The sequence below is a fragment of the Liolophura sinensis genome, chromosome 9 (genome assembly GCF_032854445.1).
Source record: "Liolophura sinensis isolate JHLJ2023 chromosome 9, CUHK_Ljap_v2, whole genome shotgun sequence".
NCBI lineage: Eukaryota > Metazoa > Mollusca > Polyplacophora > Chitonida > Chitonidae > Liolophura > Liolophura sinensis.
In genome coordinates this window covers 31,974,325-32,046,413 of record NC_088303.1, presented here as the reverse complement: position 1 = coordinate 32,046,413, position 72,089 = coordinate 31,974,325, and the positions used below count along the sequence as shown (strand labels likewise).

At 39.7% G+C, this 72,089-nt stretch overlaps 1 protein-coding gene across 1 annotated transcript; it reads right to left on the bottom strand.

The window, feature by feature from the left end:
• Nucleotides 1-13,803: 13,803 nt before the first annotated feature.
• On the bottom strand, nucleotides 13,804-71,533 carry LOC135474708 (uncharacterized). Its single transcript, XM_064754271.1, has 9 exons — nucleotides 71,318-71,533; nucleotides 60,194-60,286; nucleotides 49,630-50,221; nucleotides 39,640-39,712; nucleotides 38,444-38,524; nucleotides 26,682-26,726; nucleotides 20,750-20,946; nucleotides 17,557-17,651; nucleotides 13,804-14,899 (listed from the first exon to the last, which is right to left on the bottom strand). The coding sequence occupies exons 4-9, from the start codon at nucleotides 39,683-39,685 to the stop codon at nucleotides 14,827-14,829; spliced, it is 537 nt and encodes a 178-aa protein (XP_064610341.1). The 5' UTR covers nucleotides 39,686-39,712; nucleotides 49,630-50,221; nucleotides 60,194-60,286; nucleotides 71,318-71,533; the 3' UTR covers nucleotides 13,804-14,826.
• Nucleotides 71,534-72,089: the final 556 nt, after the last annotated feature.

Here is a 72,089-nt window from a genome sequence, read left to right as displayed (position 1 = left end):
AAGTTTGTATCATGTTTTTTTCAAACGTTCAAAAGCTCAGTTAAGGGTAAATAATTTCTAGTTAGAGGCAACTGTATAATTAATAGTTTTAGAATTAGTAATCATTAAAACGAACAATTTATTTATTTATTCATTTATTTTTGTATTTTAACAAGCTCAATAAAAAGTAAATTCATACGTAAAATTTTGAAATATCACTCACACACAAGATGTAATGTTGTTAGAAAAAGCACTTGAAATGAGGATTACTCTTATTAAACTTCCGGATTTATTGTTCATGCCTGCGAAGGATGACGTTTTGCAATCAGGGTCGTTAGGTATCACTCATGTATTGCCAGGATAACAATGGTCAATTCGACATGCGAAGGATGACGTTTTGTAATCAGACTGGTTAGGTATTACTCATGAATTGCCAGGTGAACAATGATGAATTCGACTTGCGAAGGATGACGTTTTGCAATCAGAATGGTTAGGTATCACTTACGCATTGCAACGAGAACAATGGTCAATTCGACTTGTGAAGGATGACGTTTTGCAATCAGACTGGTAAGGTGTTACTCACGCATTGCAAAGAGAACAATTGTCAATTCGACTTGTGAAGGATGACGTTTTGCAATCAGGCTGGTTAGGTATTACTCACGCATTGCTAGGAGAACAATGGTCATTTCAACTTGCGAAAGATGACGTTTTGCAATCGGACTGGTTAGGTATTACTCACGCATTGCTAGAAGAACAATGGTCAGTTCAACTTGCGAAATATGACGTTTTGCCATCAGACTGGCAAGGTGTTACTCACGCATTGCACAGAGAACAATGGTCAATTCGACTTGTGAAGGATGACGTTTTGCCAACAGACTGGTAAGGTATTACTCACGCATTGCAAAGAGAACAATGGTTAATTCGACTTGCAAAGGATGACGTTTTGGAATCAGGCTGGTTAGGTATTACTCACGCATTGCCATGAGAACAATGGTCAATGCAACTCGAACCAGAATGGCCATGACGGGGAAAAGGTGTCACTTTTGCTGTTTATGTCATTCCACAGCCAAAATTCTTCACGTGAGAATATAGATGCTACATTGTCCACAAAAATAAGCCACTCAGTTTTGGAGAGAAAAACTACGTAAATCAACCTTGAAATTCATTGTTCATCTCATGCCATTTTTTCTTAAATTTTATTTCATTTCTTCACCATGCACATAACTGCCATTTGCAATAATCTCCTTATTGGAAAAATGCTAGCAAATTCGAATTTCAAAAAATTAAATTGAATGATATTCTTTTTTGTTTCGTTTTTTCAGATACATCTTCACCTTTATCAGATATACAGCTGAGCGACACACACATATATATTTAAACGTATCGTTGGCAGAATTCCAGAAAACATTAATTTAAACGTAAACCTTTTCAAACTGTCAAGATATATTTACTGTTATGAACAGTTGTTCAGGCAAACGAAATCATACAGCTGTATTCCACCGATATATGCAATATACCTTAGACAACTCTATTCTGTTGCAATTATTTACTCAATTGCAAAGATATCTCCCCGGTAGGGAGGAATTGGGGGGGGGGGGAGTAAATACCGCGATATACTGATAATTTGAATTCTGCAGATGTGGCTATTGTTAGACAAATCCAACCGCTCTTCTATCTCCAGCTTGCATTTAAAGGCCGTTTCGTCAGAGTCATCGAAATAACCCGAGGAACAGCAACATTAACTGTATCCTCATCATCGACACATTGTCATTTTACGGTCACATTAACGTTTATCATACAGACCACATCGATGACTTTATAGCGATAGAAAATGGCGAAAATTGGTGGTTATGGTTTCGGAGAGCATCGAGACGTGATAGTTGTATTACGATCGGTTACAGGGCTGAGTGAGTACAAGCGAGAGGCAACCCCCGGAACTGACGGGGGAGAAAACTGGATTTATTCGGGTTGATAGTGTCGCGGAAAGACCTCTTAGCGTTTCGATGAGAGAAAAACTGAGTGGCAAATCGTTTTGTTAACAACCCGCTCCTGTGGATCAGCGAAGCGGACAGGGGCTGAGGTAATCGCATAGCAGCCCGGGTCTCAGGGTAGTGCGCCACCACCACGGGAAGTTCTGAGGACAGGCAGCGTCACAGAACGCATGCGCGGTGATCGCGATGATAACTTTGATTTCATGTCTGAGAACAACATAGCTTCCTTGTATTTCGGTCTGCTGGGTTTGGCGTTGGGGTCGGGAATTGACGGGTCGAATGGGTGGGACCAGGCGCCTTTCTCTGCTACACCAAGCTAGATTAGACGTTTTATTATGCAGGGTTTAACAGTATACAGTTGATCAAGTGGATAACAAAGTCATCTATACAATGTCCAGGCTGATGGGTGGAAATAATTCATGGTAGAAATTAAAGCTTCTTGCCGCAAAAACCAAACGAAAAGATAAGCAATTGACCAAGAACTGTATATCAAACGTATGCATTCCATTCGTACAGCCAATAACTACACGTATAAAGCTCAATTACCATAGTACATATATACTATCATATTTTACACTACACATTCGTTGCAATATTATCAACATTAAACTATCTATATACAGTATTGGATATATTTAAAAGCTGTGAATTGCATGCAAGGGAAAAAAAAACCAACCAAGCAGCAACAACAACCATATGAAGGCAGCTGAGCCATTTTGCCACTCCGGATGGTAAGAAGATCATATGAACAAATGCATGTAAGTTTGGGCACGTCGATTATCTCTCCCACTTTCAGTCTCTGTGGCGGATGGGGGGGGGGGGGGGCACGGTGACAATATTCGTTCGTTCGTTTATTACACTCATACCACTCAGGTTGGTACAAGAGGCACAGCATTTTACATATTTACACAATATATGGCGGCTATACTTACATTTGTAGCAGGCCTGAGGAATATCATTAAAACTTACACATAGTCACGCCTTTGTTTATGAAAAGGGATAGTCTTTTTCGACTGATCGCGTCTATAGATTGCAGAATAAATTTCAATTTAGTTTCCTGTGTACAGGCATGAGGGTTATCTATTTTGTACTTCACTCGCAAGTGCTTTAGTTTTGGACAGACGAACAAGAAGTGATATTCGTCACCAGTGCAACCTGTTTCACAGGCCGTACAGAGACGTTGAGATCTGTCAGTTTTAGACCATTTTCCTGTTTCGATTGGAAGTCTGTGGCTGGATGTCCGAAATTTACTTAGGGCTTTTCTGTCGTTTTCCTTTAGTGACAGAAGATATTTTTCTAGGTGGAAATCTGTTTTATACATCTCGTATATTCTTCCCTTGGGAGATGATTCAATATCACTGAACCATTTCTGGAGGAAATGATCTTTTTTTCCAGGACTTTTATGAGACAGGTAGCACTGTTTACAGCTTGTGTGTCCCATACAAAAGTTTAGACCTGTTGAATATAGAACTGTTTTAACATTGGTAAGCCACAGATTGTCATACATTTCTTGATGACTATGCCTGTACATAAGATTTCCCAACTTTGTCTCTTCACCCTGGATGATTTTAATCCAGTATGAGATAATTCTCAGATTCACCTTTATATACAGAGGGTAAATCCCGAGTTCCACATAGACCATAAAACTTGTAGTAGACCTCTTTATTCCTAATATACGATTACAAAATTGTAGGTAAAATGATTCTAATTTCATTTAATTTTTCACAACCCCATATTTCACAACAATACAAAATAATAGGTATAATGATGTCAAAAAGTCGCAACAGGTAGGTCAACAGGTAAATGTAGGCTTTTAATTTTTCGACGGAAAGAGGGCGACAATGATCGTGTGGCCGTTTGCCTGTCAGACCTTCTGTGAAGATCATGCACTTTTCTCCAACCAATAGGATGTGTATGTCTGAATGCCACATGTGGGAAAGTTCAGTGATTTGCCAAAGGTCTGTGGTTTACCCCGGGCATTCCGCGGTCTCCTCCAATCATAAAAGTGACCTGCATCGTAAAGGCCTATCTGAACAATTCTAAAGTATGGCGTTAATCAACAATCAAGTCAATTTTTTAAATATTCCACACGAGAAGTATATTAGGTTCATGCAATTCGTACACGAGATTGGAGATATTCAATCAAGAATCACCAGTTAGATCGTCGGTATATCATTATTATATAATGACATCCAGCAAGGATGGAAAGGACACCCATGTGGTATACAGTGCTTCAAAATCTACCTGGTCTAAACAGCGAAAGTTTGAACACAAGAAAGCAAGGTGTATATGCGACAATGTAGCGGGTTAGGAATCTAATGGCGTTCGGTCACCTTTGGGCTGTATAGAGCAAATGGCAAGCTGGTAACATATTTTAGAAATGCGATCGACGTTTAGTGGCTGACAGGTTTGCTCACGCTGAATGTGTCAAGAAAGCTTCCAGGCGACAGGTATCACTGGAATTTGGGGCTTGAACAATTCCGGGGAAGACATAATGCCGAGGTCTTAAAAATTAGGCAAAAGCCTGGAAGGGGTGCATTGCTGTCGATTGGGAGTGTGTGTTCATTACCGGGAATATGGCGGGGTAAACACAGCCCACCACCCACCCCACAGAGCCGGGGATTCCCTGGCCATGTAATTTAACTTATCGGACCAGCTGAAGACACAGTTTTTCGTTGACAGTGGCACGGTTTCATTTGTTTTAACATCTTTTAGCCTCCGTGCAATGTGGCCTCTTGTCTCGCCTAGGCGAGTCCGACTGTTTGCCGTCACAAGCCACGGTCTCGACGAACGCTCGTGGAACTATGCAGGCCTCGTCAGATTTGCTCAACTCACCAGCTCTCTAATGCTCATACCTGTCGACAGTCAGGAAAACAACATTTTACACCTGTCCAAGAAAACGGGACTCGCTGTAAGGGAGCCTGATGCAACGAAGAACACGTTGGGAGTATTTTAAGATTTGTAGCGCTAACAGTGGTTGTTGTTTGAGGAAGCAATCTTGAGGAACGCGACACGACATGGTTTAGGCACGCTCCTCAAGAAACGCGCACACGTTCTCGGCATAGCTTAAGATCGACAAACAAACAGTTGGGATGCGTTCGAAGTTTGGAGAGATTTACCTCTGTGCTAATATGCACAAGAACGTATCATTTTTGAGTTTGGTGTATATGAATATGCACTAACGCCTTTTGGTAAACATTTAGTATCAGTATAAACTAGTACCCTAATTCCTTAGCTTTTTCGCATCTGAAAGATCAACTTTCAGTGCAATTAATGAGCATTTTGAATTTCACTTTGGTCACAAATCTACATTGGTTGGATTGGCAAACGTCAGGGGCTTCGCAAAAATTAGAATTGTATCAGTCAACACAGAATAATGCCTTCAGAACATGCTTGAATGTAGCCTTGCAAACATCCAAAAATGCTGAAGAAGGTTACCGTACATACAGAATGGAGTGGTGTGGAAACTGGCTGTGTGTACACATGATACGAAATCACATTTCGCACTACATGCGTCTACATGCGGCTTCACGTTTTCTATGATGACACCAGATATCTGAAAAAGTATGAATATATATTAGACCAAGTCTATTTTTTGTCTATTTTGCCCCTAAAATTCCTATTTATAACGCATCTGTTTCAATCATATAGGTCGAGTATACCCAAGGTTAACTACTGTGCATGAGGTTATTGTCTCCTTTGTGAACGAACTTACCGCCACCATAATGCTAGCAGAAAAAAACATGGAAAGCTATATAGCGAAGTCTTTTTTTCAGGTGTGAAGATGGCGATATTAATTAAATACATTTCAAAATCAGCTGAATTAATTTACTTATCTGATTAGTGTATAGCGTGGCATTCGTTATTTTTTCGTTTATGCCACAGCACCATCCTTTGTCAGATGCCAGTCAAAAGCCTCTGACTTAGAGCCGCAGTCAACCAAAGGTGAATAACTTCAAACGCAAATATTTAATGATCCATCACTTTAAAAACACGACTTGAATGAAAAGTTGAATTTTTAAAAGGTTTTCGCAGGTTTCCGAAAATTACCTCACCCGTTACCTCACTATAGCATAACTGATTTGTATATATAATATAGTAAATTAATGGTATATAAGGTTTAGACTGTACATACCATCGCGTAATGTCCTAGTCAGTTAAGAAACAAACAATCACGGTTTCTTCAAGAAAAACTTATATACAACTGAGCCACATTATTTAGCATTGTCTTTAAATATTACACGACTGTAATTGGGGGAAGTAATTGGTGGAGGGGAACTATAGTGGCATCGTAAAGCACTGACGCACTTTCCCCTCATGTCACCTATATAAATGTGCACACCATATTGGTGGTAAACGAGTGATCTTTAAGCGCGGGCATACACGAAAGCTTAAAACTCTCCTCAACTCAACTCAGCTGGTCAATCGTAGTTGGTACCAGTCGCTGATGGCATTGGGACTTTGAACTGAATAGGCATTGCACGTAAAAATCGTTTTAAAAAAGGGGTCGTAACGTTACGCCGGTCGCAAATGCCAAGGCGGCATATGCCGTGAGTATGCGGCGTCATGGTGATTAAACCGACATAACGCTACGACCCTTTTGAGAAACAGCCTCCAGTTGAGTAGTTATTTACCATACATGAGCGTTTAGGACCCACGGCAACGTGGAGTTGAGTTGAGCTGAGTTGGGTGTTAAGGAGCCTTGTATGCCGAGCTTAAGACTCGGCCAACTGCCACACACCCGTCGTCCACCGATTATATATTATCAACACCGTAGGAAGAACTGTATAGGGTTTCTTCTAGTGTCGCTTGTTTGGGTAGATAACATATGAACATAGCACCTTTTAACTCAATTATCATGGTAACAAAACATAAATACGTCTTACATGCAACAGAATATACCAGAAATTGTAATTACTTGTTTATTTCATTGCTTAACATCACATTGAATACTTTTCCGCCTGCGTAAAAAGAGCAATCGCAAGTCCGCTAAAGTAAAAACAGAAGTTAAAACAGAAAAACATTAATATGAAACCACAATAAGTTATCCGGAGATGATTGCCCATGATAAACTAAGGTGTAACAACTGAAATTTAATGCTGCATGCTCTGTTACAACCTCAGTGTTCTTCATATATGCATAAATTTTGTATAGCTATACATAGCTCACAAACCTAACATACATGCACACTTAACCTTCAACTAAAATTAACTGAAATTATTCCAAAGAGCAATGTACTGTAAACTAGTCTCGATCCACCCATCCCCTTTATGACCCCCAAAACTTGAATATTATTTCATAAACGAATTCAGGCTATATCTCGGCTGGCGTGAAAACACTATGAAAAGTTCCTGGAAATATCAAAACCCATACTGAATAAAAGTTCATCAACGCTTTTAGCTGCGGTGTGCACCTTTGTGTCGGAGGACGGTGTCGTTGATGTTGAGGTGCATCTTAAATTTAACTGTTATTTAAGGAGGGGTGCAATTTTGAAATGCGCATGCATCGCAGTTTGTCACCGAGCAACAGATATCATCTCTTCTTGGAAAGTAGTTTACAACTGTACAAAACCTCATCTATAGATTACAAGCCTTTGTGGATAAAATCGTACTCAACAGAACCATTTATCAACTTGTAAATCCGTCTTTATGTGATGGAATTAAATTTCATGTGTATTATGGCAAATCCAATCAAAAAATTCAAACAGAAAAACTGCATGTTAAAAAATTAAAGACAAAGGTGAGGTATAATTAGAAAATCGAATAATTTATAGATAAACAGGCAGTAAAACCTGTGGCCATTAACTACTATATTCAAGATACTGTCTCCTTGAAAAGATGAAATTGTCTAGTATATGTATGTAAAATATTATTTTATGAATTAAACCAGGTGATCGGGTGGCTTTTCCTTCACCATGTTTTACTATGCTATAGGGCATCGCCGTCATGATATGCGCGTATCAGAGGTTATGGGCTACACGTGGTATACTGTCATCGATACCAGGTCAATGAGACATCGATTTATATATATACTTTATTTTCTCTTGTCAGATCTGGATGAAGAGGTAAATGAATGCTTGGGTGGGCTGGTCAGTGACCTGCATTGGGCCAGTGCAAACCGCTACAGGCCACGGAATTGATCGACATCACAGCCCGTAAGCTGTCAGCACAGGCGCCTTCGCCGTCTCAAGCCTCTGTCCCTCCTCACTTACATTATCGTATAGCTTACAAACCCACAGGTACACCCTGTACCGTTACACGTCATTACGACGGAGGCCTGTGCTACCTGCCCAGGGGTCAGCCGATTAAACATTGGTCAGCAGCTGATCGCGATCAGCGGCCCCACGGGCTAAGTGCGGGGCGGCGGGCGCCAGTGCCCGCCCTACCTTTAAATGTATATGATACACAGAGAGGGACAGTGTCCGAGCCCGCACTCCCCACCGGCAGGGCGGGCAACAGTTTACTGAACGGACAATTTGACAATAGGTGATATAGCAATGTCATAATGCCTCCTTCCGCTTATCGACTTGTTAAATCTTGAGCGAGAGAAAGAGAGAACGGGTACTGTAGCGCCACGGTGATGATATACCCCCACCCCCTGGTCCGTGTCGAGCAAAGCAACCATTTAACCGATGATACACCAAGACAAATATAACAGGACAGCGATCGGCAACAATGAAACTGACACGCCATGTCAGAGCTAACTGTAAGATTGATAGTGACTGCAAACCATTAGGGGGTAGACTTACAGGGGCTATAGACTTAGCGATCCGTCCCGCCCCTCCAGTATATCCAACAATAAAACCACAGCTCACGGGTAAACCACCGATCACAATATTGAACGAGCGGGGCGGGAGTTTACACTGTACCGAATTACATAGGTATAATTACACGATGTGAAAGGGAGTAAAAGAGGAACCCGCGTGGCATGCAGTTTTGGTGCAGTATACATATATGTTTTGACACAAGACATTTAAACAATCCGGAAGCAGCATAATTCACAGTTATAAGATCGGCGCCGGTCTCCGCCTCTATTATAAAGTCCAGGGTAATTAGCCAAATGATAAGGGTATTGCCACAACAGTTTAGCTGGCGCGTTGCTCGTCTTAAGACTATAACGGGATATCTTTAGCGAACATGCGTGTCTTATCTTTGTGCGGTAAGTCTCCTCCTCATCAGAGCCCGGTGTGGGGGGACAGAATTACCCCCGGATTAGTCTTGTCGTTCTTCATCCTCCATCCCCTTCCACCAAACTTTCGTCTTGTGTTGGAATCTTCATCTTCTCTGACGTTATCTAATAACATGAAATCAAAGACCATCTTCTCCCCCCCCCCCCCGCTCCCGCTTTCATTCTCTCTCAAAAGTTTCTGTCCTCTCACATGCGGTATACATGATTTACCTTTCACTTTTAATTTTTGTGAACTGAAAATGCATGCGTAAAATGAGAAAATATGCTCTCAAAAGCGACTATGTACAAACTTGCATATCCGCACTCTAATACACCTGCCATTGTGGTTGTGTTACCCAAATCACACAATTTGTGTGATTCTGTTACCAAAACATTACGTGGATTTGCATTTTTGCCACTATATTATAGGTACCACTTGCACAAAGCATAGTTTTTAGAGAGTGGTTGTATGGTGTGGAAGTTAGTATCTGAATGGTTAGTTTTCATCACAGCCCATTTAGTTAGTACCATTACCCCTAATGCAGTATATATCTTCCCAGTCTGTACTATAATTTTGATCACTGTTTATATGTATCATTTTATGCCTTCCAGACAAGAAGCTCTCTAACTACGGACTGCAACGCCATGGATTGAGACCGGTCCACATTGTTGTACACCGATAACTGCTTCTTTTGAATATGCGATCAAATTAACTTAATACGCATTTGTTTTCCGTGAGAATTCACTTCAAAGGTCGAGTTGGATATAAGCCTTGTTATTATCGATTGTAAACGTGGTGTACAGTAAAATACAAATGTCGGATCTTGGGGAATAGATCACCAAACCTTACCTCTAACAGAAATGTACAGGGAACACTGATCGAACCACCAATCCGGACTTGTTCCAGTTTTTGTCCACAATACCATTCTATATATCGTATATATATATATATATATATATATATATATATATATATATATATATATATATATATATATATATATATATATATGTATGTATATACATATACATTAGGTGCTCGATTCACTAAGAGAAAATTTCAGTGGGTTCATACACAAGGGGAAATGAGGAGTTGTATTTCATCAATATAAGATATTGAACTGCTCCCCTGCCTGTCGTATAAAGTCTATATATGTTTTACAACACAAATACACGTGTCATTTTTCCTACAGACAAGCTTATATATCGTATTTATGGCCAATGACGGTATCGTATCGGTAATTCTTTTTTTTTTTTAAATTCATGGTTCTAAGCAAAGAGAACCACCAATTTTGGTAATACATGTGTCTAAGCAAAGAGAACCACCAATTTTTGTAATACCTGGTTCTAAGCAAAGAGAACCACCAATTTTGGTAATACATGGATCTGAGTAACCAGAACCATCAATTTTGGTAACACCTATAGAAAATGTGAAAAACAAATTTTGGTGATATCTAAGTAATGTGAACCATGCACGAATTTTGGTGATATCTATAAAGAACCACGAATTGCTGTGACATCTAAGTAATATGAACTACAAAATGTGGTACAAGTAATATCCACGTAAAGTAACCACGGATTTTGAGTCTTGTCATCGACTTTGTTCCACAGAATCCACCAAAATGTCAAAAGAAGCGCATGACTGAGACCTATCGCTTGTTAAGACATCATCTGTGACAGATTCGTTCTCGGTTCTGATCGCCCACTATTCGGCTGACGGATTGGATTAGTTAAACGCAAGACTGATCACTGTCTCCCAGAAGACTCGGTGCAATTCGCTAAACAATGAACAGTGCAGTCGGAGAAATCTGCCAAATTGTTCCACGTGGTGTGAAAAAAGGGGATCCGATAACGTAGCAGAACTCACAGACGGCAAATGTAGAACAGATGTAGATTTCAGTATTGTGCTATTAAGCCAGTGTGTAAAAGGACACCCAACAGCGCACGCGCGGGACTGCACGCGCAGCGCGTGTTGTCAATTTGATAATTTATATATCATATCTGAGCTGAGAAGAAGTCAAAGTCTGCGGTGGGCAATGTCGGTCTATGTCATCACGCTGTCATCAGGCCGCTCTCTTGTGTATTACAATCTCTGCATGCCCCCCACAACTCCGATTACGTCTGTTTTCTCAAGAATCGGATCGCTTTAACAATGGTTGACAGCGCCTTACTCACATATCCCTGTTGATGCTTTAATTCGATAAGAGGCTGGTGGCCAAGTGGCTATTTACCCGCTGAGCGGCCGCCTCTTTGGCAACCGGTGATTATCTTCAGTCAGCTTGAACCTTGTTTAACCGGCGGTTTAACTCAATTTCGCCTCGGGCTGACTGGCATCGCGCTTCTCACCAGCCGTTCTGTCTTCTTCATCGTCTCGAAGCAAGAGAAAGATGTAACAACTGCGTGTAATGGTATAGAGAGAGAAGAATGGGAAGGAGAGGTGCAGTCCAGAAGCTGGGAGGGAGAGAGCGAAGATTTGGTCATACAGAGACGTGAAAGCAGCCCCCACCCAGCCCCCAAGATTGCACAACACTGATTTTGTTGCTTTAACAAGCAACATCAAACACGCTCAATGAGTTTTTCACCAAACTAACTGGGTATAAACTCCGCCACGATGTCTGGGTCCGCTTTAGAAAGAGCGCAGCTGTGAGACATGGCAGAAAGAAAGACATAAAGTAAAACAAGAAATATGTCGACTGGGAGAAGCATTCCATGTCATTATTGTTACTTATACAACTGGACCTTGATCGAAAATAAAACTCCAGCAATCAAATAACACCCAATTTTTTCCCGACCCGCCACATAATAAAGACGCCTTGTCCCAGCCACAATAAATCCTTCTCCCTTCAAGCTTTCTGGCCTTGTCATACATATTGGGTCCAAAGCTAAATGACCTGCAGACAAAAGGTGCGACGTTAACCAGGTTGAGATCACGCGCGCACGGGCTGAACTGAACTTCCGGCAATAGAAGTCAGTTGTAACAGACTGCTGTCAGAAAAATCTTTATTGTTTATGAAACTATACCTGCTCCAGGCAATAAAAAACATCTGATTGGGAATAATATTAACATCTCGTCCAACAATCTGAAATCCGATTTTATGAAGAAGTTGACGCCGTTCGCAGAAAATCGCCACAGATGTGGCCCTTGTTAACAGCTAAACCAAACTAAAAGAGATCCTGCTCATGCATATGTATATTTACCTTGAATACGAAGGTCAGAATACGACTCGCTAATTCAACAACATAAAGAAGACAACAGATTGTTGCTGCCCAAATTCGGTAAAGTTTTCTTCACTCAAAGAACTTTTCCACGAATACTGCGCAATATTTTCAATTTTTTTTTTTAACAAAAAAGGTGGTAATTTCAAACCAATATCTGGAAACTGGTCAATAAACCTCTACAAATACATGAATAAAAATTTCCTTGTACGGGTTTACATGCATTTATCTTCATCGCACTAATTTAAGAGCCTTGTCTACTAGTGATATCAGACAATTTCCTTTTAGTTTACACATAATAGGGACTTGCATGCACAAAACCCATTTCAAAATAAATTTTCATCACAGTTAAATCCCTAAAAGGCAGGGGAAATAGAATTTGAGGAAGTCGGGGATGATGCTTAACTTACGCCAAAAAATATAATATCATAAAAACAAGTTGAAGTATAACCTGATTACTATAAATTTTAAGATGCAACCAGAAATTTTTAAGGTAATTTTGAAACTTCTTTTACAGAACTTTAACAATGGAAAAACGTCCAAAGTATATATAAACCAAATACCAAAAAAGCCTGTATATGAGCGCCTTTCTTTGCAACATGCTCTGTGGTAAGAATCGTGTATTTTGACTGTACACAATTTTCCTATATCCGCTTCTCTGATGCCTTGTCAATCGCCCATCCGCCAGTATCCACATACATAGAAATATCCGAACTGTCCATACACATGGAAATATCCACCCAATAATCGAATCATATATACCTTTTGTCCCAGCAGTTCATGTGCCTTGTGCCTTCTTCGTGATCTGAACCAGTTTTTCGAACATTAAAAAAAAAAAAAAATACAGATGGAAATACATGACTGGTACAATGGGTTGCATTACCAGTAGAACTTCCTTTGTTTTCATTTTAAATACAAACCGAATAACTTTTGCTGCTATATTTATCGCGTGTTTATGCAGACCCAACAAAGTTATGCATGGAAGACGTAAAATTTTCTATTTATGCAGTGCCAGTTATGGTGTCAAATTATTGTCTGTGTGGAGCACAGCTGTGAATTACTACGTAACTGAAGACCCAGCATACAGTATGGGGTTTCAGACTACCCATTACGATCGGTCATTCAGCAAATTGGTGTTCTACAACAAAGAAAAAAGAAGAAAGAAAGAAAGTGACAGGACAAGAATTTGATTCCCCATTGTATATTTACCTGCGCGTGAAAATATAGATTAATGGAGATTGCAATATTGAGTATATCCGCCCCAAAATGCGGTGGATTACACCAGCCTGTGTTCAGTCTCATCAACCCTTGCAGTCGGAGTATCATCTAGCAGGAGATCAATTGAGTAAACGGCAAAGCACACCAATAATAAACTAAATTCAGAACAATGGATAATTCTTTCCATGTATATATGACCAATAAAGATCAAAACAACGCCATTTTAGTCCAAAATATATACTTTATTAGTTGTTTTGAACGTGCGTATTAGTTAACACATATTTAAATGTTACTCAGCTTAACAATTCAACATGAAATAGAGATATCCCAAAATAAATGTGCACATATATCCTGTGACTGGTTATCATATATCTCACAAGACCTCCTGTATAACTATAAATTTGCTGCATACAGTAATACTCCACAAAAATCATACCTTTAAAATTATTATATATATATATATATAAGCTGTGTTTTCCAAGTTAATCGCCTCACACAGAATGTATCTTCTTGACTTTTTAACGTCGAATTCGAGACATTAGATGAAGTTTTCATTGGATATATTTATAAAATAAACTTACCAAACATGTAGATAATGAACAAGAAAGAACAACTGGACAGGGTGCTTTGGTTAAACTGACAGAACCTATTGAGCAAAGTAAGTACCTTATATTGCCAATAAAGAGGTATGTACATTCACATGTGAAAGCCTTAAACAGATGACAGAACTGATACGGTTCACGATATACTGGTGTACGGTCAACGGCTAAGAATGTCCCTTGCGTGATTGCAACCACGGCGAAACATTCTGCAGAAATTGAATACAAAGACCGTTAATTAATGCTATTTACAATAGCATTAACAAATTACTTGTTTACTGTTAACTTTCCTGTAAACATTGATTTATACATGTACAGTACAACACTATATAGCACAGCGACAAAACTGGCAAAACTGATTGAATTAATAAGGAACTTATCCGGCTACATCCTACTGTTCGATCCTTTTCTTTGCGATGGCGTTTAATGAGTAATCATGGAAACGTAATACACATTCATTGCAACAGAATAATGGTTAATTCGGCTTGGACCCGAATCGCCATCGTGCGGGGAAATGTACCAAGCTGACCTTCTAGTGTCGATGATACAGTTATATTGCAGTATAGGTCGCTCTCCATCCAAGGCTATATCTTCTAGGCGACTAAAACACGACGTCCCCAGTAATCCCCATTACACCTACATGGCTACATGCTATCTCATAAAATGGCAGACTTCGCCGCTTGGGAGCGTAGATTTGGGTCAGAACCCGTTCTGGCAAATTGGCTGCCTCTGTAACAACAATCATAAAACATACAAACATAAAACTGTATTTACATTTATTTACTTCCATTTATTGCTGAATAAAAACTGGAAACACATTTTATCCTCAAACTTGGTCGCAATGCATTTTGTTCTACATATATAATTTGCTTTCTTTAATTCTATTTTTTTTTTTTGAGGAGAGGGAGCAAGAAAACCTTCCTTTATCGATTAAGTTTGCTTAATCACGTTTTACATCAACTTTTTTTCTCATTTATAATACTAATAAGTAATCTATTTTAAACGAGGAAACAGACAAATGGTTTATAATTTCTTATGTTATACTCGCAACGAAATGGCTTAAATACTGCCGAGGTGGTGTAAACCCCTATATTCATTCATTCATTATGCTTTGCGTAATTCTAAACCCATTCCTAAATGCACGTTTTCATATTTCCACCACGCTCATCGCGCTATTGATTCCGAATTTACCCGTATTAAATTGATGAATATGCACATGGTTTCCTCCTGACTGCGAGCATGACAGTAACCAGATGTTCACATCAAAGAGGGCTGATGGAAGCAGCCAATAAAGAGATGATTATTCAACAGTTGTCTAGAGAGTTTTGATGTCTGGTCACTGAATGAGTGACCAAAGAAGAGGAGGGGCTGTACCCTTATGACCACTGTGGACAGACCACTATGGACAGGTATATAGGGTACAGACAGACATCCGGGTGGTCGTCTTGACAATTGGATTAACCATGCTGATCCCGGGTATATAATATCAGGTCGTGATCTGAACGCTCCGATCTCATCAGCCCCTTGTCCAGAACAAGACAAGGGTGACGGCCAGACAAATGTCGCTAGTTGGCTCTTCTGTCTGACCAGTTTGCGGACACCGCTTGTCTGTCGCTCGGACCTCTTAGAGAACCAGGGCCTGGGGACAGTTGGGGACAGGTCCGTCGGCGGCCCTGTGGTGAAGCGGGATGAGCGGCGACAGTGGTCATTCAAGATAGCTATCTGAACAGTGATAACCACATGTAAGTTACACAGGCTCCGTTTGATGTAGGAGCTGCTGAGATAACAATCTCAACGAGGTGCCGATGGTATACAGTTCTCCAGGAGATGCCCCTATGTCCTGAAGGATCGCTGTTGACCAGTAATCAGTGTGATCTGAGAGCATTAACCAGTCTCTTCGGCGGATCGGAACAAAACAATCGGCGGGGAGAGTGATGGGTCTGCCGGCGGGGGCTTCTGTACAAGCCGGGCCGTGTCCCCTCTTGCCTGACAAGACATGCGAGCAGACAGACGATAGGCCACAGACACCGACTTAATGACACGACCTGAGGCCAAATTCCCGGTAACGCAACCACTCGCTTTGTCTTCCGACAGACGGTCCGCACAAAGTGGCCAGATCGGAATAATCAAAGGTATCTACACAGTTATTGTGCTTGCCTGTAATCCCATTATAGGGAGGAGCAGGTTCGCATCATGTGACTGGGATCGACCAATCCCAACCCACCAATCTACAGATTAGGAGCAAGTGTAAGCGGTATAATAAACCGGTGCCAGAAATGGTCAATACTGAACGAAATATAAACACAGTACTCATGGAGATTTAGAATGATCCAAATGTGCCACTAACGTAATCGTGATCCTCAATGACACTTAATTATTGTGCAAAAATACGATACTGATCAAATAATGCAAATTGTCCATTCATGGAGATCAATGTCACCTGATATACCCGATTCCGACACTAATCAAATTGAAAACAACAGAAAAAAAAAAGAAAAAAAAAACAAAACAAGCAAAGGTAAATTGCCAAAAGTATGTCAATGACAAAAAGTATGTAAATGACTGTATCTTGAGTGTCTCTTTTCCATAATTTGATTCCTATAGTCAAATAATAAAAATGTTGGTCATCAAAATTTTTCTCATTGTATGGTAGCATACTTTTGGATGTTCAGGTAAAACTCAGGTGTGACTTTGTCATAGCTGAATCTGATTCCCTTTAGTCCAGCCGTGTAAACATTCATTTTTATTACCTCAACATCATGCTTTGATGAAAAATTGCAATCAAAGCACAACTGCGTGAGATACCTATATTTGAACTCGACCTGAGAATTACTCTTGGAGTACGGGTTTGAAATTCAAACTGACGGCCATTCTTGGAAATCTGTTTACAACTTCTCATATTTCTTTACAAGTTAACGCCTCATTTATTATTCCTACATTATTTCTTACAAATTTCTTTGGGAACTGTGTTACATAAAGGTTGCTTTGGAAATGGATCTCCAGATAAACGACTTGGAACGCCCCTTTTGTAGTTTTACCAGGGATATACCAATGTTGGACTTCACGCATAGATGGCAAGATTCTGTTCCAAATCTAAACCACGCTGAATCTAAAGCTACTTTTAATTCACTTTCAGTTTCGCTTTTTTATGAGACACATTTTGTTTGATTCTGATTTATTCAGCCACTTAAGCGGACCAGTTAAAAGTTTTTCGTGAAAGTTGATTAATTTGTTGGAAGAAAACCTTCAGTGTTGACATGAAAAGTATCATTTCAAAGCTTATGTATGGGCGTTTGAAAGCGCGTTTAAACAAACCAAACTTTAAGTGAAATACGGTAAGTTTGTAATTTCAGACTTCATTACACGGATATGAGGCGTAGACTTACTCGGGATTTGACTCACGGCTTCGCGACCGTGACTTTTTCCTGCGTACCGGACCAGACGGTGGGGGCATCAAGCTGCGATCACCAGCAAGCTGTAACTAAAAAGACAAGAAATAATGATAAAACAATGACAAATATAAAATGGAGCATGGAGAACACAACCAGAGCATCGAAGACTGTGTGATGATTGGTAAATGGTTAAGTGTAACAGGTGATCACATGCAAATACAATATGAAACTCTCAATACCTCGCAAGTCATACACAGTAAACAAGAAAACTATATGCACACCCACCGGCATATAGTCATGAACCAATGTATGCTAAATGAGAAAATGTAACTTTATACGTTAAACATATGAACATGCTCAAGGCCAGGTATACAATGATCCTATGCAATCCCCACAATCAGGCAAACTCCCTCTAACATTCATTTATTTGATTGCTGTTTTACGCCGTATTCAAGAATATTTCACTGATACGACGGGGGCTCCCTTTAATAAACCGTCTATATGCAAGCTGTGTATAGAATCGGAAAGATTCCAACGCACGCATACTTTTTGATCTTCACCGTGATATTTTTGACTGTCGACAAAATAATGAACTATTTGCTTCTAATTCAGGAAAGAAGGAATTTGTAAAAATCAATGGAAACGCAAAAAGAAGGTTTCTCGATAAATTACAGCCCACTGACGAGTTTTGCATATAGCAAGGCCTTTAAAAAACCAAGAACATCACACTGCGAACCTGTTAGAACCATTTTAAAAAACACAAAGCAGAAAGCACACGGGAAAACCCGAAACGCGTGGAAGGGCCGATTCGGTTTCTCTTTTCCTGCACTTATCTATATTGGAAGATAACCCTCTTGAATGTGCAACTTATTAAAAATCTTTCAAATGTAAAATCAGACACCTTGAATTTCGGCACCAGAGGTCAATTAATATTAAAGCAGCAACACATACATGTATGCAGTAAAATTACATTCAAGATCAGAAACACACGCAATCCGATGACTTGATGCAACTCTGGGTAGTACCGTACATTAAATATTATTCAAAACCTTTCACTCATATTTAGTGTTTCAATATTCCACACACATTATTTAATAGAAATTAGACACCTCTGAGTATTATTGGTGAAGTATTAAAACAGAAACACATTGAATAGCTTGAAATGTACCGTATTCCAGACACTTATAATTGGTGCCACTCTATCTGACTTTGTACACGTGTTTTTAAATCCGTTCCTGTTTTAATACCATTTAATACGATGCGGAAATTATCATTTAGACATATTTTATGCCTTGGACTCTAAGCCATTACAACACAACGGGTAACTTCTTATTTCCCATCTTCGAAGAATCCTTAACAGGTTCTCACCAGCATAGCAGTTACTGGTTTGTTTTTTGGTTTTTTTTTTTTTGGTTTTTTTTTGTTGATCGATAATTGGCTCCAAACGCATTCGTCAATTACTGGACCAAACTGGTATGAGAGACATTCTGAGTGTTGAGTATATCTATAAGTCTGCATATCCAGCTACCAAGCACAATAAAGAGACGATGGATATGGATATCTTTGACTCCAAGGCATTAAAATATAACGATAAATTCATTACCACTCATGGCTGTACAACAATTAGGAACTTTCAGAGCTCTTAACTTAGCATCAGTATATAATTTGATATTCCTGTCTTAATTTCGTAAACTAATGACGTCCCAAAGGTAAAATTGGGAACGATTTTGTTTAAATATATGCATTAAATAATACACACCATGGCGATCATTTTTTTTAACCAATGGCTATAATTACAACCTATGAAAAAAAAGTTAACAAAATATATATCCATCTATAATTTGTAATGTATATGGCCATTTGCTGAGTGCGTCGCTGAATTACGTAAATATATACAAGATTGGTTATCATAGAATCTCAATACTTCACCTCGTTGAAGAAATGTAGGGTGAAGCATTATATACAACCGAGACAAAGCGTGTCAGTTTACTGTTTCTGGGGTGGGTGTGGGAGAAGGGACTGCTATAGCACCATCTACCCCCATCCCCCATTAAGACCACTATGTGAAAATAACTGATGTAAGCGTGTGGTTAAGCGTGTAGTTATCATGGATATTTTCTTGTGTAGGGGGTTGAACCGGGCATTCCGTCAGAGGGTTTAACGATCTGCTCTTCGCCGTCCACAACTGCGCGGTGGGCGGTGACACGGTGGCAGGCCGAGCCGATCTAACTGATATACACTGATCGCCCATAAACACTGTATACAAAACAACCAGCAATCACCACGGGTACTAAAACCCACAATATAACCAACAATAATGAGCAACGTCAAAACCCCACAATAACCAGTCAGGTTAAACCTCACAATACACTCAACAATGGCGAGTAAATACCGAAGCTTTGCAATAAGGTTAACAATAGCTGGCAAATCAAAACACACAAAACAACCCCTACAGTAAACTAGCAACACTTACACTTTGACCATATACGTGTAGACGGCAATCACCGGTGGTACTACTGTTAAGCAACTGACTCCGCAACTCGCTTTTATCGTGTCAAACTACATAATACGCTAGTAGATTTCCAGATACCATTCATATACAAAATAACGTGAAACATCTTGGCAAGTTTTACTATCTGCCAAGAGAACATTTTCTTTGTGCCCTGGAAGTGTCAGTGTTTTTGAGATGTGCAATAACATGATTTCACAAACAAACTACAGACGACAGTAATGTTTTGGCAAGATCCATGAGACATCTTCCCACTATGTACTTAACACAGCCACTTCAAAAAACTCTGTCACAATGGTACCATGCATTCGTGTAAAAAATTATACATGTTCTTAGAACGTCTCCATTGTAAAAATCGTATTTTCTGAGGGTACATTTAGAAAATAAACACTAGCTTTCCTACAAGGCAACTTGTTTTAGAAACCAATTCATGCAAGCACATTAAGACGATATTGGTCTTGACACTGGCAAAAGAAGCGATAACAACAGATAGGAAAACTATATACCGTAACTCAGGGGATATCAAAGCTAATTTTCGAATGTCCTTTTTTTTTTTTTTTTTTTTTTCTTTTCTTGTTCATAGGATTTACAGTTACAATCGGAATGTGTTCAAAGAAATGTATAATAAATTTATCCTCCTATAACGTTTTATGCACATGCATGCATGTATAAACTCACCGAACCCTTCCGGCGAACTTGCGGGGAGGTTTTGGAGCTGTTTGGTGGTGTGATACGCGAATCGAACACATCCCCATCTCCGTCTCCCTCCCAACTTTTCCTGATCATAGGGCCGAGCTGGGAGCCCATGAGAGAGGACAAAGCTTTGGAACGACTCTTACGGAATGATGCCGTCCGTAGGAAAGATTCGCTTATAGCTGAAGAAAAAAAAAAGAAAAAAACATGAAGACAAAACAGTGCGAGATAAATATAAAAAAAATATATAAGTATAGATCTGGTATAAGTTTAATTTTTGTAGTTTAGCACAAAAATATTGCGATTAATGTACATTATTAAAAGTACTAATATGATTATATAAAGTAGATAATTGCTAAGATTTTAGGTTAGGATAAGTGGAATGAGTTAAAAGTATACTAAAGGAAAACGCACTCGTAAGGAAGTGAACAATTAGGTTTTTGACAAACAGTGTATCACAGCTTTGGATATTTTTTTTTTTTACCGAATATTGGTTAACAAGATCTATACCTGGCCCGTTTACACTAGTCGATGCATGAAAAGATAGGCAAAAGATAAACATTCTTCCGATACGATCTGACAAAAGATACTGTAGGTGTCGTTTTTTTTGAAGCCGAAAGTATATATACTTATAGTAAAGATTATTAATCCGGTTTAAACACATCATTTACGCAGGTGAGGATTTTCAGTTTTCTTTCTTTCTGGAATGTGTAAGCAAAAGAAAAATTGAGCGAAAAAGGTAAAAAAAAAAAAATACAATGAATAAAAAACAAGAACAAAAAAAATCACGACAGATAAATTATGCTATTAACATTGTTCACGGGTCTAATTTGTCTTTCTGTCGAATGTCGGAGAAGAGTTGTGCTTTAATAAATAACTAATGATGTAATAATCTGCAATGCTATAACTTAGCTATAGCCGCAATAAACGGTAATTGTGGAGAGTCTGACAACATCATGCTAACGTATAGGTATATGTATGTGGCTGATGTTTATCAACTCTCGCGTTTTTCCGCCAGGTGCTTTTCGTATTACATACTGAGCATACAGCGGTTCGTTTGAACATCTAAAGGCAAATAACATTGGTGGACACATAAAGATGGCTTGTCGACCAAAGGTGCTTGTATGTACGACTCCGGAAAAAAGCCAGAAAAAAATCCCGATCTTTTTCCATGCATGACTTCAAGCCGTGTTTCGGGACTGGTTATGAAATTAAAATGTTTGTGGAGAGGAGTAAGAAGGCTACACCAAGGGATCGGAAGGGGAAGCCAGTTTTCTCATCGATACTGTGAGAAAACAGACAGACATTGCACAGTCGGAGCTATGGTGTTCTCCAAACTTCCCAGTCCCTCGGGCCAGGATGGGTAAAGCAGATGGTGAGGGGGAGAGAGTGAGAAGCCATGGCTTTCTGACGAGCTCTATGGCGTGAGGCGATAGATGACGGCCCACGACCAATGATGTGTTTTACGAGCCGAGTAAAATAGACCTCCATCATCACGGAGAAAGTGAAACTTTGGCAAATGTGTGCCGCTTAACACTGGTAGGCAGCCTATATTTCCGGCGTCAAAGGCCGGTATACAGATATCTTACATTTCACACATCACAAGAAAGTGTCAGAGAGCGAAAACTATCATCGCCTTCAATTTATAAACAAGCCACAAGACATATCTGTACAGGATACCCAGCCTGACTCAACGGACATACCGAGTCAAATAATACGCAAAGACCTGTGTGTTTTCATGTAGACGTCGATGGGTATAAAGACAAACAAGAATCAATTCGAAATGTAATTATGTTTCCATGTACATGCCTATATGTAAACCAAATACCAGTGAATTCGAAATGCATCTATGTTTCCATATATATGCCTATATGTAAACCAAATACCAGTAAATACAACACGCATCTACGTGAAAGCCAAATAAAAGTTAAATCGAAATGCATGCATGTTATGTCTACATGTAGATGTCCGCGTAAGACAAACCTAAATCAGACTTATGTTTCATTGCAGATGTCTACATAAACCAAAGACGAATCAATCTGAAATGCACTTGTTTCCATGATGATGTCTGCGAAAGCCAAACACGAGATAATTCGAAATACATCTGTGTTCCTGTTGATGTAAAATGAAGTCGAATCGATTCGAAATGCATTTATGTTTCCACGATGATTTTAAGCTAAACCAAACGCCATTCAGTTCGATGTTTCCATGCTGATGTCTGCAGAACAAACCCAAATCAATTCGAAATGCATCTATGTTCCATCCATGATGTTTGTTTAAGCCAATGACAATGTGAAATGCATCTATGTCTTCCTGTTGGTGTGAACTAAAGCCAACGTCGAATCAATTCGAAATGCATTTACGTTTCTACGTTGGTTTCTAACCGATACCTAAATGTTAGCAATTCCCAAATCCATTCGACACGCAACTATGTTTCCATGTTGGCGTCTAAGATTTCTACTGGCATGAAAGGGCATTCAAGCCATCGCTAGAGACCACCAACTGCTGTTAATTCACAAATAGGCTGATAGAAATGAGAACTGAGTATTACAGATAAGGGAATTCCACACTCTCTGGCATGAGTTATAGATATTGGGCAACTGAACGTCATTATACAGGGCTCTGGGTGCATGGTTTACCCAGCGCGGATCAGAGAAAGTAAAGTCCGCTTCGGGCGATACCTGGTCAACACAGGTGTGTTATCTTCTCCTGCCCACCTGTATGTGATTAGTGCCCCCTCTAGGTCTGCATATAATCCAGACTGAATATCGTTATAATGTTACAATCGGCCTCGTTAGAAAGTCATTTAAAGTCGAGGAGCAGGAACACGGCGCTGTACACGAGCCTCGTCATCATAACAAACTTCACACGCCACGGTTGTCTGGGAGCTGATTAAACGTCATTTTACAGACGAGATTCAGGGGCTATCGGAGTCGCTCACCCGAGAGATGTCTACCTGTGCAGGAGCAGATAACGGTGATTACCTGAGAAACCTTAATCAAGCTTTTGGTAGGTCTTCAGGTAAGGAACAAAGCTGCCCCAATCGGCGCCTGATCCCGCCGTCGGGAGCAAGACGATCAGCGCTCCCGAATCAGGGTCGATCTCCCAGTTTTGTAATTAGTTATGCAAATGAGTGTCTGAGCTGGGGATTGCTTTAACCAGTCATTGATCAGTTTATACACCTTGAGAGATTAACACAGAAATATCAGTATGATTCATCTCGTTGTTCAAATCAGTGTTATCATCAAAAGTTTTGGCCGCGTGCTGCTTGTCCGGATGCTGCCCCTCTCCCCCCCCCCCCCCCACTATATAGGGGTAAAGAGAACAGCTCACTGAAACATGCACCCTTAAGGGGCTTCTCCATCAATTTTCTTTTCCTTGAAAGTTATTCCAAACGAACCCTAGCCCCAGAATGGCCGTTAGTCAATTAGCCTGCTTAAATATAACAGCTTCTAATTATGGCGTCTTCAGAAAACGGTTTAATTTACCCAAGGTGTGAGAAAATTGATCTGGAGTGAATTGATGAACGACACCCCCGAGGGGGTAGCAAGAGTCCCCAGTTACACGGTGGTGTGAGGTGGCGAGGGTGGCGGACAGAGATACCCTCCCGGAGACTTGGAAAACCACGGCATGTAAGGTGGGGGTGATGATGGGGTTGGGGATGGTGATGAGGTTGGGGGTGGAGCCTGGGACGAAAGCAGACTATTAATAAAGACCACAGCATGGAGAGTAAAACCAGAGCAGCGACGACAGTGTGATAGTTGGAAAATTGTCACCAGTAACCGGTGAAATCCGACATTTGTCAGTTCACCTCAGTTGTGCATTTATTGTAACTGTTCAATGTAAATGTTTAGTAGATGTAAATAGTATTTGGTAGTACTTACAAGTTCCTCGTGGCTTAAGCATAATTATGTACAAAAAATATGCAGTGTTGTTAATGGTCTATAAAATTACTCAATATGCTGGGATGTCCTCACAACTAATAAACAATCACATAAAAACAATGCAAAGGCGCCAGGCCTCTGGGACATGTATCCTGGTTTATGCAAGAATACAATGTAAAAGACCAAAACATTTCTCAAACGGAACCTTGTATCTGTTACGTCTTGAGAAATGTGACCAAACCCTGTCCAGCTTCACTCCTTTCCCACAAGACCCACACACCCACATCCGATCCATGAATAATATCCCCGTATCGCATTATGCCATATTATCAGATAATACTCTGCTAGAACCAGTTATCCGCCTCCTGCGACAAGACAGAGGCATCTTGTGCACAATAAAGACGGATCAATTCCCAATGTTTATTCCGGCTGATTCCTGCCTATCAATTTTATACGCTATGAAATGGAATATCAGAGACGCATTTGGATAACATACCGGCATAAGGGCAAGACATCATATTTTCTTCGCACACATACACATCCCTCTATAAGCAATTTATTCATAAGGTTTTGGGGAACCAAACAACCATGACTCGGTTTTATTACAAATCCCACAAATTTATGTATATAGCCCGTTCAAATAAACATATAAAGATGTTCCATGCATTATATCTTTATTTGATAGTCGTTCAATGTTATATTCTAGAATTTTTTTCACTTATACATGATGTGATGGCTGTCAGCTTTCTGGGCGGTAGAAATCGTAATATCTGGGGTCAACCACCGTCCCTTGGCAAGTTGCTGACCAACTTGCGTGCTGTTTTGGTTGAAAAAAAAGTGATCTTCACGCATCTTCACATTCGCACATTCTATACAGTAAATATACACATGATTAACCTTCCGGTGCTGTGTATCAGTGCCCCAGATATAGGCTGTTGATGTTTGGTTGATTAGCTGTAAACTAGCTGTGACTGGATTCGAACTCATGACACAATGATCACAGAGTTTTCCCATAGCAAGAAAAATAATGACACGGTTAAGCAAGTAAGAGCATATTTCGACATACTTGCATGATGATGGTAAACAATGCCTCGATTTAGGAACTCACTGAGATAATGTTATTTTATTTATTTACTTTTAGCACCATATCTCTAGAAGTGATAATAGGTGAGGCGATAAAAACACGCACGGAAAACTTGCTTTCTTGACTTCTCTCTTCTCGAAAACGAAGGTTCATGCAAAGTAAAAGGAATATAGCCGACTACAACGGCTCATATCGATCAGCCAGGTAAAGCGTTGCTGTTGTACCAATCAGCCTTACTGACTCAGCCACACGGGAGTCCCTTGGTAATTCCGCGCGCTCTCTGATCAGTATTTCTAATTCAACAAAATCGCGCCTGCTTAATGCCTGCACCGTGTAATGACTGACAAATGAAAACACGAACAATACAGATGTTCGCACAGAGAGACCCGCTTGTTCGCCCGCCAGGCCGAGTTCAATGCTCGCGGAAAAAATGGAAAATTTACATGTTGATAACAATATCATATTAATCAAACACGCCGTGAAATGTTTGTTGTAGCCTGATTATTACAAAGTCATTATAAAGCTTTACTAAATTCACATTACATACACGTCAGCGAACCGGGGACGGGCTGGCAGAGTCATCAATTTCTACCCTCCAGCCATTGTTTCGCACTGCGGAGCTCGCGGAGAGAGAGTGAGCGTATAGGCGAAAATCTACATTCGTCGAACACGGCATCGGTGAATTAGGCATCAGGCATCGTATATAGCCCATTCCGCTTGGCTGATCTGTCAGTACCCACAGTGGCTTTCAACAGCCCATAATTGATGCAATACTCAACTAATATTCAATCCAACTGGAGTGGGTAAACGAAATCGCTTTTATTTGAAGCGGTCTGATCCTAACCAAAATCACACACGCCTCATTCAGCGAAAGGTGTTGATGCAGAGATAAAAGCGGCTAGGTGTGGACAGAGAGCTGGGGAGAACAAAGACAAAGGTATATACTCACACGTAGTGATCGGTGGCTGTGTTTGACGGCGGGACAATAACAGTTCTGTGGAGACAAACAAGGAATAAACAACATCAGATATCATGTCCTAACAAACGGTTCCCCAGGGGATCCCAATATTGTCAAGGTGGGTTAACCAACCTCGCCAGACCCCACCGTACCGGTATGCCGGTCAACGGCCGGGCTACACAGGCCCGGGGAAATCATAAAGCATGGAAATTACATTGGGCTGTGGGTCAAGAACTTTGATCCAGCTCGTCCTACAGGCCCGGGCTACAGGCATATTATAGGATCTAATGACTTCTTCCGACAAACTGTTATCAAGAGAGAGATAGAGGGAACGTATGAGTAATCAGTGCATAATATCAAAAGTAACAATTTAACGGTTAACAATACATAATAAATTACATTTACTGGAGTTAAACAATACACAATCCAAACTGTGACATAACCATGACGGACTGAATGATTAACGCCTCATCGACAATTTTTCAGCCATGTGATAAATATGAATAGTACTTATTTTAGTTTTGCGCGGCAATCAGAGAGAAATTGTGAATACAGAAAATCTCCTTGTACTGACAGAATAACTTCCTGTAACGATGAAACCTTCCCATACGAAGGGAAGAGGTGGTGCTTAGTACACAGTATAACGGTTACAGCCAAGGATGAACAAGACAAGGGGATTGGGGACGAAGTTGTGCAAGATATACAGTGTACTGTAATTTTACAGGGGTCGGGATTTTAACTTCATGCTATACCACGCGAGGGATCGATTCCACCAAGCCACTTTTGATAAGTCAGAATATGAATTGCAATTTCAGAGCTTTTTTTTATCTAAACTTAAAATTCTGACCACCTCATGGATGTTATCTTACGACAGATGCGTTAAAATTCAGGACAGAAAACTAAGCACTGTGAAGAGGTCTTAAATTTTAACGTAGGTCAGAAATGGCTTCGTGAAATCAGCCCGTGACTTCGAGACACCCACATGCCATGCAAGAACGATTCAGTGCACTTAGTTTATATATACCTGCAATCCAACGGTCGACCATGAGCGTAATTTGTACACATATATATGTATGACAGTTAATGCAGACAGTTAACCATATACGGTTTTAGATTCAAGTCCACTGAGATAACGTATAGAAAACACAAAACCTGATATTATAAGCAAAATCATGCGATTAAGGAAGGCACTACAAAACTTCTTATCACTTCAGGAATTTTGGACAAACTGACAAAGGAGGAATTCTACGAGAAGTTTACAATCGTCAAAGCTACTTATGTGTTCACACAATAATATACATCAAAAAACAACACATAAGAGCCATACAGATATGTGATATTCATCCAATTTTACAAGATCTGCACACAATGGAAATGTAAGGAGAATTCATATAAGCCACATTTACACGCAAAGGTAAACCAGGAGAACTCAAATGAACAACATCTACACACCACGGTATGTAAGGAGAATTCATATTTCAACAATGATTTTGTCAACAAAATAAAAACATTGCAAAAATTACTTACTGCACGTAAAAGAATAATAATAAAAAAAGATAAACAAACTTCTCATTTACGACTGTTGGTAATTTGTGATATACTGTCAAGAAAAAAGTAAACAATAATGCAAGGAGATAAAAAAAAAAAAAGGAAAATGACATGCTCACTCTGTAAAGCTGTTTTTAAAATAACTGAAAGTTATAACCTATAGTTTTAAGGTGAGAAAAGCCCATGAGTTCAAGTATAAGATGGTGACAATCCAAGTAATACAGCAATTCAGTTACAGGTTAAGGTAGAAAATGCATGCATCTTCTAAGTCTTATATATACCATACTCAGTATAGGACGCTTGGTAGGATGTTACTTGAAGTTTTTAAGTGCATTGCAAATGTCATTAACCAACTAAACACAATTTAGGCATGCTTGAGAATAAAAAAAGCTCCCATTTTCTTGTTAAGAGCCAATGTAAACTTCATTTTGGGATTATTTTTTTTTCGCTGTTGTAGGTGAAGAGCCTTATATATGAGATTGGAATAGTCCAGATACAGCAGCGGAATTTTGGAGAGGAAAACAAAATATTCCCATAAAAAGCATTCCGTGAATGTTTATACAATAACTTACCTGTGAAGTGATGATCGTCGTGTATAGTGCCACAGACAGACACAACGTCAGCCACACCTGAGGTCACCAGATAACAATGGTCGAGAGCTTGGTGCAACATGGGACACAAAACACCAACACAGGAAACATCACCATTCAGCCTTATTCCCATTCAAATACTACAACTAACCACATGATTTTATGTTCTGACCGTGATGGTTTATCTTTCTACGATTGTTTTTTGACAAAATACCGGCAATCATTTTCTAGCAGACAGGACAGTTTCTCGCCTTTCTTGGAGCAATTTTCGTTGTCATAAGATGTGTGTCACAGGATACGTGTGGAAGATACGGCGACTAAAGCCGTCAGATCACGGATAACCCAATTGCTTTACCAATAAACATGGTCAAGTATTGATGGAGCATGGGTAATCGCTCACGTGAACTCCCTAGAACAACAACAGCAACAACAAAAACAACAACCAAGAAGGTTCTTGATTAGGAGAAAGCCCATTTGCGTATGTGCAAGTGAGCAATGAGCTTTCACACGTGTTGGGTGAGAGTTCGGGCAGGTTTCGAACTCCTTCAAATTTTCCCCACATACAAGGGAATCTTCCCATGCAGATCTGTTAGGAATTATAAATCTGTTCTACATGAAGGATTTTTCTTCATGAAGGTCTTTTTGAACGTCTAGACCAGACGCTCTCGGGGGCACGGACAAAACCAGTTAAAAGGGTCACATTTTTATTGAGGCATGGAAAACCTTCAATGTGTGTGGAATGCCAAACTGAATGAAACTGGAATATACATTAGCCTGAGATTCATGTAAGGCGAAATCACGCTTCTATAGCAGAGAGATTTGCATGTTATCACATTATCTCGTGTTCACTATATCGTTTTGCAGTAAATTCACACCGAGAAGTGAGACTTTCCATAACACATAACAATAATTACTGTACAACAATATACCTGGATTTCTTCCCTTTCTTTGATCACTTTGTTAACGAATTTTCTTTCCTTTTTGTGTTTTAAATTTTACCGTGGAAAAAGCTCCCATAAAACTGTTAATTAATGAATTAAGTGACGTGTAATGACGAAAAAGGGCCCGAAAGCGTTTGATCTTAACATACATATAATAGAGTGCGAGCTCATTTCCCCCTATAACATTCGCCCCTTCTGCACAAAACATGGACATATAGAGAAGAGTATGTAAATTCTGTCTCCCTAAGGACTGCGCGATGTAAGGGGAAACAATCCAAACGGGCTGTTGCACTGCGTGCATTGTGCCTCCGATGTTACACAACAGAAAGATCAAAGTCGGCTACATGGAACCTCCCGTGAAAGCCGATAGGCACATTCAATACGTGAAGTCATTTTTGTGCACTCCTACAATAAATGAAGAAGACAATACGCTGCTCAGCTCAACAAGCCTTTTCTAATGTCCTTGTTCCGGTAATAAAATCAAGCTAATGTTTATAGAGCGTTCATTAAGCGGAAATGCCTCGCCAAACACCTGTGACAAGGCTGAAATGAAATACGCTGGTGAAGAGTCTTGTGATTAAAGCTTATAATACAACCGCGGCACTTGAGCACAGACGGTTGGAGAGAGAGAGAGAGAGGGAGAATAAAAAAAGAGCAACTGTAGGCCATGATACCCAATTAATTCTGCACCATGTTTTCCACGTAACCTCAAAATGCGAGCTATCTGTTCATACCGACGCTTTGACAAAGCTTTTCATCATTTCACGATATTCCGAGTCCGGTGAACAAGCGAATGCACGCAACACCAAACACTAACAAACGACGTCATCCATACGCTCAATGTTACGACTCAAAACGAACAGAAGCTTCTGGAAGAAGAACGCCGCGAAATCCTCTTAGTGGTCCGATAAGGGCGGATTACCACGTCTTTGTCTGGCAGGTGAGAGAAACAGCAGCCCTGTTAACTCTCCTCACACCCATTATGTAAGCGGTTTAATCGGACTACAGCCTATTTTCGTGTATTGATGAGCGGGACGAACCAATTGGCACCTGCTGCAATTGTCCGCCATTGTCCAGATCAGCCCATTAATTCTGGCCATGATCCCGCCACTTGACTTCAGTATCCTTAGTGATATGGATGGTGGAAGGCATGAGGGTGTATATCCACGCTCGACCAGTAACGCAAATAACAGCACGCCCTGCGGAGAAAGCTGGCCAGAAAACATGCAACGAAGTGCACGAGAATTTTTTTTCAAATGTGCACGCCAAAAATGCACGTTTTGAGAAGTTCTATAAGAAGGCATAAACAACATAAACTTGAATCTTCAAAAAGAATCTTTCGTATACACATTTGAGGTAGGCGACGTCGAGACTATTAGAAACAATGATTAGTGACTGCCAGTTTGATACAAGGAAAATTTCCTGATTTACATTTTTATCAAATTGTGGGTATAAACATCATACTGATCTTTCCCCAAGAAAAGAAAAAAAAAATCGCCAATAGAAAACATGCATGCAGCGAGTAAAAGGTCTTATGCTTCACAAGTGGCTTGACCGTGTTAAGTACAGGGCTTGACGTGTCCAAGAGGCTCGCGTGTTGGTGCAGACAGGTAGTCCGGGTGGCGCAAAGGTGCACGAGTACAGTTATACAGGCTGTAGTTCTTCAACACTCATTAATTTATACCCCTAACTCACGCCATTTCACCACACTCCACACATCAATAAAGAGACATCGAAATGAGATGCAAGGGGGAAACAAAAAAGTCCATGCACTAAATTACCAGAATGTTCCATGCAGCTACATAGCCGGCATACCGATGGATCCAGTGTAGGGTAAGATTTCGGGGAGCGATATGCAAATCCAAGTTAAGAAGAAAAGAAACAGTTATAAGCGGCGACAAAAACAAGAGATGCCTACGATAGGAGATTTTATCCGAGTTGGAATCTATGGAGATTAGAAGAATATAAGGGAAGAGTCAATCGTGGAGAGATCAGAAGGCTGTCAGATCAGAGAATGGGCCTTATCAGGACGACATCTGACAATGTAGGCCGCAGACTGGTCACAAAGTGAGCGATTGTCAAGGGTAATTAATAATCAATCAGTAAAAGATTACAAGACAAATTCTGTACGGGAAATCCAATCACATATTTTAGAATGATGCACAAAGCATGCATTCGCAATTTCAAAAAGACCATGCCTGCAGTGGACTGTAACGCAGCCCAGTGTGTAACATTATTTATACAGCTTCATTACAGCCTGATATCTCGTCTCAATTACCCACCAAATTGAGTAAATAGCTGTTTGACCAATAGGAGTTTGTCAACTCTTAAATTTAACACAAAGTTTTGAAGCAGATTGTTGTGCTAAAAGCTGTGAGGACTTCATAACTTGCTTTTGGTCCCACGTGAAACAATACTGACTAAAAGTCGGCAATGTCTGGAATCATAAATGCGAAAGGAAGTCGGCAGTGTTTTTCTGAATTTTTACACATACGGTATATACTTGAATTACAAGTCATCGGAAAATAGATATAAAAGAAAAGATAAATCATCAAAATAAAAGATTTATCAGGAACATGCACGCACGAGGCAAAAAAACAACAGCAATGATAACTAATCTACCTGGACATCTTAAAACGATATATACCGTACTAAAGATGACAATGAACATGGTGATGATGATAACGGCAAAGCAATATGTTGGCGACGTGTGCAAATAAATTTTACTGGGAGCCCTAATGTATGCATACAGTTCATTCACACATATATATACGTGACAGGAATACTAAACTCCTCATCACCAGCTGACACGTAGACGGCACAGAATGAATTCTAATGTGATGATGAAGATGATGGAACAGACAAATACAGACGGTATTACAAATGATCTTGAAGAGGACTGTCTGGTAGATCAATCATAACCTTGCATGATATAACTGTGTATATACACACCGATCATGACATATACACCCGGAGTATACAGAACCGTGGCATGTGGGTCAAAATGAAAGCGATGTGAGCGATGATAACGGAAAATGCTGAGCAGTAATGACTGCGATGAAAACAGCATAAAAGTAATACTATGAACAATAAATAGCGTGGTGATTGACAAGTGAAGATATAATCTAATGAGAACAAGACGAAAAAAACAAAGAGATGCGCTTATCACAACGATGTCAAAAACATAATACTGACAAGGTTAAATCTGCTTGAGAGGGGACTATAACATCATTAAAAGTAATTAGCAAAAGAATAAAAAGCGATGGTAAATGACAAGCCGGAATAAACTAATTATATGCATTAGGGCGATTCAGCAGTTCTAGGCATCTGCGAACCGCCTTCTGTATCACTAGTTGAGCAAATATACATATTTATATGAAAGAGTTTAGATATGTCATGAAAGAGTTTAGAGTTGAAAAACACGAGGAAGAGACTGGTTGCTGTTTTATGCCATATACACACGAATGTTTCACTTATATGACTGTTGGGGGAGAGGGCGGTTTTGTGGGTGGCGGTAACCCAAGTGGCCTATAGATAAACCACCAGATCTTTGGCAAGTTAGTGACGCACTTTCCCGAGAGTGGAGTAACAGACTTGCACGCCATATTGGTGGACGGCATATGGTTTTCAACATTGCAACGAGACAAACCATACCTCGGAGGGATATATATTGCCTTCTTTTTCAATTGTCTATTTTGGGTTGTACACTTTGAGCTGACTATAACCCTACTAAATACAAACAAAAGAAATCTTCTGGGTAAAGTATATGCTGATATACCCCAATCTCAGGAAAATAAGATGGTTACAACATGCGTAGTAATAAAATCAGGAAAGGGAAAAATCCATGCCGTTTTCTTATTAAAAAAAAAAGGAAGGCATGTTACTAAACAGGGAGGTTACATGCATGGGCATAACAAACTGAAAAAAAAAATTAATAAAGACTCGGTGCCAAAAATTCTTTTACTGTAGTCATGCATCAGTCGCCAAACAAAAGGTATAAACAATACACAGAGACAAGGGTATTAAGTACTTAAAAAGAGAAAAAGTATGCACGTACAAAAAAATCACAACAGCGTATTAAACATGCATATTGTACACAGAGAGACGAATACCATTAACAGCCAGGGGGAAAAATTCGATAAGAGAAAACTAACGAAACATGCCCATTCATAGCATTAAACTGCACAGCCTCTAAGCGTGGTACAGTTTTGTGCACACGATACATCGTTGACCACGCCATCTCATGACAATTCGCCAGCGAAAATTCCACCCCATTAACTGGATAGTAACGATCAGAATGTATTTTTTTTTTCTTTTGGCTGTCGTTGTAAATGTACGTGTGTTGAAACATGGAATTCCACTCGAGATTTCCCCTCTTTATTTTTTAATCTGAACGAACGAGTACATTTTGAGAGAACTGCTTTCTTTCTTGCTTTAAAACCATTCAATGTATCGAATACCTTTGGTTCCATAGTCGTCGAGACAGAATTCTTGGTTTGAGGACTAAATTCCGTAAGGTAAGCCAATGTCATATTTCACGACCCCATAGTCAGGAGTTCTTGTGGGTTGGAGGGGGGGGGAGTTTATTTTTTTATTTTTTTAGCTAAATACTACACGCTATACCACTTCACGTATCTCAGTTTCAGGAATGAAGAAACTTAAAGTTAAGTTTCTAGAACAGGAGCGTCCATCAGAGTACGGCAACCTGTTCCCGTCAGTCTGGACTGACTGAATGTCTGTCTGTTCGTCTAGACCAGCAGCGTGACGTGTGTCAGGCAGGCGTGCTGTGCGGGCTGTCAGGGAGGATGGCGGGTCGGGATTCAGAATCCCAGGGAGTATCAGGGCGGGGGGACCACTCTCTACCCCTCACGATACACCTGTCACCCCACGGACCCATGTTGTTGTTCTTGTAGAGTATTCCGACATTGTTTTTCTTCCATTCCTGACGAGCTTCTGACCGGCCTGTATTGATGCAGCTGTGGACGCTCTTTACGTGGAGAAGCCGTTAATTAATGGGAGCCGCTTTAAACAGGAGAACACTTGAGATTCAAGCCGCTTTATTTTAAGCTCATTTGGTGAACAAACAGGGGAGTTTCTAAGAACAGTTTCTACTCACCAACGTCAGGGGCATTCAATTGTCCTGCTGATATCGGACATGCCAAAGATACAATAACCTATTCTTCAGTGATATTTCCAAGAGCCTGTCACAAAAATGTGATTGTGTCAACTTTGTCAACAACTGGCCCTAAATACAGTTCTGCTATACATGTAGCATTGACCACCCAAATAAATCTCACTAAACACAAGAAGGGTAAAACATCACCAAAGATCTGGGCACACAAGAAAGGCAAAACATCACCATAATTTAGGCTTATCCTTTAAAAGGCTTCACACTCTTAACACAAAATGGGGGATGAAAGTCTTAACTGATCGAAAACTTCATCCCTTCCATCTGAGCACAAATGACCATATCTAGGCATAGTTTGCATTACATTCAACATCTCTCAATACAGCTTGATCAAAATAAAAAAGAGACTTTTTAACCAAAGTTAACTTTTCAATTTACCTCATTTCCAAAACTATAGTCTCTGTAATTATATCACATGATAATAGACTAGCATGTTATAGTATAATATAATAAATAAGCATATGTGTTAATCTCCATTCATACACACTGAAGACTAGAGACTATGTTTACTTATGAATAGTGAAGAAGATCTGTGCTTCCTGCAGAAATTCACGGTATGCATCCAATACATGATTCTTCATTAATAACAACAAATAGTAGGCTAACAGATAAAAAAAAACACAGATCTTTTTAAATAAAAATAGGTAAAAAACTAGTTTGAAAATTTCCTTGTACATGTAGCCCAAAAAAAAAAAAACAGACACTAAAGACAATAATTTGGCAGCACATAAACTGATACACTTTATATATTAACAGGTATACTGACTAGTGTACATTAAAAAGTTACTTCTGAGCTATAAAAAAAGTAAGAGTAAATAAAACATATGTTTGTTCTATATTTAAATGCAATGATTAATATACAATCAAGTACCACATCACGCTCCTAACGTGTTCCTTCACTCAATAAACACGCCCTCATATGTTAAAAAACGACACAGCAATTTGGTTGGTCCCATCTTCAAGGAAATCAATCAACGAAATTCTTCATGTCCACACAGGGAGGCTTGTACAAAAAGCTGACCCATTATCTCAAAACAAATCTTACCTACAGTGTTTTATGGGAACTTCACTTAGTATAGTCATGGGTAGATAAATATAGTATATCAGACAAAATAGATCCTTGTCATGGGGTTTCTTAGAGACAACAAAAAAGTTCAGTCAAATCAGATATACAATCTAGTATAGCAAAATATCAATAAGGAAGAAATCTTGTCTTAGCTTTCTCATTATTATGTATATTAATATGAAGTAAAAGAATCTGATAAAATCAAGCACATGTCAAGCACTCATTGTTTTGCAACCACGTCAACTTGTGTGTGCAGTGGACCAGATAAAATCTACATGCATGCGGTAAAAATGAAACAAAAAGTAACAGTTCTTAATTCCCCATGTTCATTTAAATATATTTAATATCAATGCACAATTAGGCCACTGTATCAGTCCTTTCCTTAAGAAGGACCCAGTCCTTGTAAGGTAATCTAGAGCTATTATTAAGAGGAAACACACATACAAAAGAACAATGTTAACAGAATTTGACTGATGTCAATGACAAGAGTTCAAATCTCAGTGTGGTCAATTTTTTAATTTTTGTGTCAGATTACCCAAAATGGTCAAGTCAAGTATACAGGTCTTATAACCTCTAGGTGTTTAATATATAACTAAGTACTCCAGGCACCAGAACAAGTGGGCAGACCCCCCCATGACACTGACACCCTGTGTATTAAAGAACATTTTATGGAACGGTTTATAAAAATGATACGTATATTAGTATAAAGCTCTATATAAAAAATTGTCTGACATTTGATCCAAATGGCATGGGAACAATTGCAAGCCTTGCTTTACACATATAGCTGTCCTAAACCAGACATCACCATTAAGCTTTGTATGCAAATGCTTTGCCACTTTTGGTGAACATACATGAACATGTATATTACACTGTATTTGTCGCAAAAAATCGCCCAAAACAAGAGCATATCTTAATAGGGGAAAATGAAGGTAATAAAACAGGGCTCTTAATTCTGAAACAAACATCTGTCCATAAGGATATCATTATACCGTGTAAGTAAACTTCAAAACATCTTTGTCAGATCAATAGAGCTCTCAAAATTTGGCAAATTTCATGGACGAAATTTTAGTTCAAATACAGTCATTTATTCACCAGTGACAGGACACTCATACAATCAGTCATCCACCCAATACCAGCACAAGGCCCTCAGGTATATTTGCCTGCTCCACTGTAAGTTGACTGCGCTACACACAGGTTAGTCTCATACCAATTTCACTAGTGGCTTGTTCCCTTCACCCAGATATGTGATCAGACTCTGTCAGTGTCAAGTTCTATCTACTAGTATGTATATGAAGGTTCAACTTATGTGTGGAATTAAACCAAAAACACTGATGTTTGTTGCTCAGATTTGCGAGAAGACTCTATACAAATGTGTAAATGTTTAAGTTTCTGCATGGGATTCAGCATATACATGTTGAGTTTTACCGTAATTTGACTTCTGTTTCACTGTGGATTTCATTTCAGGCATGGGCTTCAGTTCATGTCTAAATGATGGTCACATAAGTAAGTATGTAAGTATTAGCCTTAACCTCAGGAGTATGGATTTTAGACTGCGTGAACAACTGTATACGGATGGGCTTCAATTAGACTTGTGGACATCTGTGTGATTCATGGACTTCAGACTGACTTGTGGACATGTACACTATTCAATTTCTAGCCTCTTGTGTATCTATTAGACTTCTGTGTGAATTGTAAACCTAAAAAGTGAAGCATGTGGATTATGATGTAACCAGTCGATTGAGGTCATGACCAGTGTGGTTAATGTTGGCACAAGTCATACAAATGACAAGGGAATCGCCCAGGACTATCACTTATAACACAGACATAGGACATGTACATGTAACTGGTATTGGGCTCAGGAAATTAAGCAACTGGCCAACAACTGATTTTCAAAGTTCAAACATCACTCTCATATCAGATTGAATGTACAACATTTGCAATACCTTTTCATCTGCCAACACAGCAGTAGTGACATGGTTAGTTTGGGGGGAAAGTAATACAGGGGTGTGGAGAGAATACAAGACAACTCAACTGCAGGAATATCACGTGGATGTCTTGTTTCGCATGTTTATATGTGAACATGCATTACTTTAAGTTCTGAAATTCAAGACTCATAGTTTGTGTTTTTATATGCATGAAATTACTGAGAGGTTTTTCAGAAGATGAGACTGTGTTATAAGAGGGGTCGACGAGTTAGACCTTTGTGTGAGATGACACAAGTTTTGGTGCAAATATACCACCACACCAGGTGAATTGGGGACATTGTTAAGTTTCAGGCTTGACAGGTGATGCTGAGCCTGGTTAGGTTTGCGAGTCGGAGGAGTTAGTCATGGACAAGTGGAGGATGATAGGAGCCCCAACCACACTGGCTCTCTGATTGGTCATCTCTACGGGAGGGACGATAACAGAGGATCGCTTACGTTGAGCTTTGTTTGAAGCCGATGTCCGCAGGTAGTGCTTGGCTTTCTTCCCAGTATAATCCCGAATGTTTGGGTCTGCTTCTACAATGGATCCAAAAGTTGAAAAATTCAAGTGACCATACAAATAATGAATATCTTTCAGTCACATGTGTGAAGGCAGCCTCAGTATTGCAGGTGCACATCACACTGAGGACATTGCATAGTTAGAATGGCAACTCAGAGGTGAATGCTAAGGATCAGGTCAATTCACTTTTAGCAATTCACTTTAGCAATTCACTTGCACACATACAAGAAGCAGATTCAGAACTTGGGTACTTACTGTAATTCTTCACCCTTTTCGCATGTTTACAAGGTGTTTATTCAAGCATATTCTGAAGGAATTATTCTGTGTAGATTGATAAAACTATACTTTCTCTGAAGCCCTGACACTGGTCTATCCAACCGATGTAGATTTATCTCAAAAATCAAAGTGAAAAGGTGCATAAATCCCACTGAAAGTTGCTCTTGCAGATGCGAAAAGGTTGAGGAATTAGGGTACACTGATACAGGTAACATGGGTACAGGTAACATGGGTACAGGTGACATGGGTACAGGTAACATGGATACAGGTAACATGGGTACAGGTGACATGGGTACAGGTAACATGGGTACAGGTAACATGGGTACAGGTAACATGGATACAGGTAACATGGGTACAGGTAACATGGGTACAGGTGACATGGGTACAGGTGACATGGGTACAGGTGACATGGATACAGGTAACATGGGTACAGGTAACATGGGTACAGGTAACATGGGTACAGGTAACATGGGTACAGGTAACAAGGGTTCAGATTACAAGACCAATCTACATGTACTTAACTGCCAAAGTTGAGAGTATAAAATATACAGTGAATACTGGGTCTAATTCCATTTTGCGCAGGTGAGTTTACTGTACTTCACCTATAGTTTGGAAGGTAAAGATACACTTTCAAGAGCACATAAAATGATCTTAAAATGATCTTTTTGAAGCCAATGTTTAAGCTTATATGATGAGAAAATAATCAGACTTCACTAAAAAATCTTACAGTCCAGGCTACAAGATGAATCAATGAAAATTAAGGGAAATCTGTCACTTGAAAAACAATAACATGTTGGTGAAATACAGCAAATAAAGCAGATTTCTGGATGTAGCCTAACTTGAGAGGGTAACTTACTATAGGTGCTCACAAGGAGATCAATGACAGCATCATGGCCCTGCATAGCTGCTAAATGCAATGGTGTATAACCCTGTGAATGGAATAAAAGCCGATTAATTACACATTTTAACAAATACAAAAGACATTTCCTTTATATTCAATACCACAATTTTAGTCATTCAAAAAAAACGCACTTGTGAAAAAGGGTTCTTTTTTTAGTATACAGTGTATCTGATCTTAAGGAAAGCCATCACGTTAATTTTCATAGGGTTTTGCGCAGTACTATATTCATATTTCCGTCATATAATTCTGAAAGCTACAATAATTCAGATCAAGACCCAGCTCTTTCATCAATAGGTCAAATGATCAAATTAGGTGTCACGATTTTACATCAGATCAAACATCTTTAATCCATTTTTTTTTTTTTAAATTCACTTTAAATTTGGTGAACAAATACAATTTATCCCTTAGTTTTTCAGTTATGCAATTGTGGTCAGTTTTATAGCTGAAAGAATCCAGTCCATTCTCAGCTGCGACAAAGAGTTCTACAGGTTGTTCTCTCTGTCTGTCTGTCTGTCTGTCTGTGGGGTTGGTCAGTCAGTCAATTATTTGACATGCTATCTTTAAACATGGGCAATTAATTTTTTAATAAAGAATTGCTTGAATGCAAAACATGACCAGCCTTTTCTTGGATGTTACAGCTATTGCAAATTTGCGCTCATGAATATATAAATTTTGTTTACATTCAAAACTCCAGGCCATTCCTCCTTAGGCTCCCTGCTATAACTAGGCATTATCAAAAACACAGTTTGCAGATAACAACACGCTGTGAAAGGTCTTTCACAAGAAACCTATACAACCATGACACATATGATGGATATTTAGATCAGAAAGAATGATACAGAATGACAAGGTAGGAGAGTGGAAAAACACGCCTCTAGCACGTACCAATCTGACTAACAATAAACTGTGAAACAGCACCCATGAAGTACAGATTACATGTATCTGTGTACAGCAACATAATCACTTACTACAGTCCCAAACATACACACAGCTCAAGAATTTTGGTAAACAAACAAAAAAAAAAACAAAAAAAATGGCGATTGCACAGTTGATTATTTTTCGGGCAGGCAGGGGGGAAGTATGCAAAAACTGTCTTCTAGCCACTTGAAAGTAGATTACTATGTGTTGGAAGAGAGTGGGGAGAATGAGAATGGCAATGTAGCATGTGGAGGGAGGGAGTTAATGGCTTCACAATCTGGGACTCCATCGGGCTAATGATAAACACAAGAGCCGTGTGTACCTGTCGCAGTGGACAAGGCAGCGGGAATCAGCAACCAGTGCCATTCCCCGCGTTCTTTCACACTCATTTACCACAGGGATTCACAGGGCTTGTTAGGTACTTGAGGAATCCCGCTGGCGCTCGGCATCTCACAGAGTTTAGTTTACTGTACACTGTGACAGCTTACTTCATGCGATCCCGCAGTGCGAAATGCTCCTGTTTTTATCATTTGAGGAACACTGCGAGACGGGACTTTTCTCGAGACGTTTGGCTAGGATGCAACTTTTGTGCACTGCCATTTGGAAGGTACCAGAAGGCATTCTCATTCCCACACCATGCGGCCACTTTAATACCACAAAGGAAATGTCCTTATTCTTATGTGTTCAAAGCAACAAGGCATTTCCCTTAACCCATTCACCAACACGTGCCCTACCCCTGATCATCACCTTAAGGGGACAATTTCTCAGCATACATGGGGACAGCCTTGTGGAGTCACATTTTATCAGCTGTAAAGGACTCAGTCAGAAAAAACCAAAAACTGCCTACACAAACACTGTTTGACAGCTGAAGGATATATAGCCATTGGTTTCAGTACACATTTGCACACAGAGTTTGTTGTTTTGGGTGATAGGCTAAAACCTGACAGAACATCAACTCAGACTGAATCACCATTAGTAATAGAAAAAGAACACTTAAAAACAGAAGGTCAACAATCCTGCACCCTCCCCGCCCCACCCTACCTGCCCCGTCACAACCTCTTAAAGAGGAAGATAACCAATCATAACATCATTCTTAGAAGATATCTGAAGACAAATACTATTAAACAACCAGTTTGCAGATCAAGTTACTGTAATCATAAATGGGTGCTTCTCCTACAGTTATGGCTTGTCTAGTTCGTAGATAAATACTGAAACCCAAGAATCTACTGGTAAGGGAATATTGCTTATAAAATAACTGATCAATCATGAAATGGGAAACTCTGTTACATTGTACAATAAGCATTGGGGTCCAACATCTTTCTCTTAAATGTCATCACAGGTGAATAAATGTACTTCCACCCATAAATACCATAATCAAATAAATAACAAAATCAAACTGACATTGACTTCAAATGTCCAGCTACATGTATTTGAAGGTAGAGGCTAACAAACCATAAACATTTTTAACAAAACATCCTTTCTTCTTTCCAACCAACAGTCACTCCAACTATACTTTACAAGCGGCTGTCTGTGATTAAAATTGTCCATTCTGTTTTCTCATCCAGTACTGGGCTTCCTGAGCACAGCCAATACAGGTATTCTGTGCTCATCCAGCCCAGCTACCGCAAATCTGGGATCATCCAGTCCAGGGTTCGTGTTCACATGTAGTTCAGGCTTTCTGGTCCAGATCTCTTTTCCTCACCCGTCTAGCTTTTAGGATTCCAGTGTTCTAGATTTTCTATGCTCATCCATCTAACTTTTCTGTACTCTGTGCTCATCCATCTTGATTTCCTATTCTCTGTGCTCACCAATCTATTCTTTTCTGTCCTCATTCATCTAGATATTCTGTGTTCTGTCCTCATCCATCTAAATATTCTGTGTTCTGTCCTCATCCATCTAAATATTCTGTGTTCTGTCCTCATCCATCTACATATTCTGTGTTCTGTCCTCATCCATCTACATATTCTGTGTTCTGTCCTCATCCATCTACATATTCTGTGGTCTGTCCCCATCCATCTACATATTCTGTGTTCTGTCCTCATCCATCTACATATTCTGTGTTCTGTCCTCATCCATCTACATATTCTGTGTTCTGTGGTCATCCATCCAGACAGTGTGTGTTCTATACCCTATTTACTCCTCCCTCAAGCTTTTCTGTACTCTATACTTATCCAGTAAAGATTTACTATGTAGATCCAGTCTGCTTTTCACTGTATTCAAATGCAAATTTTACTCAAGCATTCCACATTTCTCTGTACCTGCACATCACGTCCCGACACATCACTACACGGTGGTTTTCCCTTTGGAAGGGGTCCAGCAACACACATCTACAGTACTTTGAAGTTTCTCTTTGATAGCAATACTGGGAAGTGTTTATCTGATTGTAGTTTACAGTCGTATACTAGAGCATATTTTCAGGATTATGGTTAGAGAAATTCACATGACTTTACCGAGACAGATTTTTCAGCCTGCATAGTTGAATTTGGGCCAAGTTACCTAAAATACAGCAAAAAGCAAATGTGTGCTTTTTGTAGGTGAATGACTGTAGATGTAATTTTTTGTTATTCTGTTTTAATTTATTTGTATGTGTTTAGTTGAATCGCATGTTATGTGATGGTTTCATATACTCTTATGGTTATGTCTTTAGCTGTTACATCTACATTATAAAGGACTGAAGCCAAACTGGAGCAGCGATGACAGTGTGAAAGTTCGCAGATCATATCACATAACCAGTGAAATTTGGCCTCTTTAAAAACAGGAACAGTCTAGATTTATTCAAAATGTTGTGATATCACATTTTAACACACAGAATCATTAAACCCATGAAACTGGACATATTTCATACCATTTAGTTAAATTATAAAGTTAGTGAATGAAAATGTTTACATAATTGCTGCCAGGATTTGTTTAGCCAGCCTTTATACAGCCATTCTTGGTCACTGACATATTGGTAGTTTGTTAAAATTGGTAGTTTGGTTGACTGTTGTCTAGTAGATTTTCTAGACCAGCCATACATATGCTGTGTGCTCCGTATCAATCAAGAGAGTTGAACAACTGTTGATGATTTAAATGAAGCTATATGTCCAAAGGAAGTGCACATCCTCTGGACAGCAATTGTTGAGGATTTAAATGAAACTATATGTCCAGAGGAAGTGCACATCCTGATAAGATGACATTTGAATACACAGATGTCTCTACATACTCGATCCACAGCATACAAAGTATAACAGACTAGTTCTATCCACTTCGACTCCCACTAACAGGCCATATGTACAGGCCATAAAACTACAATACAGATTTGTCAGAGGCACATTAAACTCTTTGAATTCTGATCAACACATTAAATGGCATTCAGTCAAGCAGTGGTGAATAAAAGGGAGAAGCCAAAGTGAGAGTTACTGAGGGCGTGAGATGCTAGAGTTAAGAGGATAGGTTATGTCACAAGTGACCCCCACCCCCTCGCATAGCCTAAGCTTCTGTGCTTCAGATGAGGCATGCCTGACCCACCTGGCTTCACCCACCCCCCTGTCCCTTCATACAGATTAAAAGTGTGATGTGCTAAAGTGGACAGGTCATCAAGCAGGTAACAATATCAGACTAATCAGCGTATTGTGCCTTTGTTAGGCATGTCCAGTAAAGTCTGGAGCTGTCAATAGGTGGGCTGTATCCAACCCACCTGGACAACATGCAAATCATCTTCAGTCACACTTCACCATTCACCTGGTGCATATAAACCACTAATCCGTGATTGACACAATAAACCTTGTCATTCTAACAACGACTGAACCTTGATAGCAATGCAACCTTCACCCCCCACTACCCACACAACCCAAGACCCCTAACTTCCACCTCACAAGCCATCTCTATTTGTCCATCATATACTTATATACAAAATCTGACCAAGTGTAAGTCTTCAAAGGTCCCTAATTAACTGGTACAAGTAATTGCACTGTATTTCCAGCTTATGGAATTATTATTATCACATTTACTATTATTAAATATATATATTTTTTATTTTGGGGTGATATGTCCAGTATAAAAAATCTTTATCATTGCAATAAAGAAGGGCAGTATGAATTCCTCACGGGTGTCTGGGACAGTGGGAGATGGAAAGGTGAAGACTAATGAGGACACACTTAAAGATGTTAAAAGTACACATTGGTGAGGATGAGTTTGTACATGTAAGTCAGCTGTAAAGTAAACAGGTAGTTTGTGTGGGTTTTTCACGCCCAGACATGGTCCTCTGAGGCCAACAAGAGGTGCGAGCCTATAAACAGATGAGCAGAGCGAGAAGTAGCAGATCGGCCAATCACATCTCGCGCGGGTACAATTGCCGTGACAGCCTTTAACAGATGCGTCTGTCTAACAGACCAGTCTCAGGTGCATCGCTCAGTCTGCTTATCTCCCTTGGTGTCCATTCTCAGATTTCCGCAGTTTACTGTCTGGCCTAAACTCTACGTCTGTCTTTGTTGGTTTGACAGGTCAATTAGGCTGCTGAGGCTGTAACACCTTGGTAAAATGGAGGCTGAGATTGGAGTCATCAGGCGGGCTGTGTCCCGCACACTAGGATTTCACACTGCTGGCCCGGGCCTGTCGCACAGCTCCGGCCCGAGGTGGGAAAAACCTAATACTTGTTGGTGAGGGCCTATTGACATATACATTGTTTCTTCAAGTTCATCAGAGTTTTGTCACCTCCTCTACCTCGGCCGCCTTACATATTCATTTCTTCATGGCATTTTCAAAATCACCGCTTGCTCCCTGAAGACTCACTGTGCAGACGTTGGGTTCCTCCAAGGAATAGTAAACTTATCCTCTCTCTCCCAGAGATAAAGAAAGCTTCAACATCTCCGTAATAACAGTTTGACAAATTCCCCTCATCAACAGCTTGTGTCCACAGCTAACTACCCTCGGCCTCCTCCTCCTGACAGTCCACACCAGCGCTGTTCTCTTAAACTGTCAGCCTACAACACAATCGATTCTCTACCTCATGTGGCAATCATGTAAAACAGTCCTGAACATTAGCACATAAATGCTGCAGAAAACGACCAATACAAAACTGGCACGCATAGAGTACATTTGTTACCTAGGTATCAATGCCCACATGGAGTCACAGTGCTCTAAAACTGTGGTATCAGTTAGCACCTATATGGTGATATCATTATTCCAGCATGTCAGGCACATGATATCAATATTACATGCTTATAATATCACCATTACACCAATATTACAGGTTAGTGACAGCAATATTTCATCAGAAAAATTTGTACAGTTTATAAAGTCAGTTATATGATATATTCCACATATTATGATATTTGCAAAAGAATTAAGATTAACTTGTGACAAACTATAGTGGACAAGGCTTATAAAATAGAGTAAGCCCAGCCAATTTATTCTACCATCCAAAAGTAAATATACTCCTATATAAATTTATACAATGTTTACAGGTTTCAGTTTGGTTAAATTTTTCTACATTAGTTTCTTGAATTGTTACAGCTTAATGTTTTACCACACACAGTTCATAAAGTCTATTAAATGCAGTAGACGTAACGGAAAGAAATTAAATTTTATACAACCAAGAATACGTAACACAGCAAAGATTGAAAATCAAAATATGCTGAAATTATGAGAAGTGAGTGTCCTTCCAATCATGAGCTTAGGAAGATTTCATGTAGAATGTAAATGAATAGAAGACAGACAGACGAACTGACAGACAAAACTGACAGCATACAAGCACATTACCCACTGATTGCCTCGGGGAACAAGATAACCAAATGATGGGTTTAAGAGGAGATTGGGAAGAAGAAAAATCAATTTAAGAGAAAGAAAGAGGCAATGTTACTCTTGGGGGAGACTTGAAGAACTCTGCAGCTTTGTCATCTCTGATTTTGTTTATATCAATTGACTGTTTCAATTACAGGGGTTGGAGAGGCTCTAACTAAACTCCCCTGCGGAGGCAAATAAAACAAACCCAGTTGACACCGCCATTAATCTGGCCGGTTGAGATCGCAGAGGGACGAGGCAATTACCGTGGTCTCTCCAAACGGCCGGCAATTCCCAGCCAATTCCTCCAGCGGGGTTTTTACAGGGAGGCGTCCGTGGCAGCCGCTAATTCTCCCCATCCCTCACCTCTCCTGACAATCTTTATTTAGGTAATAAGAAATAATAAGGAAGGAATTGAGTCTTGTGATGTTTAAAATGAAATATCTATTTGATGTGTGGATGAGATATTGGTGCGCCGGGCCAGACCGCATCTCCCGTTCCTTGAGGATTGGTCACGGGGATGATGGAGCGCTTGCGAAAACATAACACTTCTGATTGGTCGAATCTCCGCAGCCTGGCCAACTTGCGAAATGAACAAATGTAACCCCTTGGTTTACATGCCAGCCTCAGTGTGACCATCGATGTGTTTCCGCGGAGAAGACAACCGATACTGCTGTCCCGTTGTTTGCCGCAGTAGAAAGACCGATCTGCCAAACTGAATCAGCCTCCTGCTGTCAGGGGTCCTCCCAAAGGCCATAGCATATGCACATACTGATCATGGCGGAAAAATGAACAATTATATCCCATCATCAACTAGCAATGACAAAGCTCTCTCCTGGGGGAGAGGAGAGAAGGAAAGTGAGAGGAGAAAGAAAAAAGGGGGGGGGAGTACTGCAACGGTGATGATACAAGACGTAAGCTCTGTTTTCAGAGTCCTTAAGCAGAAAGGTGAAGACGGCGAGAGGGAAATGGCAACAGACTCAGCCTCCTGAGGATCGGCCATTTCACGCCAGAGATGACCCTGGCCAAATAAGCCAATTTCTGACGCAGAACTTCTGACGATGAAGCACAGCGACCGAGACCCGAGCTCAAACCTGCCTCGATTAATGTCCTTCCAACGCTGAGGGATTTAAACACTAGCAATTCCCAATCAAAAATAATCATCCCATTTCTACTGTTATGGTTTGCGCTCAGTATAGCCGTGTGTGTATTACACCGTGTTCAGAGCCATCCACCGGAAAACAACTGCAACTGGACGAGCAAATTAAGACGACGAAAGAAATCATTCTCCTGTGAAATATCCTGCTTTCATCACTGTGAAAAGTTGTCATTTGTTTAAGTCAAATACAACTGGCACGAAAGAGGTGGGGATGGGGGGGGGGGGTGATTTGCATCCTTTACATTTAGTGTAGAGAGAATGTCATCTTGTGTGAAATTATCCTGTATCAATGTGTCAACTAAAAACACTGCGACATGTAATAAATGGACATTTGTAATAGGCAATTAGGGCCATGTGGAATATAGAGAAAAGGAACAAGTAAAACAATGTACGTGTATAAAGCCAATAATTACATGTACACACTAATTATTATAAAACTGCTTGACGAAGTTAATAAAAAAGATAATTACAAAACCATGCAGCATGTTGGCATTCGTACAGGCCATGTAAAGGTGATGTTATCCCAAGAGAAAACAATTCATATTACCATCAATTCTGATAAGCCATTTGCATTATTTCAAACTCAAAAAGAATTGACCATAAAATAAAAACACTATGTCATGAATAAAAGTTATGATATTGATAAATTATGAATATAAATTTCTAGCACTCTGTACCATCATATTTCATTAAAATATTGAAATTTATCTCCAATAAAACCTGTTTGTGTTATGACAAGATAAAAAATAACTGTCAAAGAAAGTCAATTAGCTTGTGTTTAAACTCTTGAAAATTTTACAAGATGAGTAAATACATGTATCAACTTCATATTAAAATGATCAAGTGCAGACATACATGTACTCTCTTAATTCATGCAGTCAGTGTTACCACAAGACGCAAATGTTAAATTCAGTATGTCATTTCTACCACGTAATAAAATGTCAACTCAACAACAGCAAAAAAAGTCAAACCCATCTGTTTGTTTTCAAGCTAGTACATTGTACAGCACTGTTTAACGTCTACATAACAATTCAATGATGTTAAGTTTATTTTAATGCTTCAACATCTGAAGGCTTTTGCTGTCAAGATGGTCACAACATTTAACTGTTAAAATCATCACAGAAGAAAAATAAAACATACTATGCAGTGTACTCTAAAAGTAACAAAAATACATGTATGCTGTTTTAATACAGGTATGGGTTCAAACCTTTTACAAGGAAATGGACAAAAGACTGGAAAAATAGAAGAAAGACGCTCAAAATCAACAGGGTACTTCCTCATGACAACGTGCATGTGTGGTATACTTTTGGTGACCTTAAGTTTCGACCATTTAAAAGATACAGTGTTTACCTGGGGAATGAGCAGGTGGGTGAACATAGAGTTCATCTACATGACTTGGTGTACATGTTATGTATGTTTAGTAAACTTTGGTTACAAATTTCAAGAGATACAGATTAATTAATAAGCCTTTACAAAATAACAACAATGAATTCGAAACAACATGACATAGTGCAAATGACGTGTAAGTTTTGATTAATTTATTTATTTCTTTGATAAGTATTTTATGCCGTACTCAAGAATATTTCACTTATACTATGGTGAAAAGCATGAAAGTTAAAAGATTTAACCACTCAGAGCCCACGGCCATCCGCAGGTTGCTGGCGGACCTTCCCACGTACAGCCGGAAGAGGAAGCCATCGTGAACCGCACTTGATATTCACAGCGATTGCTTTGTTGAGAGGCTCCTGGGTCATTGCAGTGCTTGTTAAACTTGGGGTAAACTGAAGATGAACTGACAGACAAACAGACGAACAGCCAGACCTACCGACACTGACTACTACAGCAATACACCTAAGCCAATAGTGACCGAAGGATAAAAAAAAAAGTAATAAAAAAACTAATTTTGTCATAGTTGACTAAATCTCAGAAGGGACAGGGTGGTTGGTGTGTTAGAGAGGATGGGAGACAGGAATGGAGACACACAGGGTCACGGTAGTCGTCAGTGAGGGGACAGGAGAGATGATTGGGGAAATACCGACGAGTAGAAATCTGTGTAGACTGTCATTCGGGTTCATGTGGACAGAGACAGGACAGAGAAGAGCACTTACCCCCTGAGGATTCAGCCGGCAACAGAGGCAACGTCACGGACAAACATACAACAAGGAAAGATTGATGTCAGCTTCATGTCAGATCTGTGTCAGCCAAATCTCAGCTCCAAAACGCCACCATGTCAGGTGACACTAGAACACTGGCTTCGCTGTAATCTCCCTGATTAAATTACATATTCAAACTCTGCTGTTTTTTTCTCTGGAAGCTCTTGCACCGCTCGGAGATTAAGGGATGCAGCGCACATAACGACCCAGCACATTAAATATATTAGATATCGTATTTTCCTTCATTAGCACAGAGATGGATACAAACTTGACAGTCAAATATGGATGATTCGATTAGAGTTCATTTAATTGAATAAAGCACTTTCAGTATCACTTCATTTATCACAGTGCCCTTACAAACAATCCGAGCAGCTTGATCTTCCACACATTTGCAAGTTTTAATAAATATTCGTCTGAGACGCTGACAATAAAGTAGAAGAAATTGACAGTTAAAAATTGAATCAGCACTTGTCTTCTTGCCCCTTGAAACTCTAATTTTGGCCGATCACACTTGTTTCAGGAAAAGAACTTTTGCCTTACTTACCATCTGTGCTCACCAATAACATCAGAGGATATGAAAAAAGAAAAGGGGAAAGGGTTAAAAACAACATACAAGACACATGTATGCTTTCAAATCACAGGGATCTGCATGCACTATTTTCAATGATATTTTCATTCGTAATTTTAAAAACGCAAGATTTCCATTAGCACTTAAAAAATACAAAAGCTGAAAGAAGAAATATTAAAGTCAGTTTAATATTGATAAACTCAAGATAATTTCACTTCTGTAATGACGTTCAGCATTTCAGTGGAGAAAACTGAGAAACATGGCCAGCTCGCCCACTACATGTACCTGATAACCATGGAAACAGTATATAATGCTAGCCTAAGAATATAAATAAAGACATAAAATTTTACAGGCAAAATCACCAGGTGCCAAGAAGAAATAAGAAAAGTAAGGTATATACACTCACATTTTCACACCAGCAAAAGAGTATATGAATGATTCCAACAAGTATACAGTTTGTTCATAAAATCTCACAGTTTGTCACATAACTCAAGAAAGCATGTTTTTGCTTTCTCCTTAAAACGTAAAAAGGAGGCTCAATCTTATGAAAAATAACTGTACTGTAATTCTTGAATGTTTTCACATGTTTGCAAGGTTTGTTCAAGCATACTCTGAAGGCAATAGTGGGTGTAGACAGATAAAATTATACTTTTTCTAGACAGATAAAATTATACTTTTTCTGGTGTCCTGAAATTTGCTAAACCATCCAACGTATTTTTTTTTCTAAAATCAAATTAAAAATGTGCATAAATTACACTGCAGGTACAAAGAGATACAAAACATGTATGACCTATAATGGAACAGAATAATTCTTGATAAATATCCACAATCAATAAAATGAGTTTTCCTCAACTCTGATAGGCCAATGTCTCAATGGCAGAACCTATGTGGGTTAATTTAATCAAAGTCTTCTCCACAAAGATGTTAAGTACCCTAAAGATCAGCTAATTAATCGACCTGCTAGGAGAGCTCTGTGTTTAGCGGGGAGTGTTGCTGTGCTCATAGGCAGGTCATAGCCTCACAGTGAACAGTGAACGCTGATGGACAATGTCCTCAGCCAACACTTGACCTGATCAAAACACTGTTCATCAACACAAACTCACAGGCTTATCAAATAATGACACAAACCCATCCTGCCTTATCTCAGCCTTATCTTAGCTCTCATGGCTAACCTTGTCATAGCTGGTCACATAACTGCTATCCTTGGCCAGTTAACACTGATAAACCCAGAACATCATTCTAATCAGCCGCCCCCAAAAAGTCGCTTCTTTCAGCTTTATGTTGCCAATTTATGTCTGATGTCTTTAAAGATAGCTCTGTTTGGATCCACTGTTTGTACACAAACGTCTGTATTTTTCTGTCTGGTTCATAGCTTTAACATAACAATATAACTCAAGACAACAATGGTTACAAGGGGGACACTAAAAGACACATGCATATGGTATTCTTTTCTCCCAACGGATGCCCCGGCTTCAGTGTTTGCATCTTTCCAAAAGATAACAAATCAAATTGTCAAAAGTCTTTTGGGAGATATAAAAGGAATTTTTTAAGGTTTGGGGATGACAGTTTAGTTACAGGCCATGCCCGTCCACAGTTAAATAGACATCAAGAGGACATTGGTCACCCAAATTTACGAACAGGTCTGAGTTCCCTAACTGATGTTGTGATTCAGTTGCACTATCTTTCAGATGAGTTAGCTGTAATGACAGCACAAACAATAACCTTTACCATGCTCAGCATGGACAAGATGCGAAAGGAAATTAATTTGTATCAGGCTTTATCGTCTCTGCCAGATATAAACTGCTGCGGAACAGTGCGGAAAAAACACTGGAGGAAACTCCGCCAATAGTCCAGGCTGAAATTGGCAAACGGGTCAATTTTTCTCAAGTTTGCCATGGAAAACGCACGCTTATCTAAGATTACTCAGAGCGGTGCGGGCATAGGCTTTCAGGAATTGCCTCATTCGGGGTTGGAGTGGGCCAGGTTTTATTTCTTCTGTCAGCTATTAGGTGTGATGAGCTGTTCACAGATGTCGAACAAATCACCTAGACAACGTACACCTTTGCTCGACATCAGTCGTTAGAGTTGGCTAAGCGCGTTAAGGAACTATCGGGACTACATCAGCAGCGCAGCGCCCGGGCAGACGGAGCTGCTAGTGGTTACAGCTTGGTTGGGGACATGACTAGAATTTGGATGCTGCCGATTCCGTATGCTGTACCCAACCATTTTCACAAATACACTGCTTGCTTATTCCTAACATTACATTCTGCTGGAACATTTCATCAACTTAAACAATAGTCAGAATGTTTAAGGCAATTCTGCACAGAATTTGTATGAGGGACAAGAGACGTCCAAACACCTTATCTCCTTTACAATTCCATTTCCTTAATTGTTTTCATAGGCTACATGTGTCTTCTCTTACGGTCGTCTAAATTGATCGCCAAAATGAATCACCAAACTGGTCACATTTAATTTAACTCTCATGACTATAATCCATAAGTCTACAGACTTTGGCCACTTTTCCCCTTCTTATGTGATGGAAGAAGCTTTTCAGAGGTAATACTAGAAACACCTTGAGTGAATTGCCATACTAATACATGTAGCTGCAATGGAAGAATGCTGGACTTAGATTATAGAGATGCCATTCAAATCCAGGTTTTAATCCTTTATCCTTTACACTTTATACTGAGTTCTAACCAATCCAATCCACGATTTCTTCACACCACATTTCACTGAGGTGCAAATATTCACACATTATGTTCAGTTCATTCCAGTCTAAACAGTAATGTCTTCACACCACATTTCATTAATGTGCTAATATTTACACATTATGTTCCGTTCTTTCCAGCCTAAACATAATTTCTTCAAACCACATTTTATTGTTGTGCAAATATTCACACATTATGTTAAGTTCTTTCCAGTCTAAACTGTTATTTCTTCACATTGGGCTCTATTATTGTGTATTTAATCCAAAAGTCTATCCCTTTACTCCAACCTTATGATCATCAGCTTAAAATGTTCATACTCCACATCCAGCACAGCCCCATGTGAATGCACTCATGTAAAGTTATACACCTAGAATTTCAACAACTGTGGTACAATTATACTAACTTGAGAAAAGATATGTAAAATTATGAAATTATATGTGATTTACACTATCGTTAACAAAGTATAATTTAATACGATTTTTCACCAATTACCCTATTTCTTGTAAATTTGACACCTGGTCTGCTCATTTTAGTCAATATATATCTAATTTTAGCAGGAATATTTAGTTTCTTTTTTCTCACATGGTTAGGCCATATAATGAACAACATTCTCATATCTTCACTTTTCCAAAAGGCTGATAAAGAAATGTAATCCTCATGGAAAACTTGTCACATGCCGAAAAATCTCAAAAATTCTCATTTGAGTGAATTTGAAAATCAACAAAATGATCAAGACCAATAGTTTAAAAAAAAATGGCTTCCAAATTTAATTTTCAGTGATTACCAATTACCGTCCAATCAGCACAGGTTGAGGCTCATGTAACTGAGCCTCAGTGTAATCACATATATGCAGGACCACGTGAATCTATGAATCAGGCTATATTCACGATGAAGAGGGCAGGTTCACGTGAAGATCAGAAACTGCCAGGACATTTGGGCAGCTAATTTCACTGATGACTGACAGAACCTCAGCACAAAAGCAGTAATGTCTTCGGATCCTCTCACTCTCCGCAACATTGCCTACCATAACATCATTTTCTTTTCTAAGCCCGACACTTCATGCTTGGCTTCTCGCCCTCTGGAAATATTGTCTGGAAGAGGCAGTTGTGACCAGATACCAGATTCATGGGGGTCACTACGAAGAAGGCGCTTCCTTTTACCCTCGCAAAGCGAACAATGCCGACTCAATGTGGCGAAATTGATAAGAGGTCGTCAGCTTGATTTGGCTATCATTTCTCGTGCGACTGCTCGCTAATGGGGTCGTGACGCGGGCCACTGACAAACTGCCAACAGTTATCTCATCCGTTTCCAAAACTTTGTCAATGAGCACAGATGAGAATGTAAATAGTGTTCGTTTAGGCCAGGGACAAGATCCCCCTATAGATATGAGAGGCTGACATTAATTCCCTGCCGCCTGTGACCTGGGCCCGTGAGCGAGAAGCTCGCGCCCGCTGAGCACATATCATCCATGACCTGTGATGAAAAGTTGGGGCCCCATCAGTTCTCTGGGAGTTATTACCTAACAAAGGCGCTCTGTCATTTTACACACCACCATGAAAAAACTGCAGACAACTGTCTGATGAGACTCATTTATGAGCTATCCATCAGCTTATGCAGTTGAGATTTCCAGACTCATGAAACGCAAACAGTAAGCACCTACCTTCTAGGGCTTTTGTGGGCTCTAACAACAATTCAACTGTAAACAACTACCTCCCAAAGTTTTGCTGTGCTCTAAAAGGCCAACAGTAAACAATTACAACCCCCTCCCTTTCATCAAAACTTTTCTGTGCTACATCTGTAAACACCAAATTTCAACTTCAATTTCAACAACTTTCTGCCAACTTTCAACAACATGCCACGTGTAAACAACTACATCTTTTGAGTGCTCTAACAATAATCCAGCTGCAAACAACTACCTCCCAAACCTTTTCTGTGCTCCAACTGTCCAACAGTAAACAATTACCTCCTTAAACTTTTCTGGGGACTAACAGGACAAGAATAAAAAACAACCTCCAAGAATTTAACTGTAAACAGATAAATGTATCTCCAAGAACTGTAAACAACTACCTTTTTCTCTTGTAACAACAATTTAACTGTAAACTTTTCCTAGAATTTTCTGACGTCGATAACAGGCCAACAATAAAACCACTACATATACTATCCACCATAGATAGAGGCAAAAGGTAAAACATCTACTGCCCAAAACTTTTCTGTGCTAAAACAGGCAAAGGGGTATGCACCTCCTGCCCAAAACTTTTCTGTGCTAAAACTGGCAAATGGGTAAGCACCTCCTGCCCAAAACTTTTCTGTGCTAAAACAGGCAAAGGGGTAAGCACCTGCTGCCCAACACTTTCCTGTGCTAAAACAGGCAAAGGGGTAAGCACCTCCTGGCCAAAACTTTCCTGTGCTAAAACAGGCAAATGAGTAAGCACCTCCTGCCCAAAACTTTTCTGTGCTAAAACAGGCAAAGGGGTAAGCACCTGCTGCCCAACACTTTCCTGTGCTAAAACAGGCAAAGGGGTAAGCACCTCCTGCCCAAAACTTTTCTGTGCTAAAACAGGCAAAGGGGTAAGCACCTGCTGCCCAAAATTTTTCTGTGCTAAAACAGACAAAGGGGTAAGCACCTGCTGCCCAAAACTTTTCTGTGCTAAAACAGGCAAAGGGGTAAGCACCTGCTGCCCAACACTTTCCTGTGCTAAAACAGGCAAAGGGGTTAGCACCTACTGCCCAAAACTTTTCTGTGCTAAAACAGACAAAGGGGTAAGCACCTGCTGCCCAAAACTTTTCTGTGCTAAAACACGCAAAGGGGTAAGCACCTACTGCCCAAAACTTTTCTGTGATAAAACAGGCAAAATGGTAAGCACCTACTGCCCAAAACTTTTCTGTGATAAAACAGCCAATGGGGGTAAGTACCTACTGCCCAAAATGTTTTAGAAGGTTTTTATTTCTGTAATTCTTCAACCTTTTCACATGTTTGCAAGATGTTAATATACATGTACCCTAAATATCCTAAAATTTTGACCCTAGTGCATTTTTAACTGTCATAAAATATTACGTTTGGTGCTGAACCTTACATTTTCCCAGTAGATATCATCCTATCTTAAGAACAAGCCTCAAAACACCTTTCGGGGCCTCCGTGGCTCAGTCGGTTAAAGCGCTAGCGCAGCGTAATGACCCAGGAGTCTCTCACCAATGCGGTCGCTGTGAGTTCAAGTCCAGCTCATGCTGGCTTCCTCTCCGGCCGTACGTGAGAGGGTCTGTCAGCAACCTGCGGATGGTCGTGGGTTTTCCCCGGGCTCTGCCCGGTTTCCACCCACCATAATGCTGGCCGCCGTCGTATAAGTGAAATATTCTTGAGTACAGCGTAAAACACCAATCAAAAAAAAAAAAAAAAAAAAATCAAAACACCTTTCTAAAATCAATAGGACTCTCAGAATCTGGAAAAATGAGCAACTTTATCAACTATGAAAGTTTACGCCATTTACAGCATTCTGAGTGAATTATTCTGTGTAAACACAAAAATATACATTGTTAAGCCCACAAATTGACCAACCCAATCAACGCAGTTTTGTTTCCAAAGTCAAATTATAAAGTGCTACCTGCATACACTGTATTTTACAACTATCTCTGAAAGTAAACAGAGAAATCTGAATACGCTTTCATATCTTTTAAGTGTAATTTTTCAACCTTCTTGTAGTAATTTCTAACCTTCTAGTAACATTACAACACAGGTATTCAAAGTCAAACAGATGTCTTGCACATGTATATACACATGTACAATGTATTTACACAGACAGGTTTCCTTGGAAACACCAGAAATATCTGACATTTTAAATCTTCATTATTCATTGTTGTTTAATAGGCATTTTCCATAAACCTTATATTCAAATCTCAAGCCTATGAGCATCTCAAGATTTGAAGTACACTGGGGCATGGAACAGAGGGCTTTCCTCGATATAAAGAGGAGTCTGACATTTAGCCTTCCTATGTAAATGATATGCTAATGAAATACGACTGAGCAAAGAGGCAAAAGAACTGGCTAAAGTCTTGTTGTCTATTGTTTGTTGAAGACAGAGTCAAGCGGTTTTCTGTTCTTGCTCTTAGTGTCCGTCTTGAAAGCCAGTGTGAATGGAAAGCAGTGTAAAAAGACAGAAAAAGACAGGCTAGGGGTTAAAGATGGGCCGGGGGATGATATTGCCCTCTTAAGATTCCGAATACGCCTTTACACAATGACCAAACCTCCTGATGTAAGTTCAGCCCCTCATCTGACTCTTCTCCCACTCCAGTGACGTCTGAGAGGGAGGGAGGGACTGATGGCAGGGTTATAATGTTATCATGATGTAACCCTGCACCCACCAGCTTCTCCCTCTCTCTCTTTCTCTGTCTCCCACACACAATACCGGGCTGTCATTGGTCCACACACGACCAGTACAAAAGAGCTGACAAGCTTACAATGGTCGGAGGGAAGGCAGCTTTGACAGGCCATGTATTATCCTGGCATTTTGGGATGGAAAATAACTGGTAGGTCTTTTGCTTAAACATAGCTGGAGAAATCAAGCAAAACATGGCTCATTCTTTTTAACAATTTTTTTTTTATTATTTGTTACACAGGCCAACAGGAGTGCTGCCACACAATGTCTAATAACTCTCTAATAACTAGGATGTAGACACAGTGTAGCTCTTCATGTTAAAGGGCTGCACAAACAGGGGGGTAATTTAAATCAATTTTCGCCCCTGTTTTCCATCTTGTAATATGATGCTATTTGTGTGTAATTCCCTCAAGCCTATGTCAAAACTCTGTCGAGCGTCACACACACAACTGACTTGTGACACTGTCCCTGAAGCAACGGAAACACAGTTAAAGGCAGCTTCTGTACCGATTGGTTCCTACGGAAACAGTTTAGCTTGATTGGCCCCCGGGCGGGGGCAATTACTAAGGGGAAAAGTAACAGAAAAATGGCCATGTTGATAAGGAAGGACTACCTGAATCCTTGTTCATATCTGACAGGCAGCATGTCAATTTAGATCCCTGTAAATACGGCGGATAATCTCGCCCCAACTAAACTGGAAATCTTAATGACTTAATGAAGGCATTTAGCTTCGGAACTGTTTCCTACACGCATAAACATCTCCTATGCAGGATTGCTCTGCTGTTCCACACGGCAGCTACCTGCCAGCGAACAACCCTTAATTATAGATGTCAGAGACCATCGGCACGTGGCAAAAAGAGAGAGACTGCCCTGAAAACGCACAAATTATGCTCACCACCCATTCAGCAATGCTACCCAGTGAAGCTTTAATTCGGAAAACAAAAATACAATATGCCGTTTAACTGTTACTTCAGGATAATTCAAACTGGAATAACTCTATGCAGTGTCCCAAAAAACCTGGCCAATGTGAAGCAAAGAAAATTCTCAAGTGCGGTCGTAATCCTAACTGGAGCATGTAAAATCAAGAAAAAATACCAACAATGATATCTTCATTTTAGCGAGACAAAATAAATAGCATAACCTACTATGGTTCATGTATACTTTAAAACGTTATGTGTAAACACAAGAAACCATACCATAATTAAGTTTAATCAACATAATGGACATTCCCACCCACCCCCAACCTCCCAAAAAACGAGATGTATGTTAAACTGCTAAAGAACCACCAGCCACAGGCAAGAACTGCTTAGCATCAATCTCGATCAAAACTCCATCATTCTCACCGTTACACCAATCATCGACATCAACTGCCATCATCAGTGATCAGGCAAAAAAAAAAGTGTGTTATTTTCTACACCAAAAATTACAGGCTAAAATATAATTTTATCTTGGATTGGAATCATGACTATGGAGTTTCAAACGCCACCTCAGAATGAGGAATTTATGTGAAATTATACACCGCTGCTGTCAGCCTTACTCCTTTATATTTCTGTAGGCGAATCAATGGGGTGGAATAAAAAAAATGCCCAAGTTAATTGTGTCGGCAATGTAAAATGACATAAATGTTAACTTCCTCTGGAAAAATGGGAGGAAATTGGCGCTTTATGTAAAATTGTTTCCTACATCAGCAAACCCTTGGGGTGTGGAGAGAAACAATGGTCGTTACGGAGATAAACATGATCTTAATCAATGTCTTAATTAAGCCGCCATTATGCAGCATTAGCGCAAGGATCTGTTTCATGGCCTCAGATTGGACCTGCTGGCCTCTGGCTTACGGGCTTTAAGCACCCACATCGGCCAAGTGGAAAGCGTCCAGGTCTGTCCCAAAGCGACACAGTTTGTCAAACAGCACATTCGACATCATGAATATTTATTTTGTAGCTAACCTAACACCAATGACCAATCACATAAATGAACATTCTAAATGAACGGATGTAAAATGTCACATCACAGAACCACTACTTAAGCTCTTAATATGACTTCACTTTTCTGAATCATTGATCACATATGGCAAACAAAAACAATGGCTTTAACCGATGAAAAACTTTGAAATTAGCACTGCCATGGACAAAGCTTTGGAAAGCTTTGACACCAAGTTGCCCCAAAAACGAACAAATTTAACACTTTCAAATGACCACAGCAAATGTCTACAAATTACAACATACTTGAAACAAATTCAGCAGAGAAGAGAGAAAAAATAGACAGACAGCTTCATGGCAGGCAACAGCTATCCAATCATCATTGATTTGAGACTATAATTCCAAAAAATAGAATCAGTCTCCGTGACATCCATTCGCTAAATATGACATTCCGTACAATACTGAGACACTGGATACTGTTTTAAAAACTCACCAGAACAGAAAATGCACCATTAGGGGCAAGTAAATGTAACAAGATATTACTTTTGGTGTTGCTATATCATCCTGGCTTTCAAAAATACCATAAAGTGCCTTTCTCATATGACTAGAACTTCCAGAATCATGTAAAATGAGAGAACCCACTGTGTTTTCATTATACACATGAAGTGGTAGATGTATATCCATTAACGGATTGTGGGGCCTCCGTGGCTCAGTCGGTTAGCGCACTAGCGCAGCGTAATGACCCAGTGAAGTCCAGCTCATGCTGGCTTCCTCTCCCGCTGTATGTGGGAAGGTCTTCCAGCAACCTGCGGATGGTCGTGGGTTTCCCCCGGGCTCTGCCCCTTTTCCTCCCACCATAATGCTGGCCGCCGTCGTATAAGTGAAATATTCTTAAGTACAGCGTAAAACACCAATCAAATAAATAAATAAATTAACGGATTGTTAAGTACTCACAGATCTTTGGTTAAAGTTGACTCGCGCTTTACTTCCCGCAATCATTTTCACAACTTCTGGCTTCCCATGTTTGGCTGCCCAGTGCAAAGCCGTCTGCAAAAAATAACAAAAGTTGAATCATCATAAAGCACATCTGTATCCATTTGATCTACAAGTCTTTTTAACGCAATCCTATTAAAATACATTTTTCCACTCAATATCATGGAAACGTATCACTTAATAAGTATCATCAAATGGAACCTACCCATTGACCTTAAAATAAAAAAACTTCAAGCTGAAGACTGGTCTGCAGCAATCAAACATAGCTTAAGCATGTTTGCAACTTCTATGTGCAAGTTCCTTAAACAGTATTCTTTTAAAATTTAAAACACTTCCTCACGCACTGCACCAAGACTGTAGATAAAAAAAATACCATTATTTTTTAATACAAAAGAATGAATCAAAATAAGACATTTAAAACCATTGTGGGGAAACAAACACCTTTATATGGCATTGGCATTCTAAGAACTGTTTAACGTAAAACCATAATCTGAGTTCAAAAATCAATGATTTAATCAAAAAGTTTATATACCTGACCAATTACTAAAATGAGCTTATGGGCCATATCATAACATCACAACTAATGCCAGTTTTAAAGTCAAATCTGCACCTTTTACCAGGTGCTGAGAGTTCTATTGTTTTTTAAAAGGTGTTTTGATGTTTCTTTGGAAAGTAGGATGACATACTATTGCAAATATAAAAGTTTTCATCACCTATACAGGCATTTGTTATTTGACTCTAACAATGCACTTTTTGGGTCATCTACCATAGTTTGTAAAAACGGACAAAAAAGAAAATTAATATATACAAAAGTTTGCCAGGTAAAGCTGTACAGAATTTAATAGTCTCTCCCTGGATGTGTACGAGGTTGTACATTATGTAATAATTCATGAAACAAGATCAAATAACTGATGAAACAAGATCAAATAATTGATGAAACAAGATCAAAGCAAATCTTCTGGTTTGTACAGTCAGTTATTAGGAGCACACATAGAAACAATTCACTATTCTGGGGTCACTTCGTAAGTCTCGTAACTTTTTTGAAAAAGACATGTCATAAAGCCACGTCATTCACGAGAAAAGTTACGAAAACTGATTTACATTTGTGAAAGTGGACCCTTGCGCAGCTTTATTAAGTCAGGCAACTGGAGAAGGGCATTGGTTATCTTTGGTTCCCTTCATCAATAAAGTTTAAATACCAGTGTCAAATAAGTTTGTTATTAAACCCCAAAATAAAAATAAATTCACTAAATAAAATGTTGCTTAATGCCAGACTCAAGAATTTTTCACTTGTATGATGACGGTAAGTTTTATGGGTGGGAAAAATCGGAATGTCTGGGGTAAACCACAAACGCTGAGCAAAGTACTGACAAACCACCAACATTTGGCAAATTACTGACGACCTTTTCCACGTCACATACAAATATAGACATAATATTGACTGAAGAAGACAAGTGTTGCACAAGCGCCAACTACTGCTTATTAATTTTTCATAAATGCCCACAAACGGTGACAAATATACATAAATAAAAATATTCCATGAACATACAGTCTCGCTGTACATGTTCATATTATCTTGTTTGATAAGTTAGAAGTAACTGATACAGTTGCTTTTTAATCAACAAACGAACTTCTTAAAGAACACAGGTAAACGCAGATTCACTGTACATGTACATCTTATCCTGCTATCAGGTACCACATAACCAGGTGTTAAATGATACAGGTGCTAATTAAGCCGCAAATGAGCTTCTTCAAGAACACAGGTAAACCAGAACCACTTTACAAGACAGGTAAAATGTCCACCACAATGAAATATGGTATATCGGGGGGAAAACCCGCTAAAGGCAAGATAGCTAAAAAGGGGCGGCCTGTTTAACACACCTGCAGGCGATGAACAGGTGATACTAATGATGAGGACAGGTGAGCTGCAGCTACAATTAGTCAGGCAACAACTTCAGCAGGTAATCATCAACAGACATAAATCATGCAAACACAACATCTCGTCAAACTTTAATGAAGTCCTCCACAGGTAATCTGTTCCGATGCCAACTTGGCACGACCGTTCTGGACTATGCTGAATTGAGCTAGGGCTTCTAGCACTCGCGCCGTTAGACGTCAGCACTAATCACCACAGGTACAAGTGCCTAACCTTTGCCACACCAAATCACAAAAACACATCACACCACTGTGCTTGCTACTTCTACATGCTACATGTACATACTGCTTCCTAACAGATTTCTCCACAACAATCACTCTTATATTAGTCTATTCAGGACATATACACCTACAACTCCATGAACCTGGATAGCAGCTTACATGTAAATATACCCTTTATCCATGCCATTACACGGACTCCAGATATTAAGCATATATGTCGTAACAAGTTCAAAGCTACATGTTGGCTTAATAACTCTGAATTTCATAAAAACCAAGATCAGACTTAACAAGGGATTGGTGTTCAACGCTCATGAATTTTTCAAGTACACGTATGATGGTGACTATGGTGCCCAGTGTAAAAAAAAAAAAAAAAGACTTTTGCCAGCTACCTAAGAAATTTCCTGACTTGAAGATGTGGCCAAAAACCAAATTTTGGGGAAAGCAACAGGCACATATTCTTAACAATGTTTTCGACAGAGCTAACATGTGTACGACAACAAATATGCTTTGATTATTATAAAAACAATATATTAATTGCTTCAGTGTTATTGCTGTTCATTGTATTGTTACAACTGGTGTTGGTCTCGTTACCAGTTGTTTCCATGTTTGTGTGTGTGTGTGTGTGTGGTGGTTGTGTGGGGTAATAATCCGAGTGACCGATCACAAGACCCATGTCCTCTGTCCCCCTGATGAGTAATCAGAGTGTTTAATTAGCAGCGAGAAGAGCTTGCATGTCGACCTCCCCCACGACGAGACTTATCAGCACCCTGATTGGCTGATGACAAACCCTGCACTGATTTCGACAGCAATCTAAATAAATTGAGATTGGGGTAAAAAGCCACAAAAAAAAAATCCTTTGATTTCTCAAGGGGGTGCTGATCTTCAACAATCACTGACTTGCCCCCAACCGAACACCCTCACCCCCCACCCCCCAACGCAAACCCATCCTCCCCACCTTTCTGCCAGATTCCACATTTCTATCCACCCTGCTTCAATCGTCATCACGAGCCTGACCATGACTCTGTAGCATGTTCAGCAGTTTCTACCAATCAGACTTTGAGATTTATATTTTATCAACACAGGTGTCATAAAAAAAAATTGTTGTCATTGGTGTCAGTAAAACAACCTGTTCTAAACGAAGTGATATTACTTTGTATAGTAATGTAGGATGTAGGTGTTAGAAACAAATGATTACTAACATTTGCTGAAGGAGTCAATCATCAATTATCACAACAAAAGCTCAGATAAGATTTTGAGAAATCAGTCATAAACTCCATAACGAAATGAGATGACGGGATCAGTTCTTATCACCACATAGGATGAGATCAAATTTTGACACAAACTCCGGGAATGTTACTACATGAGTGATGAATGGAATCAATCCTACTTAACACTGGAGAGAAATACCTCGTGAATGATGCAGTTGATTAGTACTGCTTTGATTAAGAGGTCATTCGATTCTCTTGGTGGAAGAATTGGTCATATTAAACGAAACAGGAGAGAAACCTTTGGTAACCAACAGCTATGAGCTAAGAATTACCCTACCTTCCCTCCCCCCCTCCCCAAAATCAGTGGTAACCAAGGTAGTGGCATGGGCTAAGAATTACCCACTCCCTCAAGGAATCAGTGGTAACCACAAGGTAGTGACATGGGCTAAGAATTACCTACTCCATTCAGGAATCAGTGGTAACCACAAGGTAGTGGGATGAGCTAAGAATTACCTGCTCCCTCAAGCAATCAGTGGTAAACATCAGGTTGTGGGATGAGCTAGGAATTACCTATTACTTACTCCCTCAAGAAATCAGTGGTAACCACAACGTAGTGGGGAAAGATAAGAATTAACTATTACCTACTCCCTCCAGGAATCGGTGGTAAACATTAGGTAGTGAAATCAGGTAAAGATTTGACTACTTCCTTCAAAGACACAAAGTGGTAACTACCATGCAACAGGATAAGCCAAGAACTGCATGTACCTAATCTCTCAAGGAATCAATGGTAGCTTCCATGTTGTGGCCTGAGTTAGGGACTACCAACTCTCTCAATCAAGGAATGAATGATTGCTTCACAATCTATACATGAGTTAAGGACCACCTATTCCCTCCCTCAATGAATCAGTGGTATAAACTACTAGTGGGTTGAGATTTGACTACTACCTTCCTTGAATCATACATACAGGGGCAAGATACATGTAAGACTGTACACATATGCGTATGTTCCCTAGAATTAGCATGATGTGCATAGACAGACAATGAGAGGAGGTGCAAGTCGTGTGTAAGTAATCAGTGGACTGGGAGAAAGGGTTTGTCCCAAGAGGGTACAATGGCCAACAACAAAGAGGCAGCCCGAGCTTGCCGATGTACAGACAAACTCCCCATTGAACTCGCTAAGGTTCCATATCTCTCCTCATTTTGCCGTGATGAATTCTTAACCACTTCTGACTACCAATACGTACAGTCTGGCTCATTGTTCCACACTGACGCTACAATTAAATAAAATGTTCAGCCTCCTGAATAATTGAATTCAATTTACTTTGTTCTAGAAAGGAAAGCCTCGGCTTATCTTGTCAATTTCGTCTTCATGAAAAATACATCTGGTTGCTGAGTGGGTAACTGACATCCCCGGACGGCGTGTATTAGGGGTGGGGATAGCTGGGCAGTGATCACTACTGACCACAGATGGTCTCTGAGCGCAGGAAAACATTGTGATGACTTATTGTGAGTCCTTTATTTATTCCTTTATCTGTCCAAAGATATACAGATATACAATGAACAATGTAAAAACCAAAGAAGTCTTCATATCTGTGGCAGGACATTCTTACAGGCAACAATGCAACATCAAAACACCTCAGACATTACACAAAGATACAGGATTTCTCACCAGCAATTTCTCACATTCTACAATACAACCTCACAATACCAAAAGGTACATGTACACATATACATACCACAGAATAAATACAGGACTGTGTTCCCCATCTGAATTTCTCAGATTCTACAATACCACCTCACAATACCAAAAGATACATGTACACAGATATATACCACAGAATGGATACAAGATTGTGTTCCTCGCCAGACTTTCTAACAAGGAACAATATGAGACAGGGTTAATGTTTGAGTTTCCCACAGGCTTTTCTCCTAGGAAATATCTACGTCACATGTCCAAATAACTAGTAATCAAAACGGAATTCCAGAAAATTGAATATTATTATAAATGTACACCAAAACAAAACTATATATAGAAATCCACCAAATTTAACAGGTTGCAGGAAAGTAATTATATCATACCTGTACTATGAATATGCGTCCTTTATCTTCATACACAAAATTAATCAACTGAAACCTATGTATACGGGAATATTAATGTTCGCCGCCAACAATCAAGATGATAATTTTGACAAATTTGTAGGTTTGATGGATTAAGAGATTGATTAATATTTTTACCTCCCCCACCCCCCACCCCCCAACAAAAAAAAATCAATTATACTAAATGAACAATTAAGTTGGTTAATACTGTGCTATATAAAGAATAACTGTGTAAACAAGAAAGTCATGGCATTCTCATATTGAATGGGATTCTCAATTATTACATATTTACATTTGACTTTTTCTAACTACTAGTCGAAGACATACAAAATCTATACATGGAAAATGTTTTAATTTCTCAACATTTTCCAACAAACCAATAAAAAAAATAAAACATAATGAAATCTAAACACTGGATATGGACACTTAAGGAGGTGAAGCATGGAACATCAGTCTGCCAAGATCGTTCTGACACATGCCTTCCAACAGGAAACAATCACAATAAGCGTCACTCAGGTAACGGACAGGTATCTGTACCAGCAGGTACGCCAGAGTGATCAACTGTGACAAGACTACGCGGGCCACATTGTCGGAATCCACCGCACATTTCCTGTCTACCAGGTAACTTTAGAGGTCTCCATTATTCCCCTATACATGGCGTCCACGTCGCCACAACAATGGCGGGCAGATTACTACATATGTAGCCGCTTGTCTACATTGTCTGATGTGTTAATGAGGCGTAAGAAATAGCTGTTTTATTGTGCTCTACCCTCCTGTTTTTCTGACGCGCCATCAGTCGCCTTTCATATCGACACACACGGCCTATACACACCATTAGATCAACCAGAGGTTTAACTGGTATTTACTGGAGCTTATTAAAAGGCTTCTGTCTGTTGTTTCCTAATAGCGAGTTAAATGTCTGCCTTCAAATGAAAGGCCTTCACAAATACCATGTACCGCATAATACAGATGCCTTAATGACAGCAATGTTCCCTTTGTCTCTCCATTTATTGGCTCAAATGCAGCTTATATTTGGCCATACAAGCATAGTAATACGAAGAAAGAAATAACCCAGTGTATTTCTTGCAACTGTTGTAACTTCAGTGCAGGAAGAGGGAACAGAAGTGAAAACAGAAATTAAGCCAAAAACTGATCAGAACACATAAACAGCTAAAAAAAAATGTCCAGAAAAGCTTCTATTCTGCGATAGGATTGCCTATCACAAAACGTCCATAAGAATGTACTCTGTTAACTTATCTCTGTATTCAGAAAGTGCACAGAATACAGAATCTAGCTGACCTTCTCATGAAGGACCACAGAAATTAGCTAGTAACCTTCTCCTTATTATACAGAAACTAGCTGGTTTTCCCTAATCGGGGAACACAGAAACTACCTGACCTCATGCTGATGAGGGGATACAGGAACTAGCTGACCTCCTGCTGATGAGGGGATACAGGAACTAGCTGACCTCCTGCTGATGAGGGGATACAGGAACTAGCTTACCTCCTGCTGATGAGGGGATACAGGAACTAGCTTACCTCCTCTTGATGAGGGAAAATAAAAACTAACTGACCACCTACTGATGGGGGAATACAGAAACTAGCTGACCTGATAATAAGGGATACAGGAACTAGCTGATCTCCAGATGATGGAATACAGAAACTAGCTTACCTCCCCCAGATGAGGAAATATAAAAACTAGCTGGCCTCCTGCTCATGAGGGAAAATACAAACTAGCTGACATCCTCCAGATGAGGGAATACAGAAACATGCTGATCTCCTTCTGATGAGGGAATACAGAATCTAGCTGACCTTTTCCTGATAAGGGACATAGAAATTTGCTGACCTTCTCCTGATGTGGGAATACTGAAACTAATCAGGATATTCTCCTGATGAAGGAATACTGAAACTAACTGACCTTCTCCTCATGAGGAATACAAAAACTAGCTGCCCTCCTGATGAGGAAATACGGACACTAACTGAATTCCTTATGATGAGGAGATAAAGAGACTAGCTGACCTCCGGATGAGGGAAAACAGAAACTAGCTGAATGCCTCATGATGGGGGAATACTGAGACTAGATGACCTCTTGATGAGGGAATACAGAAACTTGCTGAATGCCTCATGATGAGGAAATAGAGAATCTAGCTGAATGCCTCCTTACGAGGAAATACAGAAACTAGCTGACCTCCTGATGAGGGAAAAGAGAATCTAGCTGAATGCCTCCTGATGAGGAAATACAAAAACTAGCTGAATGCCTCCTGATGAGAGAATACAGAAACTAACTGAATGCCTTCTGATGAGGGGACACAGAGACTAGCTGACATCCTGATGAGGGAATACTGGGACTAGCTGACCTCCTGATGAGGGAATACAGAAGCTAGCTGATCTCCTGATGAGGGAATACAGAAACTAGCCGAATGCCTCATGATGAGGGAATAGAGGGACTAGCTGACCTCCTGATGAGGGAATACAGAAACTAGCTGAATGTCTCATGATGAGGGAACAGAGGGACTAGCTGATCTCCTGATGAGAGAATATAGAAGCTAGCTGATCTCCTGATGAGGGAATACAGAAACTAGCTGAATGCCTCATGATGAGGGAATAGAGGGACTAGCTGATCTCCTGATGAGAGAATATAGAGGCTAGCTGATCTCCTGATGAGGGAATACAGAAACTAGTTGAATGCCTCATGATGAGGGAATACTGAGACTAGCTGACCTCCTGATGAGGGAATACAGAGACTAGCTGACCTCCTGATGAGGGAATACAGAAGCTAGCTGATCTCCTGATGAAAGAATACAGAAACTAGCTGAATGCCTCATGATGAGGGAATACTGACACTAGCTGACATCCTGATGAGGGAATACTGGGACTAGCTGACCTCCTGATGAGGGAATACAGAAACTAGTTGAATGCCTCATGATGAGGGAATACTGAGACTAGCTGACCTCCTGATGAGGGAATACAGAGACTAGCTGACCTCCTGATGAGGGAATACAGAAGCTAGCTGATCTCCTGATGAAAGAATACAGAAACTAGCTGAATGCCTCATGATGAGGGAATACTGACACTAGCTGACATCCTGATGAGGGAATAGAGAATTTAGCTGATCTCCTGATGAAGGAATACAGAGAATAGCTGATCTTGACCTGATACTAACTTTTCATTCATTTAAACAACTTTTCTTGATGAATGTGTGAATGAGTGTGCTTTGAAAACTCAAGATTGGGCTTGTTTTAAACTTATTTATTTTATTCATTTGATTGATGTTTTATGCCATACTCAAGAATATTTCATTTATACGATGGCAGCCATCATTACGGTGGGTGGAAACCGAGCAGAGCCCGGGGGGAAACCCACAACCATCCGCTGTGGTTGCTGTGGTTTGCTCTAAAAGCTCTATTAGAAAACAAATTACTGTATATATATCACCTTAAAACTTTATCCATCACTCAGGTACTCATTTTTTTTTTCTAATTCTGAGAGTTCTACAGATCCATGAAAGGTGCTTTGAATTTGGAAAGTAGAATGATACATGTGTCTTACTGGGAAGATGTGTTTCAACAATAATCTCTCAAGACTTCATATGTACACCAGGCAATAAGGACAACTGTAATTTTGCAATATTTAGACATACAAGTACATGTGAAATAGTACGTATGAGTATGTATGTACTTAGGCAAGGGGTTTAATATCGTACTCAACAATGTTTCAGTCATATGACAATGATGCAACAGATGAAATTTGGCTAGTATGTTCATACCACTATAAAGTAAAACGAGCTATGATCAAAAAAAGATGCCATGAGCCATGTTTGCGAGTGAACAAAAGTTTCTGTAGGCCCCACTATAAATCTGTGCTAAACTGTCATCCATACAAGAAACGCAAAATAATCAGTGATAATCAGTGGAAAAATTCTCCCTTGTCAGGCTAAAATAGAAATTAATAGGTATTCAGCCACTCAGAGAGTGACAAAGGCAAAATTATTGCAGAATAAATATTTTATTGAATGTATGAAATAAAACAGGGTGATTGATATGTGCTCCATTGGAGAATAATTCAAACTAGCCAACCGCTGATGACTTTCTAAACAGAGCCCCGTCGGTGTTAACACTGGAGAATGTTCGAGTGAGAATAGAGAATCCTCTGGGGTCACAGGATGGGCCCAATACCATCACGGAGAATTACATGCCCGCGATTGGGCTGTCACAGTGACGGAAACACAACCCATAAGCTGTGATCAGGCAAACCGAGGAGATGAGCACATGTAAAACCAAATACAGGGAAAAAAAAGGGGAGAAAGAATTCCGTAAAAAGAAAAAAAAAAGAACAAATTTAATCAGTTTGTTTTGTAAAAGGTTTTAGTGAACAATGGTTGTTAGTGTGAATAAGGGGGGCTGTTGAGGAATAACAAAGTGTGTGTGGTGGAGGAGCTGCCTGGACTCCTTACAGTTAACTAGAAGACACTGAGATCGCTGCCATGTCAATAAAGTGTTTTCCTTCGTCCCTGGGGAGCCATTCTGGGCCGGCAGTCGCCCGACAACTGTTCTCCTGTCTTCATTAGATCCTTACTTTACTGTCCCATATTCTAATCACAAACTGCCCTTGTGTTTAATACCTTCGTTTGGCCTTGATGTCCAGAGCGCAAGACGATGATTAGAATTCATTGGACAGGGTGCCTAGAGCGCAGTAACAATGACCAAGAGGAAACGCGACCAACTCGGCATCCCTGCTTCCTTCACACCGGCTTTTGTCCTTCGTCCACACCTACACTGATTTCATATAATATTGATTAGAGCAGCCCAGGGGGTTGGTGAAGCAAAGAGTAGAGGAACAGTAATCCAACCAGGGCATACATGGAGCGCCCAATCACGGCCCGCTGGAATAAGTCAGCTACCAGACAGGGGTACTGGTATACAAATATTTATTGGTGGATGTTATCTGAGTACAGAGTTAGTTACTTGCAGACATTTTTACTCTCCAACACTTGTACTGTTATAACAGCAGTGACCATATTAAAGGGAGAGTAGACGCAGATTAAGTGCGAGATTGACGCACACCACAGGCAACGGCTAAGTCACACTGGAACGTCCATGATCCCTGTGGCCTGTCTGGACTAGTCCTGGCATGATGGATGTCATGTGAATGACTTAAGTGCCATACTGTTCTCTTGTCCACGACCCTTCGGAACGTCCCCATAATCACCGCACACCCGGAAATGAGCAAGGCAGTATCAATAGTCCAGACTCAGTCCCCCTATAGGCTAACACCCGCCAAAAACACTCACCATTACACTTTTGTAACCTTCATGAGAACCCCTTTTATTTGACACAGCTTCCAACAAAGCTGTATTGGATTTTTTTTATTACCTTTATTTCGAACCACTAAAAGGAAATCCTGAGCAATGAAGCAGCCTTGGTAACAAATCATTTAATGAAAAACATAGTGACTTCCAATAGTCATCCAGTCATTTGCAAAGAAAGTGATTCACTGAAAAAAAACTTGAGTCAGGTCAATGCTACATTAACTGCATGCAATTTTGTCCTGTATGTGACAAAATTCATATTTCAGGACAATATTCATAAACTCCAAGTACATGGAGGATATTAAGTTTTACTTACATACTGTGGAGATTCACATCAATTCCAGCATACACAGATCGGTTGGCAAAATGAAAAAAAGAAAAAAGAAAACACAGGCAACAGTTCAGACATATAAGTAAGTTGCAGACATGCTAGTTTTCTCTGAAAAGTAGAATTTTAAATGTTCACAAACTACCTTCACTCATACATGCACACTAATTAATTAACTGCGAGTAAGTCTGAAATATTAGGACATACAATAAATGATCCAAACTTTCGAAAACACAAGTGCATATTTAGAGGCAAATAAATGTCATAGAAAAGGGCACAAGTACATGCAACATATTATATATTTTTAAGAAACAATACAAAGAACATCTATAAACTTTGTATTTACACACAGAATATCTTTTAAATTTCATCTCAATGTAGGTTCTGGAGCTTAACCAGACACCCGATGAAAACTTTCAGTCCAGCCAAAACAACTAAGTGCTGCAATCTACTCTTAGAGGATACCAGAAAACAGACACATCTACATGTACCACATTTTTTCCAAAAAAGCCGAGGAGGTGGGATGAAGTTGGGTAGAAGATACCATGAGAAACTTTTTCAGGTACGCACAAACTTTAATCAGTCAAACACAACACATGGCACCCTCTCACCACAAGTAGAACATTTCTGCTCCGTGCTGTTAACATCTGACAGTTGGTAGACTGAAGGTACATGTATTAAGAGGGAGTTCGCACCTGTTCTGACAGCCAGGTATGTACACTAACGGCAAGCTTCGTTAATAAGCACCACGTGTTCGAAC

What these genes read in the sequence shown, in the direction of transcription:
- LOC135474708 (XM_064754271.1), bottom strand. Translation starts at nt 39,685, where the DNA reads ATGCAGGGCCATGATGCTGTCATTGATCTCCTTGTGAGCACCTATA. An exon ending in ACAGCCACCGATCACTACGT is followed by an intron (nt 20,947 to 26,681) that starts GTGAGTATATAC and finishes TTTTTTCTTCAG; the next exon opens with CTATAAGCGAATCTTTCCTA. An exon ending in AGCCGTGAGTCAAATCCCGA is followed by an intron (nt 14,900 to 17,556) that starts GTAAGTCTACGC and finishes TTGTTGTTACAG; the next exon opens with AGGCAGCCAATTTGCCAGAA.